Here is a 72,089-nt window from a genome sequence, read left to right on the forward strand (position 1 = left end):
CTTTCAATTTTATTTAATACAGATTACTTCTATAGGAAAATGTTTACCTCATCAAAGATCAAAACTGGCAATTGACAAACCAAAAGTAATATCTAGAGCCATGTTGCTCCAAATTTTAAATAAGCAGATTGAAGAATGCAAATAAAATAGTATAAAATAAACAAAAGGAAGAATGAGTAAAATATACGAACAAGTGCAAAAGATAAAAAACCAACAGTTCATAAGGGAGCACGTACGAAAGGACACGTATGATTGTCGTTTTTGTGAGCTGTAGGTTATGAAAATGGCAGAGGATTCATATGAAGACGCCATTGCAGGACTGAAAAAGCTTTGATGTATAGAAACTGTATCATATGTGTATATAATATGTAACCCTGCTGTATATGTATAGAAAATATATCATATGTATAGAATCTGTATCATGTGTATATAATATGTATCCATGTTGTATATGTATATAAAATGGATCATATGTATATAAACTGTATCATTCTTGTATAGAAAGTGTATATATAATTCCAATATGTGTATATAAACTGTATCATTCTTGTATAGAAAGTGTATATATAATTTCAACATGTGTATATAAATTGTATCAGTCTTGTATAGAAAGTATATCATACGTATAAAAAATGTATTATAGAAACCGTATCATTGTGGTATATAATATGTATCACTATTGTATATGTTAAAAATAAATATCATATCATTATTGTATAATATATGTATAATAAATGTATAATCAACGTATAATTTATGTATAATAAATGTATGATTAATTCCAGCATATGTATATAAACTGTATAATTCTTGTATATAAAGTGTATATATAATTCCACCATATGTATATATGTTGTAGTAGCCCTTTAGTGGCGACGTTTTTGTGGCAACTTAGTCGCCACAAAAAGTCTCATTTTTTTTAAGCGCCTGGGCTGTTGGGCCGGCCAGCCTTGGCATTATTTTGGGCCGACCGGACACCTAGTGGGATTAAGCCCAAACAGTGGTTAAATGTGGGATTAGTTTGGCTGAGTGGAAAGATAATGTCCTTTCCCCAATAATCTAACTCACATCGGGCCTCGTGCCTAAGTGATTGAAATAGTTGCACGGTTTGTCCTTTCAAATGGACTACTCTTTGGTTTTTATCCATCACACCCGAACTTATGCTTAGCGGACATAAGTTCTTTAAGGGCCCAGGCATAACTTACGTAATATTATGCTATGAAAATATAAACTTATGTCCTGAAAAAAAATTGTTTGTCTTTAGGGACAAAAATTAAAGACCAGCACAAAATAGGAACAAAAGTGCAAACGACCCTAGGGTGATTCGGCCAATAATGGGCCAAAAGTATTAAGTGGTGAAGTAGATGGGAGTTTTTGAGTAATACAAACAACTTTTGTTTTTTACTAATTTGTGAGCATCAGAAACAATTAGTAAATTATAAGTTGTTGTACAATATTTTGGGGGCATTAGCATGGCTTAGAGAAATTACCTATGCCACTTGTCATGGGTAGAGGCCTTTTCTAGGCTTATAAATCGGTAATTATAACCCCATTATTTTAAGGGGAACTTTCATAAATACAAGATATATAAGAGTTAATTATATAATCTACAATTAATTTAGATATTACAAATTGTGTAACTTAAAGCTAAAAACAAGGAGATTATTGCTATAAATAAAAATCTAAAAATAATGAGATTCCCTATATTAGTGATAACATAATTAAATGCATATAAAAACACAATAAATGCTTACCTAAAAAAGCTCCAGCACAATCTACTAGCAAGCTAATTTTGAATTTTAACCAAAAAAAGATAAAAATAAAGCTAATTCATGAACAAGTATATTATTGTAGTATCTGTTATTATTGTATCCATCTATCGTATATAGTTAATATATATGTTATTATAGAGTACAATTGGTTGGCACGCAGAGTAATATATTCATATATTAGGTATATAATATATATATACTTAGATATACTATGATATCCACTGATATTTTGTTATCATATTTTCAATTAAATTTGCCAATTTGAATATGCCATATACTTTTTAGGTATATTTTCATGTACTTTTGTTATACAATATACCATAAATTTCGTGTAGTTTTCTTAATATTAATATTAATATATTCAAATAATTTCTTTTAGTCACAAACAATAATTGCATTAGTCATCAAGTGAAAATAAAAAAGAAGAATAAAGAGGAAGAAAACAAAGAAAAAAAACTTTTTAAAATGGTAGATGGAATATGGAAAATTACATTATCTCTCATGCCTTTTTTTTTTTTTGGGGGGGGGGGGGGGGGGGGATGGGGGGATGATTTTGAAAGAAGGAGAAAGTAAAAAGTAGATGTGCATTAATGGTAGTAACTCCTAAAATTAAGTATTATTGATATATTAGGAATGTAAGAAATTGTATTTTTGTAATTAAGAAGTTCAAATTTTGAATAAGTTGTATTTATGTAATTTTTTAAAAGTAGTTTTAATATTTTTAATTACCATTTGAAAAAGTTGTATTTGTGTGACTTTCCCTTATTTTAAATCATAATAATCACTAAATCTTTCTTCTACATCCCACTTCCATTCAATTTTCTTTGTACTCGGTCATTTATTGAAAAAAAAAAAAAACCTTCCTAATTGCTTTCTATTATTTCCTGTTCAAATTTACTAGTTTTTTTTAATTATTATTATTATTATTTAATTTTGTTGTTCCTGCTTTCTCTAGTAAGATGTACGCTTATTTATTCAAAAAAAAATGCTGAAATAGTTTTTTCCGGATAATTTCTAGCACGACTCAAGTCAATTCATATATCTACTCATAAATAACATTATATGGTATTTTACTTTCCCGATATTATTCCAACATATAAATTTTTAATTATAAAACTAAACGACTAACAAATATTGTTGCCTAAAATAAATGCACTAACAATATGATTAAAACTTTAATTTCCACTAATTGATATCGCAAATATAAATCTTTTTCTTATTATCTATATATTCTTCTACAAAAAGTAACAAGCCGAGCCTGAATGAAATCTCTAACTAGTTATCAATCAATTGCAGTTGCTCAACAACAAACAAGGACAAGGACAATTCAACTAATTAAGACTTGAACAATTGTTCAGAAAAATTGTGAATCGACTTCAAAGACGATTATATAGAAAAATATCTGTACTAATCAACATTTTTAAAGATTTTGAGTAAAATAAAATATTGTACAATGATTAGACAAAAAAGAAGTTAACTTACTTGAGTACTTTGGTAACCTTGTAACAAACTATCCAACTAATTTTGACAACATGAATGGGATGGATAACGATTTTCCTAATTATAGTATTCATTATCTAAGGGACAAGTAACTTTGGCCCATGCCATATTTCTTAATAAACATAGTAATTATGTGGTTGAATGAACATGTAACATTACACCAATAAGGGCAACCTGGTTGCAGATAGTGGTTGGCTCAGTTAAGTATGGAAATTTCGGACAATTATAACTTCGAATAAGGAATTTTGTAGTTCTTTTTTTTATGAAAAGAATTAGAATTTGAACAAGAACACTATAAGCTTCTAAAGATAGTTCAAAAAAATTAAAATTTTGATAGCTAAATAAACTGCTGTTGTAGAGCGAGGATAATCAATAAATTGAAAGGAAAAAAAAAAGTGTGTGTCATTTTACGTGGAAAGTTAGAGATCACTTTTTAAAAAAAATAAAAAATTAAGCCTCCATGTAGTGGACTGGGTTTGGCAAGACCCCTATCACTCTATTAATTTCCAAAAACAACGTGTATAAAAGAAAGGGGGTAGACATTATATTGTGCCTAACTTCTTCATCCTAGTTGAGGAATGAACTATAGCTCATTTCTGTAAAATTGAACATTCAAGACTAACAAACCTATTCAATATAGATCATAACAGATTAATCTAAGTGTACGTATGTTAAAAAGAAATAAGGAGGACTCTCCTTTACAATACGTATCTTTAAAATTATCAAAAGCATTCTTTAGCCTGATCCTAAATACAGGAAATTAGAATTTGAACAAGAACACTATAACTTTGAACATTTTGCTTCTAAAGATAATTCAAAAAAATTAAAATTTTGATAGCTAAATAAACTGCTGTTGTAGAGCGAGGATAATCAATAAATTGGAAGGAAAAAAAAAATAATGTGTCATTTTACATGGAAAGTTAGAGATCACTTTTTAAAAAAAAAAATAAAAAATTAAGCCTCCATGTAGTGGACTGGGTTTGGCAAGAACCCCTATCACTCTATTAATTTCCCAAAAAAACGTGTATAAAAGAAAGGGGGTAGACATTATATTGTGCCTAACTTCTTCATCCTAGTTGAGGAATAAACTATAGCTCATTTCTGTAAAATTGAACATTCAAGACTAACAAACCTATTCAATATGCATTAGATCATAACAGACTAATCTAAATGTACGTATGTTAAAAAGAAATAAGGAGGACTCTCCTTTACAATACGTATCTCTAAAATTATCAAAACCATTCTTTAGCCTGATCCTAAATACAGGAAATTAAGTTCACTTGATTCATTTGGATTGTGGTTCTAACTTGACTAGGAAAAGTTATTGCCACATTAACGACAACTCTGCATTTATTAAGTACTCAGAGATTAGCCAAGGTGCGTGTTACTTAATAATTCATGTAAGTGACTTCACAAATTATTCACCCAAAATAGGGTATGGTTTTTGTTTTGCGATATGAAATTTGCAAATAAACAAAAGAGATCGAGTGAAAGGAGATAGACAAATAGAGTATAAGAATGGTTGAACAAACGAAGATAGAACTAATTATAATGATATTCGGAAAAATTAGATTGATACACAGAAGATTATAATATAAATGACATATGCGCCTGAATGACAAAAATCGAGAGATGATCCATTTTTTAAAGAACGCAGGATAACATTATATAACTTTGTGATGTCAATGATTTGGTTAACGGAAAGTTACTTAGGCGACCTATTTCCTAATTCATAAATTATGTGCCTGAATATTAAAGTCAACCATGCTACGCAGCCTGAGAACTCGATTCGATGCGCTGAATTCAGACTTAGATACTTACGTATAGACATCTCTATTTTTTGAAAATTTTGGTTAGAATCACATGAACGGTGCTAAATATTGACAAATGACAAAGTATTAGGGAAAAAAGAAAGTATGATGCAATAATTAAAGTGGTTAATATAAAACTAAATCATCAGCGTTGAGGGGAGACAAGCTTAAATAAATGTAAGGGCGTACGATTGTACGAGCATGCAAAGACGTTAACGTCATAGGCTAAAATGAAAGGGAGATTATTCCTAAACGTTAGCGTTAAATACATTTATACACTCGATCAATGATCCCTCAATATATATAGTACTCCTAGTCATATGAAATTTGACTTAATGCATATATAAAGCACTATATTCAACATATTCAAAAAATCCAACCATTTATAAGGTATTGACAATGAATATATTGATTAATTTTATTTTTCCTCTAAGAAAAGATACCCAAGGGAGGAATTAAAAGGTTTTAGACCATGCATTGGCATTAAGGGTGTCAAGTGGGTCGGGCCAGCCCGAACCCGGCCCACCACCGACCCGGCCCAGACCCACTAAGAAGTGTAAGGGGCTGGGCTAGGTGGGTTTTATTAGGGGGCTAGGCCGGACAAGGTTGAAAGCCCACCAGCCCGGCCCACCAGTAGCCCGGATGATGGCCCACCGGGGCACCGGCTCACTTCAATTTTTTTTTTTTAAAAAAAACAAGATAAGTACTACATTTATTACTAATAAGTATTTTAAAAACATTGTATCCCAATAAATTAGGAGTCTCTTTTTACGGAGCACTTTAGTTTTCTTTAAAATTGTATTTTAAAGCTAGACAATCTTGTTTTCTCAACAAATATACCTTTGATACATTTTCAGTATATAGTATATATTAGATTGTGATAGTACTTATCTCAACAAATATACCTTTGATAAATCATTCAATTCAATTTCATGCCTTTTCACATGTGTTTACTCAACATACCGGTACCCCCTTCCACCCCACCCCCCTAATAGGCTAATACCCCGACACTCCGGACTTGTGGAGATATATGTCACCACAATGTTGACATTTAACATGTTCCTCATTTACTCGCTCACAATGCATCCACACCGCACTTTAAGTTGATCTTCGAACTCGAGGAGAAGGTGGAGCTGAAGTAATGTACACTAGTTGAATAACAAATTTAGATAAAGAGAGAGTTGTGGAAGAATTGTGTGAAAATGAAGAAGAATGGAGGGGTATTTATAGTTTGAAAATATGACCAAAGTGAAGTTATTCATAAATTTAGGAGTTCAAATAAAATTAGCAACGACTAGTTTTTTAAATTTACAACGGCTAGCTTTTTGAATTTGACAACGACTAAACTTTTTTTTAATTTAGCAATTTTATCATTAGATGTAAATGTTAATTTTATTGTTATTAGTAAATGTAATTGTCTATTTGTGTATTAGAACTTAAAAAAAAAAAAAAAAAAAAAAACCCCGGCCCCGTCCCGATTAGCCCGAGGGCTGGGCTGGACACCCTTTTCCCTCCAAACCCGGCCCCCAGCCCGGCCCGACCCACTTGACACCCTTAATTGGCATTGATTGAAATAAAGAGAAGAAGGAAAATTTCCTTATAAAATATTAGTACTCTAAAATTAGATATTTAGAAGTATTATTTTGATAATTGGAATGATATTGATTACATGGAACACCAATTATTCTATAGAGTTATTGATTACATGGAATACCAATTATTCTATAGAGTTGAATATGAGTGCTTCCAAAAATGAAAACTTTCCACCAAAGTGTTTATTATTTACTGTTAATGCTGCTTATAAAAAAGGGAAAAACAATCAAAAAGAGATACGTGTTCAGTGGGGATCATGTTCAAATGAAAATTTCGTCCTTATAAATGAGCATGATACGGTTTATTCGTGAAGCTGTGTTGAAAAGATCAAACAATGACAAATAAATCAAAAATTTACCTACTGTATCTATTACTTTAGATCAAGTCAAAAATATCAAACAAATTAGGAGTACTTACTATACCTAAGATTAATCTCCACCATATTGATGAAAACAAAGAAGCTAGACTAGTAAAAAGAAAATTAAGACTCTAGTTTCGTCCTATTTTCGTACTTCCTAATTATTTATACGTAGTTCCTCGCATTTTTCTTTTTACGAACGGCAGTCCCTCATTTATTATTAATTCATTATTATCATAATTAATAGCCGATGTGAAGGGAGAAATAATATTTTTGATCCTTCAGTTATATGGTAATTGTTTGGTCGTTATGATATATAACCCAACACGTTTAACTTTCAATTAATTAAAATGTGACTTTTATTCACTTTACGTAAAAAAATATATTATATATAGATCACTAGTTTTAGAAGTATATTACCCTCAAATATGTAGTAACGACACAAGTTTAACAAGCACAACAGTAATTAAATGGTGGAGCGATTAATAATTTTTGAACTTTGTGAATATATATATTCATAAGCAAAGGGATCAAAAGTGCATATTTCAAGTAGTTGGAGATTAAATGTTCTTAATTAGTCAGATATCACAAAGACTAAAGTTAGAATTTATCAATAACTGAGAGACCAAAAGTGCTATTAACTCTATTATCAAATGAAATCTATTTTTGAAGTGCAGAAATATATATTTAAGAAAATAGGGTAAAAAATATCCTTAAACTATTAGAAACAGAAAAACTTTGTCATTCGATTTGTTTTTGAAAATGAAAAGCCCTTGTCGTTAGTTAAGTATATAGCTCAACTTATCCTTCCCATTGGTTAAATAGCTCAAAAATATCTTCTCCACAAACGGTGAAAAAGAAATCAAAGGTTTAATCTTGTGAATCATCATAATATGCAAGCCGTTAACGTTGCTTTAAATAAATAAGAAGTTAGAAAAGTAGTCTGAAAGCAACCAAACGCAGTGGACCACATCAAAAAACTTCAACAAGAAGTTATTCTTGGTAAATAAGTAATACTTCCCTCCGTTTCATTTAATGTTATATAACCATGTTTGATTAAATACCAAAAAAAAAAAAAAATTATAAGAGATAAGGCTCAAAAACGCACCCTAACTATCACTTTTTTTTTTAGTTTTATATCTAGACTATCATAAGGTTGAAAAAACTACTTAAACTATCACTATCTAATTTGCAAAACACACCTGAACTAAATGTGTGAACTCACTCTCCAAAAGGCAAGTGAAGCTGAAATTTTCTCAAAAAAATTGTCCACATGGCATAAGTAATGCTATGGTGGCACCTACATGGAAATTAAAAAATAATATTTGTTTTATAAAAACAAAACAGTATATATTTTTTTTAAAAAACTGCATTATTTTTTTTAAATCTGGATTTAAAAAAAATTGTAAAAAAATATCAAAGAATTTAGAAAATCAAAAGAAAAAAAATGATTTAAAAAATGGAAAAGTTGATTTTAAATAATTAGTTTTTTTTTTTAAATAACTTTTCCACTTTTTTAAACTATTTTTTTTAATTATTTTCTATAATTTTTGATATTTTTTTACAAAAATTATTTTTCAGTTTTTTTTTAAAACAAATAGTTTTTTTTTAATTTCCATGTAGGTGCCATTGTGACATTATTTATCCACGTGGACAACACTTGGCAACATTTCTATATAAAATGGAGAGTGTAGATCACATGCCATTCAAGAATAATTTGAGGTGTGCTTTGCAAACTAGGTAGTGATAGTTTAACTAATTTTCTCAATCTTCTGATAGTTTAGGTATGAAACCAAAAAAAATATAGTTGGGGTGTGTTTTTGACCCTTAACTCAAATTATAATCATAATATTTGTTTGACTATAAAACTTGTCACGTAAAGTACATTAAATTTTAAGTTCAATTATTTTAAAATTTATAAAATTATTATTTTTTTCGAAACCAGACTAAATGTGAAATAAGATCACATAATTCGCAAACGAGGGAGTAATAATTGGTCTTGCGATTCAAGATTTCAACACCTTGAATAAACAACTAAACAATTATATCCCGAAAGAAGATTTACTTCAATAAGTAGTTGTCGTGCTTATTAAAAGTAATTAGTTCAAAATACTTGTTATTTTAGAAAATTAAGATGTAATTAGTTACTCCCTCCATTTTAATTTGTTTGTCTTGTTTTGACTTGACACGGAATTTAAGAAAGTAAAGAAGAATTTTGAATCTTATGGCCTTAAACTAAATATACGTAGAATGTACCAAAATGATCTTTAATCTTGTGGTTTAAACATATCATGTGGAAAGTTGAAATTAAAGAGTTGTAAATAAAGAGACATTCTTTTTAAAATGGACTAAAAAGGAAAGTAGGACAAACAAATTGAAACTGATGGAGTATTAGTTTTCACCTTTGCCTTTACTTAGTAAATGTGGAGCTTGGAGATTAATATGATGAAAAAGAGAGTAATATTATATTGAGATAAAATATGTAATTAGTTGTCATGCTACTAAAAATAACTAATTTAAAATAGTTGTCATTTTAGAAATCAAGATATAATTAATTATTAGCTTTCACATTTGTCTTTATTCAATAAATTAAATGTGGAGAGAGATTAATTAATGTGTGGAAAAAGAGAATAACTATTAGAGTATATAATTGAGATAAAAACAATAAGGATAATTTAATCAAATTACTTTTTAGTTAATGTTTGCCTAATTGGCATGCAAAAGGAAAACATGACAAGTATAATGGATCGGAGGGAGTATGTGTCAAAAAATGAAAACCAAAAAGAGTTTTGCTTATTTATTATTTGCTTAAGATACAATCTTTCTTTGCCCCCTAAGTAAGCTCCAAATTCCTTTATCTTTTCACCTAATTGACAGACTTTGTAAGGATGCTTAAAGTGAGGAGTTGGTCACTGCTTACTTTTTTTTTCTCCCATGCCAATACAAGAAGAGATACTATTCAACAAGGCAATCCATTTACCTTACAAACGTATTTAAGTAAGCATACATCTTCAACAAATAGAAGAATAGTCCCATCAAAAGAGAGCCTTTTCTTGTCTATTCTCACACTCTTTGTCTGTTTCAATTTCATGTTTCCAACTCTAGCCATTTTCTTGATTTTATTTGCTCAACCTTTCTCTTTCCATTGCCTAGCTAGAGCTATCTTCTCTAACCCAAATTTAAAAATAAATAAAAAAATCTTTTTTCTTCTCTCCCTATCTAGTATATAAATGGGAAGCTAGAATGTGTTTTCTTGGATTCATTCACATACGAGGTACACTTTCAAGGAAACACAAAATTTAAACATGGGAGAAAGAACATGGGCTTCCTCCCTTTTGTCCTTGATTATGGTTTTTTCTTGTCTATCCCATGTTCTTGGAGAGAAATCTTTAGCAGATGTTCATTCACATGATCATCAAATTAGAAAAATCCAAGCTTTTAAAGCTTCACTTGTTCGTCGTGATTCGATTTCTAATTCTCCTTCTGCTTCTCCTTCTCCTAGTAGCTTTTCTCCATCACCAACACCATCAACAGTGACCGTAAGTCCTTTTTTTGTGTTTGAACTTTTTTTTCTTGGTTTATCAGTCCAACGTTGATGATGATGAAGAGCAAATTAAATATATTTATGTATTATTAGGTTACACCAAGTCCAAGAGTATATCATGTAACATCATATGGTGCAGACCCAACTGGGAAACTAGATAGTACACAAGCAATTCTACAAGCAATTTCTGATGCACTTGAAGGACCAAGTGATGGATTCTTGATGAAAGGTATTTCAAATCTTGGTGGTGCTCAAATCAATCTTGAAGGTGGGAATTACTTGATCAGCCAGCCATTGCAATTCCCCATTGCCGGCCGTGGCAATCTCATGGTAGGCTTTTACATCTACTATAACAAATTAAATAATATTGATAGTATAATTTTTTTTAATTATATCCAGGCAAATTTGGTTACTTTTTCGTTCTGTTTTAATTTTGTGACCCGTGATATGGGAAAAAGTAGTAGTAGTGCGGGTGCGTATTTGTCAAAACGCGCCAGGTGGCATATTATTGTTCAGAGATCATATGACATGAAATTGACTTATGTACCTATTTGTGATTCACCAGTGAAGTTGGTAGATTGATAATTACTTGGGAAAATGAGTGATATCAGTCTTCCTTCTAAAGTCTAGACTAAGCTGATTATGTGTGTTACATGTTTGTTGAACACTTTGTGTTACATGTCTGCCGAATGTTTTGATTTTTTTTTTCTAGCTCTGGACTTGACCGTTTTGAAGGCTTAAGCTCAATTTTCAACCCATATTGGCAATTTTTTGGCAAGTTTTAAATGCCATTACTTTGTGGGCGTTCCTCCATTCATATATTAATAGCTGATAATTTATGGTAAATATTTTACTTGTATCGGATGTTTACATCAAATTACGTTAACTAATTTTAGTTAGGTAAATTAATGAAATGAGAATGCATATTAATTAGTCATGTTAAGTCTTAGAAGTGTATGTGCAAGTAGATAGCGCTTAGGATTTTTTAAAGTGTTTATTTTTATTTTTAGACTTTGATAAACGAAACACTAATTTCCATCGTACCAGAAAATTTAGCATATGATAAATCAGTGAAAGTCTCCTATATCATAGATGTGAGTTTGAATTTCATTTTTCTTTTTCTTTGAATTTCATTTTTCTTTTTCTCTTCTTTTTCCCAATCTTCCTTTGCGATGGAAATTTCAAAAAATAAAATTAATTCGGCAGTCGTCATTTTGCAGCACTGAATATCATACTCTATATTCTCTTTACATTGTTTTAGCTGCACTAGATCTCATACTAAAGTTTTCCACAATATCTAATCCCAACTTTCACGAACCTTCCGAGCTGTCTCTTTAAGACTTTAACTTGACATTTTTTATATTTCTTATTTGGCCCTAGCTAGTAATTTTAGTATCACAACATCTAGCCGTAAATTTGTTAAAATTGATGTTTTTAGCTCTATTTAATTAAACTTTAAATTTTACATATTTCGACAACTAAACTTGTTTTTTTTAATGAAACAGATTCATGGAGGAACACTAAAAGCTTCTGATGATTTCCCAACAGATGGATATCTACTCGATTTATCGACATCTTCAAGCAATGCTCCCGAATACTTGTTTGAATTCATAACCTTAAGAGACATATTACTGGATTCTAACTTTAGAGGAGGAGGAATCCAAGTGATAAATTCACTAAGAACAAGCATTGACAATTGCTACATTACTCATTTCACCACAAATGGTATTTTAGCCAAAGGTGGCCATGAAACTTATATTAGAAATTCATTCCTTGGACAACATATCACTGCTGGTGGTGATAAAGCAGAGAGAAGTTTCTCCGGGACCGCGATTAATTTAATGGGCAATGACAATTCAGTTGTAGATGTGGTGATTTTTTCAGCTGAAATTGGTATAATTGTATCAGGCCAAGCAAATTTGTTATCAGGTGTACATTGTTACAACAAGGCCACTGGATTTGGTGGCACGGGGATTTACTTAAAATTGCCAGGTTTAACACAAACAAGAATTGTGGACTCCTATATGGATTATACTGGAATTGTGGCAGAGGACCCTGTTCAACTCCAAATTTCAAACAGTTTTTTTCTTGGAGATGCATTTGTTAAATTGAAGTCTATAAATGGTGTTGTGAATGGAGTTAACATTGTGGACAACATGTTTTCTGGATCAAATAAAGGGATTGATATTGTTCAATTGGATCAATCTAATGGACCTTTCAAGACAATTGATCAAGTTGTGGTGGATAGAAATAATGTCAGGGGGATGAATCTTAAGGCTACTACTGGAAGTGGGGTTGTTCAAGGGAATGGTACTTCATGGACTTTGGATCTTAATCCAATTCTTATATTTCCTAACCTTATTAAAAATGTTCAATACACATTTTTCCCTAGTGGGGACTCTTTTGTTAATCATGCTCTGAGAAATGTATCGAATAATCGGGTTCTGATCGAATCGGACGTGCAAGTTCCAGCAAGTGTTTTCGTGATGGCGGACCAAGGGAAATGACCATATTCAAGCTAACATGTATAGGATCAAGTCATCAAGAAAATAATAAGCTAGGGATGTTATATTATTAGTTTGATCTGGTCATGGATCAAAGATGATTAGATCTCTTGAATCATTCTTTTTCAAGAAATGTTTATGTTAATTACTCGAGCTTTGTTAATTTCCAGCCAAGGAAAATCCGAAAGTATAATCCAAATATGTTTTCTTATAGCATTTTTTTCTTTCTTTCCGACAATCCTAAAGTTCAATACATGGAAAGAATGCTTTTTGGTATCTTTTTTATTTAAAGAATATTGTGCGTCTAGCTCTAGAAACTAGGTTTCAGAAAGGATAGATTTTTCATTTAAATTTCCAAATTAAGTTTATATGCCTAACTTTTAGAATTTGATGCATAGTAAGGAATAAGGATTATTCTATTTGTTGACATCCGTACTAGATTTTGACAGTAAGGACTCAGGATTAGTCCATTTCTTGAGATGCGTACTGAAGGGTCACATCCCATTAGTAATTTTGGTGGACTTTAAATGGAGGAATTTGACTTGTGATTTTTTCGTAGTTTTAAAGCAATACGTGAACTTACTCTTCCAAACGGTCAATAGGACATTCAGTCTGAAGGTGGGAAGGGGAAAATTATTTTTCATAATCTTTCTTTTTTATTTTTATGTCGTAGACGGGAAAAAAACAAAATACTAAAAATATGTTTTTTCTAAATGTTAAGGGAACAATGTCATTTTTACAATCTATACAAAGCGAATTTCTTCCAAAAGATATCAGCCAACTATTAGATGAATGAAAAGAGGTCTTTATTGACATTAGAATAACTTTTTAAATTATTGTTGATAATATGATACCATCCCGTCTCAATATTTGTATGATCTGGCTATTTCCCTAGGTCATCAGTTTCATTTATTTTAGCTATAATCAAAATCTAGGCTTCTACTTAATCATATATGTGACAATCCGTTTCAAACTAACTAGACATAAAAAATTATCTTTATTTAACTAAATAACATTGACATGCCATTGCCGGTTTTACATGATATAATTTTGAATGTGGCTTCAATTTTACCCAATCAATGCCAACAGCTTTGAAATGAGGCGTATTTAGCCACTACAGCTAGTTTTAGGTGAATGTAGTTGGCCATGAAGTCATCATTTATCCATGTTGTTGTTGTAGTTGGTGAGGGTAACCAAATTTGAACAAATGGAAGAAATTAATTAAAGTGCGATTGAGCTTTCAAAAGAAAGAAAAAAGATCAAAAGTTCTACATAACTTTTATTTGTTTTTTAAGTTACATGGGTTTTAATTTCCTGTCCTATAAATTTATTGGAATCATGGATGTGTTTCTTATTAACTTTGTTCGTGGTTCAACTAATTATAAGACAAAGAAAGTTAAAGTAGGCTGCTTCGACAAGGGGGAAAGAACAACCTTGCTAACACCCCTTTTCCTCATATTTCTATTCACCCAAAGGGACTATATTTCTTAAAAACTGTGGAAATTGATAGTGCAAATATGATACATAGACATTGAAAGAAAAAATAAAACTCAAAATTTAAAGGTACTTTTAATAACTAGAAGATAATTCATATATAAACTAACTATTACATACTTGAGGGATTGTCCTATTGAACTTTATCTCTTTTTGATCACTTACTACATAATGCTTAAGACAAAAGATGGCAGATAGTCAAAAAGTTGTAGATTCCATTCATGTGATCTTGGGGGCTTCTTTTCGCAAGAATATGTTAAGATTGTATACGTGTGCGTATACTGTATATATCTCACAGAAATATGATTATATAGATGAAGAAAACTATAGATACTGAAGTAGGAAGCTATATTTCTTGTGAACCCTTCATAAAGTTATTTGTGTACTGTAATTGAAATTTTCAATTAACTCTTCTATCATCTCTTTGTATTTGCCAAAAGATTTTGGTGTGCTAATGTAGGATTCTTATCGCGAATTATTTAATCGGCCCTAATACAAGCATCGGGGAAACCAAAAACAAAAAAAAGGTTTAGGTGTGAGCTTATGAAGGATTGAGTCGGGGAATCTTAGTAGCTCAGTTGATGAGGGTTCGATTCTATACCTTGTAATCCCTTCACCCACTTCTCCTTGCCCCTAATCCCAATTTTGAAGAAAAAATATAAGGGAAAAACACATAATTAGACAATACTATAATAATATTTACATAATGTTAGCAGGTAAATGCTATTAAACATTACATGGCAAGTTAAGTATTTTATAGTAAATCAAATTGCTATGTTTAAGGAAACTTAGACGTGAATAACACCAGTCCCTATTTTTTGGTTCACAGTATAACTATTTTTTTTACGGATTCTTACTTCACTTCCTCCATATTCTGAAATATTTTTTCCCATCGTGTTTTTCCTAACCTTTTTTACTTCCTCCATATTTTCATCTTATTTCATTGCTCCATGTAAAATAAAATCACAGTTTTCATTTAACACGGTGGGGAATAAGTGTACAATAGTTTTAGTGTTAATTCTATTATATGTAGTATAATAAAAATGTTATACTGGAATAATATTCGTATAATTTATTACACCTTTTATAATAAATTAGATATAACTCATTTAAATTGATTATACACTATATAAAATTTTATAACCACGTATAATATTAATTATACGTTGTATAACAAATTATATTCTATATATTGAAGGTATTATTTTATCATGTATATGTGGATGATCACTGTGGTTGAATTCTAAAGTCATCAAGCCTTGATACATTAAATATATTTAGTCTAGCGTAAATCCTCTATAACATGAAGCAATTAAGAAAGAAAAATGGAAATGAATGGAGAGATGTGTTGCTCCTAAACGCACACGCAAGTATACACGGTCTTATAAGAATATAGGATTTAAAGTCCAGATATCGTACCGACAGGGACTTATGATTAACTATTTACTAAATTAAACTAATGTTAATTATCTAAACAAGAAATAAAATCCAAATTTATATTTATAAACTAACTAAAAATAAAAGAAAGCAAATAATGAACTTCAACCAAGAAAGAGCAATTTTTATCGGAGAAGAGATAGATCTAGGACTATGATCACTAATAATCCAGTTGAGTCTTCAAATCGTTCTACCTATGGGTTACTAGTTGACGGGTTAATTGTAACTTTATAATATTCTCTCGAGCTACTCACAAGCCTGTAGATGCTACTCTAACGCCTATATTTTTATGGTCGCCAGAGGTAACAAGAACGCATTTATTTCTCCGTAACCAACTAAGTAGGGCTAAAGGGTATATCTCTATCCTCAGTAGCGAAACGATTAGATCGAACAAACTGTATCTATTCTTATTATGTACGTGAATCCCTCTCTCAAGTCCAATTTACGCACCACATATAGTGTTCAATTATTGATCAAGTAATTAAACAATTAAGCACAAGAATAAATAAGCAATCCAAAAATATGGAAATTTAATAGCTAGAAACGATAATCAAACGTCAACTTTCATGCTTGTGTCAAGCCCTAGAACTAAAGAGTTTAGCTCCACATAGACATGGACGAAAAATAGTAAATCATCCGAATAAAAATGTCAAATTAAGTATTACAAAGAAGAGAAGATAAAACTCTGTTAGTACGGCCTCCACGGCAGTTCCAAGCTCTTTCTAGGTCCAAAATTCTGAACAAAGGGTTTCAAGTTATTCAAAGTTATGTAAAAATCCTGTAAAATATGTATTTATAAAATACTAAAAGGTCTGAACTTTTAAAAATCAATTCAACTCGGACCGGGAAAACTTGGGGGCTGCACCACCTGCGCACGCGCACGGCCAGTATATATTCAGAGAGCCTCTTTGCTTGCAGCACAGCCGCGACGCGTGTTGATCGCCTGCTTGATTGCACACCGAAGCTCCAGGTACGTTTTCTTTCATTCTGCTTCTCCAACTTAAATTTCAATTGTACACTTTCCTTGTGTCTTCAAATGGGGTAATCATTACATCATAAGTTCATAACTCAGCATCGTACGGTAATCATTATGTCTCTTTCGTCATCTCCCCTCTTTTTTTCTTTTCTTTCCTTCTTCCGCATTTTCTTCAATTTTGCTCCAAATTTCTTTATTTTTGCAACACATTATCTCTACATAGTAAAATATAATATTAAACACAAATCATTATAATTAATACTCAAAGGACGATTAAAAGTACTAGAATGTGATGCAACAATGATTAAATATATGCATTTTTAGCCGAACATCAAAATGATCAATCTCAGATGGAGAATGTATAGGTAAGAAGAGATAGAAGTGACAAAAATATAGATGGTGAGTTAAAGAAGAGAGACAATAATAATAAAAAGGATTTATCGGTTAAAGAAGAGGGATAAGTGATACTCCCTGATTTAGGGGGATTTGTTTTCCTTATAATATTTATTCAACTTGTATAAATTTAGTAAATAATGTTCTTTTTGATGAATTTGAAAAGTTATGCTATTTACGTGCATAATTCTAATACAAGTGACTTATAGTGTAATTTTCTCAAAATATAATGAGAGATTGATGCTTAGGCTGAAGATTGGTCCGATTCACCAGCCCAAGACATTTATGAGGGATTGGGCCGAATATCAGCTTAGGCGACTGGCCCAAAAACCACAAAATTCCGTTGCCGGGACTTGAACCCAGGTCTCTTGGGTGAGAGCTGAGTATCCTAACCAACTAGACTACAACGGAATGTTGTTTTTATGATAGCAGAGATACAATATTGTTAAGTATCAATAAATTTATGTATCTCTTCTTCCACCTTTCATGTCCAGAACTTGAACAGTTGGAGCGGAGATATCATAATGTGAAAGTCCAAGTTTTTGCTGAATGTACCCTAGAAAATGTAGCTACTAAGTGTTGTAAAATATTATCCGAGAACACATAAATACATGAAGAAAAACACAAAGATGCACGTTTGACAATATGAACAATGAACACAGGATTGAAGCTTGAAACACGTGCGAATCACTTTTCTAAAAAAACGTTATTTGCTCCCTCTACTCTGCGAGATTGCTATGGAGTTGTATGCAAATATTCGTAGTGGTTATGACAAGCCTTTGAATATTTGCACTAAGCAAATAGTGAAGAAGTTCTATTAAAAAGCAAGAGCTTAAAACTTGATCTTTTGAAATTGGAGAAGAAAGAGTAATTTTCAAACAAGAAAATTGTGCTGGATTAAAAAGTTATACTGGAATGCTAAGAAGTTGACTTTAAATAGAAGTAGTAGCAAAAGTAATACTACATGACCATGAAGTCATCATTTATCCATGTTATTGTTGTAGTTGATGAGGGTAACCAAATTTGAACAAATGGAAGAAATTAATTAAAGTGCGATTGAGCTTTCAAGAGAAAGAAAAAAGATCAAAAGTTCTATATAACTTTTATTTGTTTTTTAAGTTACATGGGTTTTAATTTCCTGTCCTATAAATTTATTGGAATCATGGATGTGTTTCTTATTAACTTTGTTTGTGGTTCAACTAATTATAAGACAAAGAAAGTTAAAGTAGGTTGCTTCGACAAGGGGGAAAGAACAACCTTGCTAACACCCCTTTTCCTCATATTTCTATTCACCTAAAGGGACTATTTTTCTTAAAAACTGTGGAAATTGATAGTGCAAATATGATACGTAGACGTTGAAAGAAAAAATAAAACTCAAAATTTAAAGGTACTTTTAATAACTAGAAGATAATTCATATATAAGCTAACTATTATATACTTGAGGGATTGTCCTATTGAACTTTATCTCTTTTTGATCACTTATTACATAATGCTTAAGACAAAAGATGGCAGATAGTCAAAAAGGAGTAGATTCCACTCATGTGATCTTGTGGGCTTCTTTTTGCAAGAATATGTTAAGATTGTATACGTGTGCGTATACTGTATATATCTCAAAGAAATATGATTATATAGATGAAGAAAACTATAGATGCGGAAGTAGGAAGCTGTATTTCTAGTGAACCCTTCATAAAGTTATTTGTGTACTGTAATTGAACTATTCAATTAACTCTTCTACTATCTCTTTGCATTTGCCAAAAGATTTCGGTGTGCTAATGCAGGACTACTATCTCTTTGCATTTGCCAAAAGATTTCGGTGTGCTAATGCAGGATTTCTTATCGCAAATTCAAATTTAATCGGCCTTAATAGAGGCATCGGAGAAACCAAACAAAAAAAAAAAGGTGTAAGTGTGAGTTCATGATGGATTGAATCGGGAAATCTTAGTAGCTCAGTTGATTGGCTATAACGTTCGACTTGTTTGATGGGGGTTCAATTCCATACCTTGTAATCCCTTCACCCCTTCCCCTTCCCCCTAAACCCCAATTTTGAAGGGGAAAAAAAGGGAAAAGGACATATATGGCCGGTCGGGTGAAACTAATTCCACCCGGTGGCCAAAGTCCTTCTAAACGCAAATTATACCCACTAAACTAATCCCATCCATTAGCCAAAACTTAAATAAGACAATTTTCAAATAAAAACCCAAATACAAAAATGTTTGACGCGATTTTTATATATAATATGTGTCATTTGTGTATAAAATATGTATCAGTACCTATCTGTAATGTATAGAAACTGTATAAAATATGAATCACTAAGGTATGTATCATTTTTGTATATAATATGTATCATTTGTGTATCAGCACAGTGCAACTACCCTATATAGAATAGAAAATTGTATCATTTTTGTATATAATATGTATCATTTTTGTATAGAAAGTGTATATATAATTTCAGCATGTGTATATGAACTGTATCAGTCTTGTATAGAAAGTGTACCATACGTACAAAAAATGTATTATAGAAACCGTATCATTGTGGTATATAATATGTATCACTATTGTATATGTAAAAAAAAAAATCATATCATTATTGCATAATATGTGTATAATAAATGTATAATTAACGTATAATTTATGTAAATTAAATGTAAGATTAATTCCAGCATATGTATATAAACTGTATAATTCTTGTATATAAAGTGTATATATAATTCCAACATATGTATACATGCTGTAGCAGCCCTTTAGTGGCGATTTAGTCGCCACAAAAAGTCTTTTTTTTTAAGCGCCTCGGCTGTTGGGTCGGCCAGCCTTGACATTATTTTGGGCCGACCGGCCATTTTTTGACATTAGTTTGGGCCGACCGGACACCTAGTGAAATTAAGCTCAAACAGTGATTAAATGTGAAATTAGTTTGGCTGAGTGGACACACAGTGTCCTTTTCCCCAAAAAAAAATAATGAAAGATTGATGCTTAGGCTGAAGACTGGCCCGATTCACCAGCCCAAGCCATTTATGAGGGATTGGGCCGAATATCAGCTTAGGCGACTGGCCCAAAAACCAAAATTCCGTTGCCGGGACTTGAACCCGGGTCTCTCGGGTGAGAGCCGAGTATCCTAACCAACTAGACTACAACGGATTGTCGGCACTACTCTGGCAGAGATGTAGTATTATAGAGTATCAATAAATTTATGTATCTCTTCTTCGACCTTTCATGTCCAGAACTTAACAGTTGGGGCGAGATATCATAATGTGGAAGTCCAACGTTGAGTAATTCAACATGAATATTGATGTTGGAACTAATATTATGTTAGAGACATTCACAAGTTTATTCAAAGCAAAAACATAACAATAAAGAAATTGGCGAGACAACTGCATCGACTTCATTCACCTACTCAAAAAAGAAATTGTGGCTGGAAAAGTTTCTGTTGAATGTACGTTAGAAAATGTAGCTACTAAGTACACGTGTGCCTCTAATTAACTAAACGATAGCTAAATTAATGAGCTAGGTTAGTACAAATCAGAAAACGTTTGCTACAAGACTGAATAAGAACATGTAAAACTACTACTACAAAGTACAAACAGCTTGGTACATCCGTTACAAGACTATCTGTACAACCAATACATATGCGTAAATGCAACTGTCAACGAAATAAAAGAGGAGTAAAACATTCTTTTATATACCAGAACAAAGAGATCTAACAATTAGATGAAAACCGCAATAGTTACAATCCAATTTATTCTTATTATAAAGCTAGATGTTCAACAAATCTTGTTAGCTTTATTTGACAATTGAAAAGCAAAAGTTGGTAGTTGGTACCATGCATATACTACAGTACTAGACTGATATCTCACTTTCGAAATGCCCCATTGTTGTACCACAGGAGTAAGTAATTAATTATATGAAGCTGTCAAAAACTACCCCATTTAATAACATTGTAATTGATTGCCTTAATTACTTTGTTCCTTTTTATTTGTTCACCATACATTTTGTATTCTTCTTTAAAACATATTAATGGAGTAATTACATATTTATTTTAGTAAATTATCTTACTAATGGTAATTTATACTTTGAAATTTTAAATTTGACTATTAGTACACAGTAAGTTTGGAAGAAATGACTATTTAATACTCTGTCCGTTTCCTTTTATTAGTCCTGTATTGACTTTGCACTCTTTTAAAAAATAATTTATTGAGTGTTTGTTTGATGTCCATATTAACTATGCTTTAAAATCTAAATTTGAGTACTAGTATTTTAATAATTACTACTCCCTCAGTTTACTTTTACTTGTTCATTATTTAAAAAATAAATTTTCACTTTTACTTGTCCAGTTTCGCATATCAAGTGAAAAATAATTTTTTCCCTATTTTACCCTTAGCATTATTTTTTTTTTTCTGTTTTGTCCTTAGCATTAATTACTCATTCTAAATTATTTTTCAAATCCAATACAATTATACACCAGTTAATATGAATAACATGGTCAAATATGCACTTCTTTTATTACTTCTTAAGAGTTGTGCTGGACAAATAAAAGTGAACGGAGAAGTACTTTTTTTTTTACGCCTCCCCAAGAGCTTCCCTTTTTTTTGGCTTCCTTATTGATTCTAACCACAAACTTAGTATTAGAGGTTGATAATGCTTACAACTTAACCCCTCTTGTCCTTCTAATAATTACTTAATAATAGGGAAAATTAAAAAGAAAAAATATGCCTCTTAATTTTCTAAAATAGATAAGTGGAAAGAAACTTTTTTTCATGTACATGGACGAATAAAAGAAAAATGAAGAGACCTAGTAATAAGGATAAAATTTTAAAAAAAAATACTGTATTAATTATGTTTAAATTTTAAAATGAGTAAATTCTTTCATCCCAGAGACAAGAAGTTAAAGCATATATAAATGCTGCATCTAACCCAACCAACGACCATCCCAACAGTGTCTTCTCTTTCCAATGCTAATAAATGCCACAAAAATTCAAAGTTACATATACATTCTTTACAGTATAATTTTTTTCTGCACAAGTTATTTATCATTTATTAATAAATTCCTACCAACAAATGCTTTTATGTATAATACAATTTAAATCCTCTGATCATATAGATATTTCCTCCGCTCTGTTTTACAAGTTATATATATTTAAAATATATTAATTAAAAATAAATTTATTTATTTTTTATTTTAGTTTGATACTACTCTGGACCCTACTTTTTTATTCACCATATTAATATTTTATTTATTTATTAGAGTAAATGTAAAAGCAAAAAAAAAAAAAAAAAAAAGCAAAATAGATCTTTTTATTTTAATTACTTTTTATAATCATGATAATTAATCCCTCCATTCACTTTTACTTGTCCACTATTGACTTTACACGTTCTTAAGAATTAGAAGCATATATTTTATTGTGATGTAATACTCATATCAATTAGTTTATAGTCTCAATAGGATTGAGAGATCTGAAAATGAGTAATTAATTAAGGGTAAAACAAGAAAAAAAATATTACTCCCGCTGTTCTAATTTATGTGGCACTTTTTGTTTTTCGAGATTCAAATTGCATGAACTTTGACTGACATTTTAAGATGTATTTTTTCTCCAAATTGATATGAGAATAGTAACAACTTATAACACTTCTCATGTGGTTTTCAAATAGTATATAAATTTTAATGTTAAAATATTGAGTTAATCTTATTCAATTTAGCTTTAAAGTTTAGTTAAATTAACTCTCGAAAAATGAAAAATGCCACATAACTTAGAACGAAAGGAGTATATTTTTCTTGATACGATAAAGTGAACAAGTAAAAGCTATGGAAGGGAATAAAATGAAACGGAGGGAATACTCTTACTGCTCGTTTGGTATGAGGGATAAGGATAAATAATCTCGGAATTATATTTGAGATGATTTTATTCCATGTTTGGTTGGGATGTCGCGGTATAACTAAGCCTGAAATTAATTATCCCGGGATTGTAATTTTATTTTATCTCTATGAGAGGGTGGAATAACTAATCTCCTGATAAGTTATCTTGGAAACCAAACGACCCCTTACAATGTCCATAAATAGTAGTTAGAGCCCGTTTGGATTGGCTTATAAGTTGCCTATAAGCTGTTTTCAGTTTTTTTGAGTGTTTGACTGGCCAGCTTAAAGTCATTTTGTGCATAAAATAAGCCTAAAAAAATAATTGACCCCTTTTGGCTTAGCTTATCTAAAGGAGCTCATAAGCTGAAAACAGCTTATAAGCCAAAAAAAATAAGTTAACCTACCCCAACTTATAGCCTGTTTGGCCAAGCTTATTTCCCCCCCCCCCCCCCCCCCCAAAAGTACTTATTTTAAAAAAAGTGAAGTGTTTGGCCAAACTTTTGAGAGAAAATAAGTGTTTTTGAGGAGTAGCAGAAACAGTTTTTCAGAAGCTAAAAAAAAATAGCTTTTGCCTAAAAGCACTTTTTTGAAAAGTACTTTTGAGAAAAATACACATAGAAGCACTTTTTAAAAGCTTGACCAAACACTAATTGCTGCTCAAAAGTACTTTTTAAATTTATTGGCCAAACACAAACTGCTTTTGGCCAAATATACTTTTTTGAAAAGTACTTTTGAAAAAATTACTTTTTAAAATAAGCCGTTTTTAGAAACTTGGCCAAACAGATTATTATTCTTTTTTGGCTTATAAGCTATTCCGCTTATTTTAAGCCCATCCAAACAGGCTCTTAAAGTCCAACTTACGAATATCGAGACACTTGCGAAATCCCACAAATCGTTCTTCTTCTTCTTCTTCTTCTTCTAAATTCCCCTTCCATTAGCAACAACTCCCAACTCCCAAAGCCTCTAAGCTGAGATCATCTTTTACATGGAACTTTGAATTTCTGCAATACATTGTTTTGAAGAAATGATGCAGCCATTTTCTTGTTTAGCATTCTTATTTTTTCTACTTAGTTATTTTGTAGTAAAAGAGACAAATGGATCTCTTAGACAATTGAAGCTTTATGAATTTCAAAAAGGACTTGAAGAAAAACATCTCCATTCTTCCTCTTTCATCTATTCATCATCACCTCCACCATCTCCAGAACCTTCTGTTCCCACTTCCAATGCCAAAAAGGTACTGATATTAATATCATCTTACACTATCTTTAAGTTTCTTCTTTTTATTACTTCCCCTACCGTTTTGTTTTAACATAAAATTTAAATTAGTATACCAAATTTCACCCTGTTTCTTTAACAATAAAGTTGTAATGATTTTTTTCTTAAATTTGTTTGCTCAATAAAGTTGTAATGTATTTTTCCTTGTCTTTTGTTTAATTTTTACCAAATATAAATTCTGCCTCTGCACCTTCTAAACTTGACACGTTTTATTCCGTGTAATTTTTTAGTTCTCTTCCCTCGACATTTTTTATTTTTGGGTTGCAGAGTGAAGGAAGGGTTATTTATCCAATAGGGTACGGTGCAGATCCAACAGGGACAAGTGATAGCAGTGAAGCCATAAAGGAGGCTCTTGATGATGCCTTGAAATTGCAAAATGGACTTGCATTGCTACCTGGTATTAGTGATCTTGGTGGTGTCAGTATTGATTTCCAAGGTGGAAATTACAGAATCAACAGCCCTATTGTATTTCCTCCTGGCATTGGCAATATTGTGGTATGTCATACTTCCCTCTCATTTCCTTCAAACAACTTTTAAAAGGTGCATTTGATTGCGTGTTCAACTTATCTACACTGATAGTGTAAGCAAACTCTATCAACATTAATTATGTCACCTTAAAGGTAATTTCCTAGGATGGAGTACGATTCCCTGTTAATCAATCATAAAGAATAGAAGAAAATGAAAAGAAAAAAAGAAATCTTCATTCGAAGAGTCAAATGTGAATGATTCTTTTGACGTAATTGTGGCCCAGGAAAATGACTCCAATTTAGGGTTGTTCTACTATTCTCCTTCAGTAATTGGTATTCGTGGCACCAGTATATAACGTATGCTTTACGAAGGGACAAACAATACATTATTTGAGCAATCACACATGATAGGTACTTCGTAAAGACGGGTCGCTTCTCATGTGATGGCTATCCATTTAAGGAATGAGAAGCTAAATTTTTAGTTGTTAGATTGAATATTTTAATGGTAACACTAGTGGTAGCAATTACAGATTTGATTTGATTTGATTGGGCATTGTTCAATCTGGAAAGTAGGAGTAGTAGTAATTATTAGCTTTGCTCGTGGGCTTGTTGTCGGTGAACATTGCAAATTAAGTTGTCGATAGACATGTGTCCTACTTTATTGGAAAATGCATCTAATGTCCAACTTTTTCTTCCGCTTTTATCTAACGATACGCCAAGTGGCCTAGCTAGTGGCATAGGGAGTTACAAAAACGAAAGAATATGATTTGTTGTAGTACTAAATAAAAAACAATTACTCTCTGTTTCAATTTATATAATTTTTTTTAATCTATATCAAAATGAATAATTTTTTTCTTATTTAAAAATAAATTCACTTTATGAAATAATTTAGAGTTAAAATGTGTACATATTAACAACGATATTTTATAGGCTTAATACCTAGATGGATCCTTAAACTTGACATGTTTTGTAAGATAGGCATATAAACTTATAAGGTGACCAGATAGACACTTAAACTTACTCAAAGTGTATTTTTCAAGTTTTTCAGTTGTTTTGAAAACAAAAACTATATTTTTCAAACACTCACAATTTTCATGGCCAAACAAGCCCTAAATATATCACAAAATATTTTTTTTTTAAAATGCAAAAATAAGGCAAACGCATATACATGAGACTATAAATGTGCACTTAAACCAATAAATACTCGCTAATCGCAATTTTGCAGCTTTCAATTAACTCGGTTTTTTTTTACACTTGAATAATTAAAAAACAATAACTTTAACCAATAAAAATCCTTAAAAAAAAGAAATTTCAAATTAAGAAATTTCTAAGTTCAGTATTTCAAGTGTAAAAGAAATTTCAAATTAAGAAAACGGTAAAGCCGAGAAGAAAATCCTTAAAAAAAAGAAATTTCTTAATTTGAAATTTCTTTTTTTAAGGATTTTTATTGGTTAAAGTTATTGTTTTTTAATTATTCAAGTGTAAAAAAAAAAACCGAGTTAATTGAAAGCTGCAAAATTGCGATTAGCGAGTATTTATTGGTTTAAGTGCACATTTATAGTCTCATGTATATGCATTTGCCTTATTTTTGTATTTTAAAAAAAAAAATTTGTGATATATTTAGGCCTTGTTTGGCCATGAAAATTGTGAGTGTTTGAAAAATATAGTTTTTGTTTTCAAAACAACTGAAAAACTTGAAAAATACACTTTGAGTAAGTTTAAGTGTCTATTTGGCCACCTTATAAGTTTATATGCCTATCTTACAAAACATGCCAAGTTTAAGGGTTCATCTAGGTATTAAGCCTATTTTATAAGTAATAAAAACCACACTGACCCTATATTTGTTGTTTTATAATGTAAAAATACCGGAAGTCATTCGTTTGATATATATGCTTGATACACGAAAGGCAGATTTGTGAGTCGAAAGAACAAGATGTCGAAATATTACTAGGGTTATTCCATTAATTCAACTACTCCGTTTTGGCTTTTTCCCTTTACTACTTTTGATCCTTTAAGTGAATATATGCCTTATTAAAGAAAAAGTTCCAGTCGAATATTTTTCAGATAAACCGATCCGTATTTGGTTTTAATAAAATATATGCTAAAAAGAGAAACAAAAAGACATTCGTGTCAAAGGAACTTTTGATTTCTAAGGTAAAGAATAATTATCAAAGAAAGATGCTATGAAATTAAATTAGGATCCTTTTGTGTCTACTAGCTAAATGCTCCAAAGTTTTGAGAAGTATCATATAAAGATAATCTTTTCTTAAAAGAGGCAAAGTGAGAAAGAATAAAGGAAGTTTTTCCTCTTTGTTAGACCAACGAGTCTTTTTCTACTACTTTTTTTCTCCCTTTGATCCGTTTCTTTTCTTTTTTTTTTCCCTGTCTAATTTAGGATCCATTGATTTTTTTTTTTTTTGCGCGGAACGTCCCTCAAATGGACTGGTCTTTAATTTTTGGCCCTCAAATTGTTGGTCCTTAATTTTTGGCCTTCATTAAAAGCCCCTTGGTTCCGGTTTAGAACCCCCCACTCAGTCAAAAAAAAATAAATCGGAAGGCATAAGTTGGGATTCGCAAGGCATAATTGAGTTTCAATCTCTGCCTTAAGGCAAGAAAAAAAAATCACTTTGCTGGAATTTAAGGCAGAGGTTAGTAGAGGTTTGCCATAAGGCCTAATTTTGGGTAAAAGTTTATCTTAAGACAACTTATGCCTTGCGAATCTCAACTTCTGCCTTGCGACTTTTTTTAATTATTTTTTTTACTGAGCCTGGGTTCTACCCCAGGACCTCAGGATATTAAGCGCAGGGCAAAAATTAAAGACCACCAATTCGAGGGACAAAACCTAAAGACCATCCCCAGCGAACGCCATTCCAGCAAATTGCCCATTGAATTTTTGCAATAAGCTGAAAACCATATGACATTCGCACTTATGTCTCTATTTTGTGTTGGTCTTTAATTTTGGCCCCTCATTACAAATAATTTTTTTGCGGTGCATAAGTTTATACTTTCGTATCATAATATCCCATAAGTTATGTCTTGCATCCTTAAAGAATTTATCTCCCACTAGGCATAAGTTCGACTGCTAAAGGCCGAAAATTAAAGACCATCACATTTGAAGAGAAAATCATGCAATTTTACCCCTTTCTTCGCCCATATATCTCATGGTTGTGCTTCTTAATATACTAAAAAAAAATAAAAAAATCACATGATGATTGGTGAATTGCCTTAATATTTCAGGTAAAAGGCGGAACACTAAGAGCATCCGCCACATTTCCAGGGGATAGGCATCTAATTGAACTATCGTCACAAGATTCTCCCAAGCTTGATAAAAACTACACTTCCCACCATAGTGACATTTTTGATCGACGTGACCAAAACATCGCGATTCGCTACGAGGGCATTACGTTCCGTGACATCCTCTTCGACTCGGGCTATCGAGGAGGAGGCCTGTATGTTGTTGACTCAGCTAGAATTCGCATAACGAGTTGCTTTTTCATTCACTTTAGTACGGAAGGAGTACTCGTGCAGAGGGGGCACGAGACTTTTATATCGAACACTTTTATGGGCCAACATCCGACTGTTGGCGGTGATAGCGGTGAGAAGGATTTTTCAGGCGTAGCCATTAATCTTGCTAGCAATGACAATGCCATTACTGATGTTACTATTTTCTCATCAGCAATTGGGATTGTACTTAGGGGTGAGGCTAATATTGTCACAGGGGTGCATTGTTACAACAAGGCAACATATTTTGGTGGGGTTGGGATTTTAGTTAAAGCATCCCAAAATAGGATAGATAATTGTTACCTTGACTATAACTCTATAGTCATTGAGGACCCTTTTTTAGTTCACATCTCAAATGGGTATTTTCTTGGAGAGGGTAACATTGTTTTGAAAGCGATTAATGGCCGAATTTTTGGACTAAATGTCATTAACAACATGTTTAATGGGAACCCGTCAAAAATGACTCCAATTTTGAATTTGGATGGAGAGTTTACTGATATTGATCAAGTTCTTATTGATCAAAATAATGTGAATGGCATGAGCTTGAAGTCAACTGCTGGAAAATTGACTGTTGCTGGAAATGGGACAAGGTGGGTGGCTGATTTTTCATCACTTCTTGTGTTTCCTAATCAGATAAATCATGTACAATACTCCTTTTTTCTTAGAGGAGGGGTTGTTGGATTTCCCGCACATGCTGTAACAAATGTATCAAGTAATGTTGTGGTTATTGAGAGCGACAAACAAGTTGATGGAGTGGTGTCTGTTATTGTCGACCAACATAATATTGTGGGTGAAAAGAATTTTCTCATGTGAAAAACAAGCAATCGGAAATATTGTTTATTGTTGTTATTTAAATATTTGCTATCTTTTTTTTTTCCCTCTCTCTCCCGCTGTGCGATATCATATTGAGGCCCAACGGAAAGTTCCATGCTGAGGAATAAAACGCTTTATAACAGACTCTATATCTAGGGCCCGAACCTCAGACATTTTTATTAAGGATGAAAACACTTGTTATCTCTTATGCTTTGTTTACTTAGTGTTGAATGTATTTTAATAGAAAATTTTATTATTTATTGTATTTTTTACTAACTACTATAATTAAGTTCTGTCATGTATTACATAAATTAAGCTAAAGTGCAATTATGTTCATAATGTTTTGGAACTAATTTTAAAACATCCAAAACACTAGTGGATATAATGGGAATTGCTCCTTTTCCTTTTGTTAAAAGCAAAAGGAGTGATCACACATCTTTTTCCACTCCTCATCTTCCTCTTTTCTTTCTTTTTTCCTCTTAAGGCAAAGAAAACTCATTTAGACTCCAAAAGAGGAAGAAAAAAGTGTTGGATAGGGCATTAATTAATTAATTATTGTCAAACAAACTTGCAATTAGTAATTGCAACTCCATTTTAATGCACTACTTATATATAACGTTACAATTCCGCCAAAGGCACTCCCTTGTTCTTTCCTTCCTTTTTTTTTCCACCCAATATTGGGTATTTATTTTGGAGCCCCCTTAATCCAGATTCGTGTTGTGAAGGAAACGTCTCTTATTAAAAATTTTTTCATTCCAAGGGCTCGAACTCAAGATTGTTAAAGATGGGGATCTTTTCGTCCCACAACAATCTATGGTGGTTCCCTTGTTCCACTCTCACCCAAAATCTTTTAAACGAAAAATAATTGATTAAAAAATCAAGTTAGTCTTCTTCCAATTAAGTGTTTAAGTCTTTGTGTGGCCGTGGGCCTTTTACCTCCAGCTCCAAGCGACACTTGCTCTGTCCCACTTCATTTTTTTGCACGGATTGCCCTTCTTTTGGGGTGGTCTTTAAATTTTACCCCTCATATTTGTGTTCCGTAAGTTTTACCCTTCGCTTGGATACCTGCGGTTCTGGGTTCAAACCCCCGCTCAGGCATAAAATAAAAAAATAATTTCGCAAGGCAGGGCTGGGGGGAGTGTATGCCGGATCCGGCATACAATCCTTAAGGAAAAACTAAAGTTATGCCGGAGGGGGCAGACTTTGCCTTGAGACATATATATATATATATATATTTTTTTTTTTTTTTTACTTTTCAAGACAAACTTTTAATTATGCCATAAGGAAAAGTTCCGCCTTATGGGGCATACTTTTAGTTATGCCTTAACTAAAAGTGTGTCCCATAAAATATAACTAAAAGTATGCTCCATAAGGCGAAACTTTTCTTTAAGGCATAACTAAAAGTTTTTAGTTATGCCTTAAGGAAAAAGTTCTGCCTTATGAGACATACTTTTGGTTATGCCTTAATTAAAAATCTGCCCCATAAGGCATAGTTCCTTAAGGAAAAGTTTTGCCCCATAAGGCATAATTAAACTATGTCTTGAGGAAAAGTTATGCCCCCTCCGGCATAATTTTAGTTTTTCCTTAAGGACTTTATTCCGGATCCGGCATACAATCCTTAAGGAAAAACTAAAGTTATGCCGGAGGGGGCAGACTTTGCCTTGAGACATATATATATATATATATATATATATATATATATATATATATATATATACACTTTTCAAGGCAAATTTTTAATTATGCCTTAAGAAAAAGTTTCGCTTTATGGGGCATATTTTTAGTTATGCCTTAACTAAAAATGTGCCCCATAAAATATAACTAAAAATATGCCCCATAAGGCGGAACTTTTCCTTAAGGCATAACTAAAAGTTTGTCTTAAGGAAAAGTTCTGCCTTATGAGGCATACTTTTGGTTATGCCTTAATTAAAAGTCTACCCCATAAGGTATAGTTCCTTAAGAAAAAGTTTTGCCCCATAAGGCATAACTAAACTACGCCTTGAGGAAAAGTTATGTCTCTCCGGCATAACTTTAATTTTTTCTTAAGGACTTTATGCCGGATCCGGCATACACTCCAGCCCTGTCTTACGAAATTATTTTTTATTTTATGCCTGAGTGGGTATTCGAACCCAAAACCTCAGATATTCAAGCTAAGAATAAAACTTAAAGACCATAAATATGAGGGGCAAAATTTAAAGATCACCCCAAAAAGGGCCATTCGCCCTTCTGCGAATTGCCCGTCCGACTTTCACCCATTATTTAGTACGAATCCGATTTGACTGCCTTATCTTTTCTCAAATTTTGCCAGATAAAATGTTTAGGAATAATTAGAATATTCTTAAGAATATTTAAAAGCTAAGCCACATAATGTGGTTTGAGCTTAATATGATCCCACATTCCAAAAGTGTCATAAAGCATTTCATAATTTTGACCCTTCAGGTTTCCTAAAGTCATAAATTATAATATGTCAACAATATGGTTAGTGATATCGTTGTGAATATTGTCATTGCCGTTACTTGATGATTATTTTTATTTTAAAGAAAAAAAATCCTTAATATGCTTTGACCATTGTTGTTTTCTAGCGTATTTTTTTTTTGTTTGGCTTTATTCTTTTTTTTTTTACCGATTGCTATGACCAATCATCATCACATTGATTACTTGCACCAATGAAATTTGTACCACTAAAGCATACTGTTTTCATCATTAAACCAAGAAAATATAGTACTACACCTTTAATTAGATATCTCGCGGGACATCAAAGGAATATACTTCCCAAATTTTAGTATTTTATATTGTAGATATAGTCCGGAGCCTAAAGGCACAAAATGTTCAAATTAAATCAAATGAGGTGCTCCTTTCCTCAATATACCAAAAGGGGTATAACGTGGAGGGGCTAACGTTATACCCCAAAAGTTTTTTCAATTGTCAGACCAAAAAAAAAAAATTACAATGGTACAAAAATCAATTCTTGTAAAACGTTGACTGGCCAACGTCTTACAAAAACTGATTTTTGCAAAACGTTGGCTAGCCAACGTCTTACAAGAATTCATTTTTGTTTGACATTGGCCAACCAATGTTATACAATTTACATGAAATTTAAGTTTGGCTGGCTGTTTTTTTATAAACAATCATACTTGTTTGGCTGGTTGTTTTTTTTTTTTTATATAAAAAACAATTTACGTGATTTTTTATTTTTTAACTCAAACATACACCACAAGTTATATAATAATTAACTCAAACAAATATTTTAACTCATACAATAATTACAAATGTGTGATATATGTGAATACTAAAATATAAGTTAAATTAACGTCACACATTATATGTCTAGTAAATGTTAAATTAAATACGTTATTAAACGACACAAGACATATTATATATTGTTGGAAGATTACATAAGAAAACAATGATCGTACAACTTAGGAAAAAACATAAAAACCAACAAGTAACAACAATTACTGATTTCTGTCGGGGCAGCGATTCTTGTTATGACCTGTTTGCTTGCACGTACTACACTTCCTAGCCATGCGAGCAGGAACTATATCCATTTCATTCCTCCTTCTAGTTGTACTCCGCGCTCCTGAAGTTCGCTCGTATTCAGTGTTTGTAATATGAGCGAACTTCAGGAGCGCGGAGTACAACTAGAAGGAGGAATGAAATGGATATAGCTCCTGCTCGCATGGCTAGGAAGTGTAGTACGTGCAAGCAAACAGGTCATAACAAGAATCGCTGCACCGACAGAAATCAGTAATTGTTGTTGCTTGTTGGTTTTTATGTTTTTTCCTAAGTTGTACGATCGTTGTTTTCTTATGTAATCTTCCAAGAATATATAATATGTCTTGTGCCGTTTAATAACGTATTTAATTTAACATTTACTATACAGATAATGTGTGACGTTTATTTAACTTATATTTTAGTATTCACATATATCACACATTTTTAATTATTGTATGAGTTAAAATATTTGTTTGAGTTAATTATTATATGACTTGTGGTGTATGTTTGAGTTAAAAAATAAAAAATCACGTAAATTGTTTGTTATAAAAAAAACAGCCAGCCAAACAAGTATGATTGTTTATAAAAAAACAGCCGGCCAAACTTAAATTTCATGTAAATTGTATAATGTTGGTTGGCCAATGTCAAACAAAAACGAATTCTTGTAAGACGTTGGCCAGCCAACGTTTTGCAAAAATCAGTTTTTGTAAGACGTTGGCCAGCTAACGTTTTGCAAAAATCAGTTTTTGTAAGACGTTGGCCAGCCAACGTTTTACAAGAATTGATTTTTGTAAAACGTTGGCTAGCCAACGTTTTACCATTGTAATTTTTTTTTTTTGGTCTGACAATTGAAAAAACTTTTGGGGTATAACGTTGGCCCCTCCACGTTATACCCCTTTTGATATATTGTGGAAAGGAGCACTCCATTTAATTTAATTTGAACATTTTTGTGCCCTTTAGGCTCCGGACTCATCTTGGATGAGACAAATGATGTTCATAATTCTTTTCTTATACCTTCTTTGTGGGAAAGTGGAAGAGAGGGCGTTTGAAACATTCTTTTTCTTTCCTTTTGATAGCATAAACTAAAAAGGCTAGACAATGGATAATCAACTAGCCACATCCTAATATCCTATGCACCACTTTTTTTTCCATCTCTTTAATACCATTGAATTAAGTCTCATTTTTCACTCCACCATATATATCTTCTTCATGCATGTCTCCCAAGTGACAACAGCGGTTGAAGCTCTACCCTCGACCGAATTAAAGGTCATTACAAAGGAGAGGTTGTTCTAATTCCAGAATAACACAATCGATATTTTCTTTAATTACATCTTGATGGCTAAACCCCTCCCTCCAACACAAAGCCCAACAAATATTGATCCCAAAACCCCTTTTCTTGATCAACCTCAAAACAATGGAAGTACACTAAGCTTCAACATGGTAGTGATAATTGCAGCTCTAATATGTGCTTTGCTTTGTGCTCTTGGCCTAAACACCATGTTACAATGTGTGTTTCAATGCACTCATAGGACTATCTCCGAGCCAGTTGAATGGGTAGCTTCAAAGAGAGTGAACACTGGGCTTAAGAAGAAAGATATGGTTGCTTTGCCAACATCTACTTATAACGCAAATTCTTCTTCATCATCAATTTCAAGCACATCATCATCATCATCATGTGCTATTTGCTTATTGGATTTCATGGATGGAGAGAGAATTAGGATTCTTCCTCAATGTAACCATTCTTTCCATGTTGCTTGTATTGATAAATGGCTACTCTCACGTTCTTCTTGCCCTACTTGTAGGCTTCATCTCAAGTCTAGTAATTGTTTGCCATCTTTAGACATTTTCACAGCTCTTTAAAACATGTCTTATGATGGCTATGAGAGTTGGGTTTTTTTCTTTTTTTAGAAGTTTTCTATCACTTTCGTCTAAGAGATGGAGTGTTGATGTTTGATTTTACTTTTATGATTGTGTGCTAGACACTTCGTCCTTATAACAAAAAGTTGTCACTAGTAAACTCTACCATAGTAGCACTTCAAACGTGTTCATGCTATGTGGATGAGGCAGGACGGAGTTGAAGATGTTGATTTCCGATTTAACTGTCATCTCCAGATTTGGGCTGTATTTGATTAAGTTTGAATAAAAGCAAGGGTCAATTGAGGATCGAACTTTACACTTTCAGCATACAAGATATAATCTACCATAATTCTTGAATCAAAAGTTTAGACTTCTTCGAACTATTGCTTATAAATTTTATTAAATTTGAAGCAAATTTAGCAATGAAATGTATGTTGCACAGACATACTAGAAACATTGTAACTTTAGTTACAATAAATTAAGAGTCATTATAGATGAAACAAGAAGTAACAAAAGTACCCCTAATATATATTGAAAGAAAGACTACCACATGATTAACTTTTTTTTTTTATCACAGTGCCTTCTCTGTTGCAACCAATCTCCAATTAAAGTATGTCAAATAATTAAACTTTGAAGTATTATTTGTTCCTTTATTAGATTAATTATCTTATGTGTCTATTTCATTAATATAATTAATCCAAAGAATCCAAGATGTACCAAGAAAATAAAAAAATATTAAAACGACGTCTTTCCACCATCAATTTAGCTTTTGGAAGTTTAGTTGCATTTTAGTCAAGCAACCTCATAAATACAAGTAGAAGTAACAATCACAATTACAGGTACTGTTTATTGGGATTATCCTCCCAGATAAGAAAAACTTTACTATGTGTGAAGTATGCCATGTCATACTTGTGTGAGGGTCTCAATTGATTGACAAGTGTACAATATGGGTCCCACATTCTCCATTTTCAATTCTCTTTTTCTGTTCACCTACGGGGCTACCACCGCTTCTTCCATTCAACAAACCCCTCCCACTCCCCCCCCCCCGCCCCCCCCCCCCTTTTCTAAAACGCAAATAACTTACACTACCATCCGGAAGCTTGACAACTGCGTACTATTTTTCCAAGTTTGTTTACAGCCATCTGATTGCACAAGTTAATAACACAAGAAGGCAAGATGAAAGAATAAGTAATGTTCATGATTAGAATTTCTGGAATATAGCTGAAGTCATTTAAAATGGAGAAGGCTAATGATAAGAATAAAATATAATGTTAAATTTAATCTGTTAAGTATAAATTGTATCCGAGAACCCCATTAAAGTAACCTCCCTGACACGGAAGTACCACTTGTACCAATTATGAGAGGTGAATTTAGGATTTAAATTTTATAAATTTAATTTAAAATTATTAACATTGAACACATTGTATTTTTAAATAAATTCATATATACGATTTATTAAATTTAATAATTTCTTACACATAAATTTTATTGCGCGTATAAAATTATGCGTTCAATTGTATCAAATGTAGAAGATAAATTAATATATGCATGAAATAAATAAATAAATAAATAAGCCGAAAAAAGAACCACGAACAAAGGCAGAAAAGTGAGAAAATCATGGTTGGAGTCTAATATATAGTGCCTCCAACGGTAGAGAAAAAAGAAAAAGATTAAAGTGGAGGGGGAGGAGAGTCCGGAACCAAAATGACCCAATAAAAATTCAAGTGAACAAAAATATCCCCAAAAATATTTTTGGTACAAAAGTACTTTTAGCGCAGTAAAATACTGAGCCTGCTCCATTGTCACATAGAAAAGATAAAATATTGGGCCTGCTCGATAGTAGATACTCGCTAAAGATACTTTTGTACCAAATTTATTTTTTTTGGAATATTTTTGTGGGAATATTTTTGTTCACTCGAATTTTTATTGAGTCAATTAAATTCCAGACTCGCGGTGAGGACGGGGTTACGTCTGATGGGTGGAAAAGGACGGTAGAGTTTTACTGTGGTTGGAAAAAGAAACAATACTAAGGATAAAGCATGGAGTAGGTAAGAGAGGTGGGACCCACGCACTATTTTTTTATGAAAAAGTCACCCTTACATGTCATGTCATATTTGTGCCTCACCCAGCATAAAACTTTTCCCCAGATAATCTTCTTATAGTATCGCAACAAACATTTGGGAACTGATATTCCAATCAGTTCTGGCTTGTACGTACGGAACCACCTTAATTTTCAATGCAATAATAATATATTCTTCTTTCCAACAAATAAAAAGCTCTTATCAAAAGGGTAAGGATATCTACAAAACCTAATATTTGACAAAACTAGCAACTGAACTTTGGCTTGGATATTTTTTCTTTTCTCACAAAGTGAAGCCTACTCTTAGTGTATTCCCACTTTGATTTGTTTTTTTTTTTTCTTAATTTCACATAAAGTGGTTAAATTGCCTTTTCGTATGTCGTTTTCATCCCCATTCATCCTTCCCCTATTTGTCGTCTCTATTTGTTTATGTTGTCAACTCACATACAGATTGTCTAGTTAAAGGAGAGAATAGAAGTTCATAGAGTAATATGGATGACATGATGACCATATAATGCAATTGACACCCAATGGAAACTATTTCTTCCCTTTAATTAATTATTTTTAGGGAAAACTTATTTTCACTCTCTCTGTCTCTCTAGCTGACGGTGGCCATCAGCGGTGATTGATAATGTCCTTCGGCGGTTAGGATGGGGCGGGGACGAGCGAAAAAACCTGCTCTCACGACGGATCTCGCACTACTCGAAGCACTCAAAACCCAAGGAACAACGAAGTCGCCTATTGGACAAGGAAGTGCAGGACAATTCACACCAAATCGTGTCATAATAACACGAGAACCGACTGAAATGAATCAAGGACAGAAAAATCGAAGGGATGTGGGCAAACAGAAAGTCGGTGAGGCACGAGCAAACACAAACCCTAACACAGCAAAAGGGCAAACCCCAGTGAAAGAAGTGGAAAACACTACCACTGCAGTTGCAACCCCGATTAATAACCTAACCCCCCCTTAATCAGATGAGCAGGTCAAGCATTCAACGGAAACCACGATGGGAATAGCAGAGGAAGCACAACGGCCGTCAGTAGCTGCACAAAACGCTCAGTCCTGGGCAAATATCGTAGCAGGAAACAAATTTACAACAAAGGGTATGAGTTTGAACTAATATGCGCCTGTCTATAAGGAAGGAAAGTGTGTGGTTGTGCTTGAGTAAGAGGATATTGAGGAGGAGTGCGAAAAATGGCAGAAATCCCTTATTATGTATGTGATTGGCGATTCACCGACAATTGGGGCAGTTGAACGATTTCTCCAAAGTCTGGGAGAATGCAAGGAAAAGCCAAATATGTACTACCACAACGACAACTACTTCATCATATGTTTCCAAACTACGGAGGAAAGAGATCAGGTACTATTATCTAGACCAAGCACTATTAATAACAAACCAGTTATCATGAAACCATGGACTTCATCATTCAGCTTTAAAGAAGAGGTGCTAAAAACTGTACCAATATGGGTTAAGTTTCCGAATCTACCTGTTGAATGTTAGGGGATGAAGGCTTTGGGGAAGATCGGTAGTGGTCTAGGTACACCTATCTATGCAGATGACTGTACCACCAATATCACTAGGATCTCGTTTGCAAGAGTTTTTATTGAAATGGATATTACGAAGCCTATACCTAAAAGCATGCCAGTACTAACCCCTAAGGGTGAAGTGATTGAACAGGAGATTGCATACGATTGGGAACCTCAATACTGTGAGAAATGTCTAAAAATTGGTCACAACTGCCTTGACAAACCTATGCCAACACCACAAGGCCCACCCCAACCTCAACCAAATCCACCACCTAAACCAAACCCCAAAACTCATCAAAGACAGTACCAGAGGGGTCAAAAGCAGTATCAACAATGGAGAAATAAGGGGAATGAACAACAAATGGTGAGAAAGACTGTCCCCTAAAGGCAGACTGCAATTCAGGATGGCTGGATAGAGGTGAATACTAAGGCAGCTGCTAAGTCACCAACACCAGGGATAGGAGATGAAAGAAGAGTTTCCACCGGGAATGGTTTCAACATATTACAGCAGAAGGAAAACCAGCCAGAGATGGGTCAAAGTAGCAAAGAAGTAGGTTACTATGGTGCTGACTCCCCCCCCCCCCCCCCCTCCATCAGTGAAGATAATTACTTGGAATGTAAGGGGAATGAATAAAGTTTATAAGCAGAAGGAGGTGAAGGAATTTATAAGAATGAATAAAATTAATATGCTTGCGATAATAGAACACAAGACACATGACACTAGGGCTGGTACTACTATAAATAAAATTGCACCAGGATGGGACTGGATCACAAATACTACTACCGCATATAGGAGCAGAATCTGGTTGATATGGGACCCGAGATCAGTGGTAGTACTGAAGTTACTAGAAATCCACAAGCAATAATGGTGGATGTTAGGTGCCTAAAAACAGGTATACAATTCTTATTTAGTGCAATATGTGGACTGCACACCACACATGATAGAGTAGCATTGTGGGATCATCTAAGAGACCAAGACAGTAGAACAACTAGCCCATAGCTTCTAATGGGTGATTATAATGCTATTTTGGAGGTAGATGATAGAGTGTTGGGATCAGTTGTTCAAGATAGTGAAATAAGGGATTTTAGGGAGTTCCTAGAGGATACAGGGGTCACTGAGCTGCAGACTTTGGGAAGAGAATACACATGGACAAACAACCATGTTTACAGTAGAATAGATAGAGCTCTAGTGAATTCTCATTGGATGCTAACAATGGCTCCTACACCAGTTCACATCCTTGACCCAGTTTTTTCAGATTATTCACCTTTGTGTGTAGAGGTGGGCAGTGAAGGGCAACAATATGCGAAGCCATTCAGATTTTTCAACTGTTTAGCAGATCATCCTAAGTTTGGAGAGTTGGTAGAGGAGGCCTAGATCAATGGAAGAACTGATAGAAGTCCCACCCAGCTACAATATATCTGGAACAAACTGAAACATGTAAAAACAGGTCTAAAGAAACTAAACAAGGCTGAATTCATAGGAGTGACAGATAAAATCACCCATTCAAGAGAACAACAGCAATAACTACAGGAACAAATGAGGGACTATCACCATTCCCATGATCTGTTTGCAGAAGAAAAAACCATCAAACAACAACTAGAGAAATGACACTTGATAGAGGAAAGCATACATAGGCAGAAATCCAGAGTGCAGTGGATGAAGGTAAGGGATGCAAACACAACCTATTTTTTTGCCAACATGAAAAGTAGAAGAGCACAAAATCAAATTAGGTCGCTGATTGATAATGATGGAAACTTGCTACAACATGAAAAGGAGATAGAAAAGGAGATTATGGATTTCTATAAACATTTGCTTAGCACAACCAGTGATAACTGTCATACCTCGACAAGGAGTATGACGGGCTCCGCCCCGTAGGCCAGAGACTACCTGACCTAACAGCTACTTTAAACATCATATACCGTAATTCAAGGAACACCTGCACGCAGAAAAGGCCCAACATGAAAATATCCAATAATCCAACATTTCTATACATATGCGAACCGGCAAGGTCGCTACGACATCACGAGTATCATAAAGCCAGCAAGGCTTACAGGAAAGTATCACAAATCAAAACAAGGCTAACGCGACCAAACACAATTTATACATCCCCCACTATGTCTATGAGCCTCTAAGAGTGTACATGTGAACATATATTACACTAGCAGAAAAGTACCAAAAGATAGCAAGTCCGGAGTAGTGGTACTTGCTGACACCATTGAGCTAGAAAATCCCACTGCGGTCGCTCCTCAATAACCCTATCAGAGCCTGCAGCACGAAATGTAGCGTCCCGTGCAATGGAACGTCAGTAAGGATAAAAGTACTGAGTATGTAAGGCTGAAATCAATAACATAAGTAAGATGGAGATATAAAGAGAATAGAAGTAACCTGTCATCTGAGAGCGTACAATATGCAATCCATGAGCCTAAAATCATATGTAAGTATGTACATATATAAATATAATCATCATCATAACGTACCCGGCCTTTTCAGGACTCAGTGTATAACGTACCCGGCCCTTTCGGGACTCGGTGTGTAAGTACCCGGCCCCTTCGGGACTCAGTGTGTAATACCAACTGATCAGTGGTTGCACAATAGGTGTCGTACCCGGCCGACTATAGCGCGACTTGGTGTAGTAAAATAGTATGTACATATATATATATACAATGCATAATAAGCCCATGAAGTAACAACAGCCTTTCGGAGTGACATAAGTTCGTAACCTCCAAATGAATTATAGAGTTCGTATCGAATCCAAGAAAATAGCTTAATGATGATAAACATGATAATATGGTAAGAATCGATCAAATAATTAAGGCATTAAGATTTGAAATACATAGCATAGGAATGAAGTGAATTTGTTATGGAACGCTCATGTTCATGTTCCAGTTGGATTCGTGCCAAAGAAAGAGAGAAACGAACACCTTACATACCTTATCCGTCAAGCCACCACTTAAAGAATCCCTTACTCCGATGCTTGCCCTTCACGCGAACCTATACATTGAGAAATACATCTTTAATCATACTTCCTTCATATTTCCATCAACTTATAAGCGCTACTTATTGAAGACTAATTTGGGTTACGAAAATTTGGGCAGCATCTCCCCCATATTATCCACTTTCTCTACATACCAAAAAAACTCCCAAACAATACAAACAACATCAACAACAACACCATCAAGATTCTACAAGACAAATATGTATATTTTCATCCAAAACTCTCTTCAAACTTCAATCCATAAGCCAACAACATCAACACAATAATTATAACTCCTATTCTCATAAATATTCCTAAATCAACCTTAATAAAAAGAAATTCACATCTTACCTTCACTAGAATAGGAATATCTTCAATATCTACTTGAATCCGGGCCAACGCCAATGCAAAACAAAACTATAATCACAACTACACGCTGTCCGGACCTCGATTAATACTCTGTTACTCAAAATTACTCAAAATCCTCACTTTAATGGTATATATATATGCCCTTATATACTTGCTGAATTTTCTGGAATATTTGGCAAGTTTTTATGAAGAAAAAATGGGGTTTTGCCCCTTATATAGTGGGTTAGAGTCGGTTGGCACTGTAGCATTGTAGCAGCGCTCCTTGCTCTGCCCGCCTAACTTGTAACGTCCCTAATTCTATACTCCGACGTCGTATTGATGATCAGTTTATTGCGTTGGAAACTAGACTTCATGAACTTCAATTTAGGCTTTTGCTTTGCTTCAAAACTCCTCATATACTAAAAGATATTCTTTCTCAAAGTTGGACCAAAATTTCCCCTCATATTTTCCATAAAATCCAACAAACTTAATTTCCTTGATCCACTTGCCCTCCAATCCTTCCATAGCTTATTATATGAACTTAAACCCTCGTAACCATGAAATAGGTGCATACAATCTCACATATCCTAGGAAGTCCTCCAGGTCTACACTCAAAACAACTAATGCCTAATAGATTTCTCGTACAAAACTACGAGGTGTAACAATAACTTACCTGCTATACAACCTAACTTCATGAACAGAGGTCCTGTCCTATCCAGAACTCAGCAGATGCATCTTATCAGTCCTTTCAATGAGGAGGATGTGTACCAAGCACTGCAAGGCATTGATGATTCAAAGGCACCGGGAGTAGATGGATTCAATTCAGTATTTTTTAAAAAATCATGGCACATTGTAGGCAAGAAGGTAACACAAGTTGCTTTACAATTTTTCCAGTCAAATATAATGTGTAAAGCTATCAACTGTACTTCTGTGACTTTGATCCCAAAAGTTAAGAACCCCACCTCCATTCGACAATATAGACCAATATCCTATTGTACTATCATCTACAAACTGATTTCTAAAATGCTCACTACTAGAATGCAAGGTGTGATGGACAGTATTATTGACAATGGACAAGCTGCATTTGTCCCAGGCAGAATAATCCAAGACAATATCATTCTATGCCATGAATTAGTAAAGCGGTATGGGAGGAAGGAAGTGTCACTTAGGTGTATGCTCAAAATTGACATGCAAAAAGCCTACGACTATGTGGAGTGGGTATTTATTAAGCAAGTACTTAGTGGTCTTAATTTTCCAACTGTCTTTATTAGGTGGATAATGCAATGTGTAACCAATGTATCCTATTCCATCCTTCTAAATGGCCAACCTACCACTCTTTTTCCTGCCAAGAGAGGGTAAGACAAGGGGATCCCCTATCCCCTTTCTTATTTGTGACTGCTATGGAGTATCTTAGCAGGATTTTAAAGACCTTGAAGGACAACCCCAATTTTAACTTTCATCCAAGGTGTGAAAAATGGAGCTCATACAGTTGAGCTTTGTTGATGATTTACTGCTATTCTGTAGAGGAGAATTGCATTCTGCAAAGATGTTGTTCGACTGCGCGCTTTCAATTATTCTCATCTGCTTTTGGTCTTATAGCAAATCAAGGCAAGAGCAGTGTGTATTTTGGTGGCATTCCAGAGAAAAAGCAGCAGGTTATTCAACAGGAACTGGGCTTCAATATAGGGACACTTCCATTTAGATACCTTGGAGTCCCTCTAAGCTCGAAAAGATTATCCATTGGGCAGTGTCAACCTCTGATTGAGAAGATGGTAGGGAGGATCACTACTTGGATTGCTAAGGTCCTATCATATGCAGGTCGGCTTCAACCGGTCAAAAGTGTGCTCATTGCTATACAAAATTTTTGGTCTCAAATTTTTGCTCTACCTAAGAAGATCGTCATCACAATTGACACTATCTGCAGAAAGTTTTTGTGGACAGGGAGAAATGAACCGTCAAATAAGGCTCTAATGGCATGGGATACCTTATGTTTGCCAAAAACTGCAGGTGACCTGAATATCACTGATCTGGTTTTATGGAACAAAGCTTCCCTCATGAAACACTTCTGGAAACTGAGCATGAAGAAGGATTCTTTGTGGATTAAATGGGTCCATCAATACTATCTAAAGGGAAGACACATATGGACTACTCTGGTCCCACAAACCTTATGGATCATAAGGAAGATATTGAAGGCAAGTCAGCACCTTCAGGAAACTATGATAACAAGAGAGGAATTTCTAAACCAAGAAGTATACTCTATCAGACAAACATACAATAGCATGAGGGGTGCTTACCCAAAAGTGAGGTAGAAGAAGCTAGTTTGTAATAACCAGGGCAATCCTAAATGGGTATTCATCTTATACTTGGCACTACAAAGGAAACTCTACACAAAAGATAGATCGACAAAGTGAGGGCTGAATTATAGGCCAAACTGCCCACTATGTGAAGCAACAGATGAAAGCATAAAACACCTGTTCTTTATATGCCCAACCTTAGCATGTGTATGGAAGAGTATACTGCGTTGGCAAGGTATGTCAAGGCCTGCCAAGGGTGGATGGAGGAGCAAGAATGGGCCCAGCAGCATGCAGTAGGTAACAACACTAGAGCAGAGATATATAGAATGGCACTCGCTGGCCGCATCTCATACTTATGGCAGGAAAGGAATCAGAGGCTATTTCAAAGCAAGAAGAGAACAGAGGAAACTATAGTAAGGCAGATAATACAAGATATACATTGTAGAGGAGCAACAAGACCACGACTAGTTTAACAGTTAGCTATACTTAATTTCTATCCATAGGTAGTATATGTAATAGTAGAGGTATATGTACTGATGATTGAAGTGCCAGAACTGGGGCTCTATGTCCAGTTTCTAGGGGTCCTGTGATGAACTCTGTATCTATTTCCCTGGTAAATGCAATATTTCAGTTACCAAAAAAAAAATTATTTTTAGGAATTGGGAATGACCCCTAAAAGTTCAACATGCACATATTATAAGAGATAGTAAGTCACCCAACTATCAGTAATGATCTTTCAAAGCCATGTTTTTTTTTTTTTGTAACAACAAGGTCACCCAATTTTCCCTTTATCACTTCAAGTCACCGAATTAATAGTTGACCAACAAAATATGACATGTCATTTAATTTCGTCCACATGAACTTTTTCTTTTCTCTCTCAGTCCACATGGCAATAAGACCCGACCCGACTCAAACCCATAACCCAAATTAACCCTTAATAACCTTATTCTCTCTTAACTAAAATAGAGTTTCACTCTCTTTGAAAATAATTAACTCATCGTTTTATTAAAATCGTGCCGTCTTCTTTAAATATTTCGATTGACATAAATTTTTAGTTTTATTAATTTTAGTTAAGTAATAATAAAGGTGACATACAACCCAAGAAAAGAGCTTGGGGGACAAATGTATTATATTAGTAACGAATAGTTTGACAAATTTATTTTTTTGGTAAATATGTCTTTTCAAAGAAAAGTTTTTCCTATTCCTGCTCCTGTTTTCAAAAAGTTATAAACTTCTTGTTGTTCTTAAGACTTTGCCTTAGAGAAGAAAAAAAGGAAATGACGCGATTTTAATAAAATGATGGGTCAATCTTTTTTAGAGTGTGAAACTCTATTTAAATTAAGAAAGTATAGAGTTAATAAGGGTAATTTGGGTTATGAGTTTGAGTGGGGTCGGGTCTTATTGCCATGTGGAATGAGAGGTAAAATAATAATTCATGTGGACTAAATTAAATGTCATGTCATATTTTGTTAGCCAAATATTAATTTGGTGACTTTTAAAGTGATAAAGGGAAAGTTGGGTAACCTTGTTGTTACAAAAAAAAAAAAAATGACTTTGAGAGATCATTACCCATAGTTTGGTGACTTTCTGTGTTACTACCTCCATAATATAATGCAGACTCTCACCAATAAGGATTTCAATTAAGAGAATTTAAAATATAAAAAAATAAATGTACGAAGAAGTTCAATATTTATTATATGTATTAAAAAAATTAGTCTTGTATATATAACTCCACAAATTTTCGTCAAAGGAGGTTCGGATGAACCATCACTTAGCTCCGCCCTGACGCTGACTGGTATCATTAAATGGAAATAATACGAAAACACTAGTTTTTCTTGCTTCCTAACTTTATCTTTTTTTCTTCTTTTGGGAATACATGAAGACAACTTAAGGAAAAACAAAATTACATGCAATAATTTAATTCAATTCTAGCCGTTAATTTACCATAAGGGGTTTGTTGTCCAATTCAAAAGATGATGAGGTATTGTTTCTCAAACCCAAAAAGGTAAGGGGGTTAAGTAGACTCTAGAATTTATATATATATATATATATATATATATATATATATATATATATATATATATATACGTTTTAAATTGTAAACCTTGTCTTTGTTATTGGATCATACTATTGCCAAACCAATCATGAATACCAGGGGAAAAAATAGACCCAGATTGTCACTATCAAGAAAACGTTTACGGATAAATCTCCTTGAAGTTTGAGTCTAATCTCCGAAAGTTTTAGTGGGAATTTTCAATCTTCAATCATCACATGTGAAATTTTTTGTCCAATTTATAGTCGACATTGGGGAAGATAACAATACTAAGTTAACGTGGATCAAAAATTAAAACTTTTTGAGTTATGTTTTCTAAATTCTAGGACGACGTCAAATACTAATAATTGTGTTCTGAACATGATTTTTATACATATATAATAAAAAATTATATAAAGATTTAATATGCATCAAAATATTGGGTTCTACTGAACTCGTATACTCAAACCTACATCCGCCCCTGGTATTAGGTCTCTGTCTCAATGTTTAAAAACTATGCAAGTTGGCAAAGATAAAACGTACGGGCCAATCTGAAGACTCTTAAATTTCTTCTAATTGGCCATTATGAAAGTTTCCACCATGTGTCTGCCTTCAAAGATGGGATGTCATAAATAGAATGCTTGTAAACAAGTTCACACCCTATAAAAACCCTACAATTAGAAATTAAGGGTGGCAGTTGATATAGTGGATTCCAAATGGACCAAAACTAATTGTTGGGCGTAACTATTTGTCTCACTTATAGGTGGATTGTTAATGAGATACCAGTATAGATAAGAATGATTGTTCAGCTAGTCTACTAGCTAAACATGATAAATGAATCTGCTGTGTCTGTTATATTGCTTGAAAGATCTATCAAATCATAGTAACCAAACGAAACTAGTTCTAAGGAAAATAATCTTTTAAAATTCAAATAGGAACTTTTCGGCCAATTTTGGTAAAAATAACTTTTTATGAAAATTAGCGAAGCGTTCATGATTTTACAGTTAGAAGGCCGAAATCCTATCACTAACGGAATCATTATTTTGCGCGGATTGTCCTTCTTTTAGGGTGGTTTTTAAATTTTGTCCCTTATATTTGTGGTCTTTAAATTTTGCCCCTCATAATTGTGATCTTTAAGTTTTGCCCTTCGCTTGGAAAAGTGGGCGAATACATGAGATTCTGGGTTCGAACCCCCGCTTAAGCATAAAATAAAAAAATAATTTCGCAAGGCAGGGCTGATCCGGCATACATGCCTTAAGGAAAAATTAAAGTTATGCCGGATCCAGCATAATTAAAAGTTTGCTCCATAAGACAGAACTTTTCCTTTAAGGCATAGTTTAGTTATGCCATATGGGACAGACTTTTAGTTAACGCATAACCAAGAGTATGCCCCATAACGCATAGACTTTGCCTTGTAAGACAAACTTTTAATTATGTCTTAAGGAAAAGTTCCGCCTTATGAGGCATAGTTTTAGTTATGTCTTATGGGGTACACTTTTAGTTAAGGCATAATTAAAAATATTTCCCATAAGGAGAAACTTTTCCTTAAGGCATAACTAAAAATTTGCCTAGAAAAGTAAAAAAAATAAAAATATATGCCTTAAGGAAAAGTCTGCCGGAGGGGGCAGAGCAAAATTCAAACTCTGCCTTGTAAATTTTTTTAAAATTTTTGACTGAGCGGGGATTCGAACTCGAAACCCATGAGTTTTAGGCGAAGGCTAAAAATTAAAGACCACCAATTTGAGGGCCAAAAGTTAAAGACCAAAAGAAGGGCAATTGGCCTAGTGAATTTAGCTTCAAAATAAAATTAGCTTGAAGACTTTCTTGTAATAATATTATAAGTTCAATGACCTCATGTGAAATTAACCCATTTTTTATGCTAACAAACACCCCCCCCCCCCCCCCCCCCCCCCGGCCTTTTTTTATCATTGTTTCCACAACAATATGTATCAAAACCAATCAGCTTGAAAAGAAGAGAATAAGGAAAAACCTAGATGCATTATGCTTGAATTGTTCAAGTCTTATCCACTCCAATACAACCAAAGTTAACCACGAGCAGTTCAGATACAAATGACATCCAAGACTAAATTTTTGACAGGCATTGACAATTTAGAGGTGCTGAATGCTTAATCTCAATCCTTGATCATGCAACTTCCTGATACAAAGAGCTTCGAGTCATTTTGCCAGAAGATATTTGATCCCCATCAATAAAAAATGAAGTGCGTCGCGATTCACTAATACATGTACTCCCCATAAACACACTTAAAATTGTTCTGCTAGAACCGTACAATTCATAGACTCAGTGGTCCTAACTATGCAATTACCAAAAGGAGAAAATAAAATCGCATTTTCAAGAACATATGATTATTCATCTCATATTAATCAAATCACTCTGCTTGACAGCGTTATGGTACAAGACTATGATTGATTAAGGTTTACAACACAGCTAATTGCCACTACATCCTACCCAAAAGAAAACACGCATATCGCACGCGCATCCAACCGTTAGACATAATACATCTTCATCCAACTTGATCCATAAACTACATTTTACATGGTGAAACTCACCACATAACATAAGAAAGTGAAGAACCCTAGTCTTCATCTTCACCATCATAGTATTCTTCATCATCATCACTGCTGCCAAAATAGTAGTCATATTCATCGTCATCCTCTTCTTTGTCATATAGAAGCCCTTTTATACTCTTGGTCCTCATCTGTTCTTGAATTCGGTCTCTTATGACAGTCCCCTGTTGAAATCCAAATACATATGATCAAAAGTGCAAATTTAATTAAAACACTCACACAGGAACATTCAGCACAGAGGATTGCCTGTGTGGAAGCATTTGTGCGTGAGATGTGCTAACTGTAGGGGATTGAACACGAGATCGAGACAACAGGAGAAGAGCAGGGAGGGAGGGAGGGGAAAAGCGGCAAAGAGATCTAACCATTTTGTGGCAACCCTCTTCGAACATCTCAAGGAAACCAGCAACCATTCTATCAGCATTTTCCACCCAAATATTTCGATGCTTTGCTACTGTTTGTATCTGCAACAAGTAGTCTTTTTAACATGTTTGTTCCAGAAGGCTAGAAATAGCTCAAGACTGAAAGAGTGATGGTTCTCAATGATCACAATCAACCAGTCTTATGTTCATTTCATTAACACACTGAAAGCTATTGGAACTGCTACATATTGCTCCATTTTGGTAACACTGTTACAAAGATCTAGTTAAAAAAATCACAGAGAAGAAAACTTTTTACGTTTTCCACAAAAAATTGAGAGAATTTTCTTTATTCAGAAGGCTAGCATATCAAATGAAAAGTAGCATCTTCTATCATAGTTTATTCAGAAAATTAGTACTTCCATCATCTCCACCACCCAAATTCTACGAGGTGATAAACTATTATGCATAAAAAACTAATACTCCCTTGGTCCCAATTTATATGAAGGTATTTGACCGGACACGAGTTTAAGAGAAAAGGAAAGACTTTTGAAACTTGTGGTCTAAAATAAGTCATAGAAATTTTTGCGGCTATAAATCATTTCATTAAGGGTACACCGGGACGTTTGAAGTTAACTTATTACTAACTATGGAAAGATGTCTCTTTTCGGGACTGACTAAAACGGAAAGAGTGTCACAAAAATTGGGATGGATAGTACACATTGCAATACAACATTAACCATAATCGGATGCAAGCTTAATCATATATATATATATATATATCAACCAAGCCGCATCATAATGGGGAAGCAAACCGCAAAAAACATAAAGGATTTGGGGTTCAGGAACTAGTTCAGGAATCAGTTTATGTTTTTGGGGTTCCTGTAACTATCTTTCTCTTAGCCCAGTCTGTGTGCCGAGGAAACACTTTTGATATTATAAAATATGTTACCTTCTTCAAAAAAAAACAACTGCCATTTGAAGAAACAATAGAGTACAGGGATCTTAATATACTTTCCCCTGCCTTTTTCCAGAAAATTGCCAAACTATATTGACAAACGACATATACCATAAAGATTGGAGACTATTCTGACAAGCTTGTATTCGAAATAAAGAAATGGCATGCATCATCAGAGTTTGTAAGTCAAATAAGGTAAGGGTATACCTTCTCTTCCACTTTCTCTTGTTGTTTCTTTACTCTCTCATGCAACTTTTTCAAACCCCTGTTCACTCTCAACCTTTTTTCCTAAAAGAGGAAATAATGAAGTTAATACCTGGCAAAGTAAATAATGAAACGAAATGTAAAGCTAATGCTAGCAGAAAGTCTACATCATCCAATTAACACACTCTATTTCTTTCATTACATTTTCAAAAAGGGAACACTTTCTTTCCCCGAGAAAGGTAAGGTATTATTACATCACCCAATTGAAACACTAAAAAGTATACCTTCACGAAGCTCAGACCAAGATCCGTTCTTGAATAACCTCGGTCCAAATTGCGCATCACATATTCATTGTAATCTTTTACAATCCTCATTATCAAATCTGAAGTAGATATTCCATCCGTCCTCTTGGTCTCCAAAAACTTGCCAATGGACTTAACCTAATAACACAGGTTTTCACAATATTTCACATTACATAAGGCTTCAGCATGCAAAAAGAGTGCATATCAAACTAGATTTCTTATACTGATTAATAAAGGATCAACAATGAGCAAATAAAGAATGAATTTCATACAGCATGTTAAAGAAGATGAACAAGCTGGAAACCACCCTGGTATATATATGCACACAAAAACATTGTACAGACACAAACTAAATTGTTTAAAAGAAACATGAAAAGAATAAGGTAGGAAGTCTTGTATGACAAAACTGAAGTTCATTTTGGACTTACATACTCGTAAACATCACGTCCAGCTCCAGTTGCATCTGCATAACTGATGTGTAGAGACACGAAGATGAAAAGTTAAAAGAAAAATATCTATGAACCAAAATAAAACACAAAACAAGCAAATAAAACAATGCAAATTATCAAACGGGAAGGGGGGGTGGACCTTAAATTATTTATGTAAAGCCAATCCATAAAAGTAAAATAATGGATAAAATGAATAAGTCATATAAGGAATATCAAAAGCCTGTCTAAATATAGCTCCAAGTAAATAAGGACCTCATGCAAATCAACAGAAGTAAAAATTTTATGGACCATTTAGCCTTACGGAAGAGCGTCATGTGCCACATAGTCAATCCGATGTTTCTCAATGAACTCCGGGGTAACAACCCAAGGCGCATCTGGAATAACTTCGTCAACCCATCTGCATCAATGCATACACAATTAACCTAATTGAAAATGGGGATAATATAGCACCACAAAAAAATTGAAGATAAAGTGTGACATTAACCATTAGAAGCTACAGTATTAGATCCATCATAAGCTACGTTGTTTTTTTTCAAAAAAAGGTAACAGGCTTGTACTGATAATAAAATCAACACCTGGTTACTGGTTAGTGCTGATAACTGTATGTACAGCTCAAAAAGAGCAAAAGAAGAGAAACCTGATGTAACGGTTACTTGCAAGCTACCTATTAAATCTATCAGGTCGCATACATCATCCAAAATTCCTGTTTACACCAAAATACAACAAAGAAAGACAATTCATCTTGATCTTCTGAATGGAACTGCTATTGTTTTCTAATAATTTGAGTGCGTTTCTGTTTTTCTCACCATTTCTTCTACCAATTCATTTCCCTTTGATCATAAGCTCCAGTGTAGTTCTAGGCATAACCCAATTAACCCCCACCATACCCAAAAAAAAAAACGTGTGCCACAAATTTGTAGTTATTTTGCAATGTAAGAACAAGAGAGCGTTATTCTCTACTTCCTGTCCACAAAGAAACCACCTTGAGGAAACCTAGAAACCTCTTCTTTGTAAGTTCTCACGTATTAAGATGGCCTTTTCACCACTAACCAAACAAAGTAGGATACTTTGAGAGGGATTTTGACCATCCAAATGTGCTTCCAAGGTCACACAATAGTCATTAGCTAAAGAAGTAGCATCCGTGATCTGTCCTTTATGAATGCCACTGCCATCTGATGATCATCAACTAGCCTCCAATAACATTTTCAATCTCTCTGTGATAAACCTGGATACGATCCTGTAACACCCCCTACCCCACCCCCCCCCCCCCCCCCCAAAAAAAAAAAAAATTAGATATCACCTATATGAATGTTTTTCTTCCATTGTGTCCCATCTTTAGCTGAGTCTGCAGTGATTTCAAGTAATTGTATGTCTTTCAACACAGCTTCCTTCCATGTGATTTTTTGTTTTACCACCTTTTTAACACCTTCACTCGACATAGTTTCATACCTACAGCTTGATGCAAGACATGGCCAAACCATCTCAAGCGATATTCTCTCATTGCGCTCATCTTATGGATATGTTGGACTTAAGCGGTCAAACATGTCAAACATTCACTACAATATAACAATGCCGATCTTATAATTGTTCTGTAGAGCTTACTATTTAATTACCAAATAGAACATTTTTTCTTTATTATGGATGTATCTAACATATCAAACCAAAAAAGTTTCTTTTTTAGATACTATGATAAATTTTCTTGTTGGTTGATTTTGACTTAGTGTCAAAATTAGCTCAACTTTTAGATGAGTTGACTTGGATTGAGCCAAATTGACCCGACATGAGAATATGCCCAACCCAAACTTGGGTGGGTCATATTTTCATGTGGTAATTTTGTCGCCCATATTAGTGATAATCACAATGTATATGATATATCATATTGCATAGCATCTAGAATTCATGACAGGGCCAAGCACATCAAAATTATTGCTATTTTGTCACTGAAAAGATACTCTCAAGAAACATTATCAAAAAGTTTATGAAGTCAAATGATCAACTTGCAACATTCAGGAATTACACGTTGATCCTCAAACTTGGTACATATAACTTGTATGCACCAACTTGAAGAGGATAATTAAGTTTAAAATGCCATGTCCAGTGCAATGTAATGGTAGTCTCCCACATGGGTGAAATATGCCTATGTTATAAATTGTATCTACAGAAAAGGTCCAGCATAAAATTGGTCTTCACATATGCTATATTACTATCATCCTTGTCTCTTATTTCTCACAAAAACAAGTAAACAGACAAAAAATTTATACAAAACATCTAGAAGTGACCTCAACCATTCATCTTATTGGCTATCGAAAGGAAAATGAACGGAACAAGAGAGAAAAGTAAACAAAAGAACGAACTTCAAAAATAAACTACAGACAACAATCATTTTAAAAATCAAAGTTACCCTCAATATACACGATATAAGAAACATCCACTATATAAGTTCATATATTTGTGAACGTATTCTGCAAACATCAGACAACTGAATGAATCTCATCCCAGCAATTAGAGATACTTGATCATATCAGTATTACCAAAGAAAAAAGATCATTTCATTAAGATCTGACTGAAAAAATGTTAAAACTTCAAGCAGAATTGACAACTCCATCGCACGAACCTGCAGTGGCGCAGAGATTCATAGCGCTCCTTTTCATTCATAACAGTTTTTCCCTTGAATTTGTGGGTGGTTTCATCATTGGAACATCCAACAAGAAGATGAGTGTTGGGCAATCTACATTTTAGGCAATAAATAATTCAGTCTTAAGTAAAACGTATGTTAAATTTCACAAATTAATCATGGCTCTACAATCATACAACTAATAATATTCCAAGGAAAAAATAAAAAGCAAAAAAATGCATGTATGAATTAACGGTCAAAATTAAAAGGTTTGACTCTCGAAATTCGAGTTGTGCCACATAAATTGGGACAGATGGAGTATTTCTTTTTCTTCTTTTCCGGTCTAACTAGTGCACACCTTGATTACACCTTATATTCCCACCGACAGATGAGAAGAAATCAACCAGCCTTATTTTTCCCCCCTCTAATGGGATCCGTATCACAACTGAACAAAATAAACCATTCTCTTTCCAGGCCTCTCAGAAATCCAGCATCCCATTTGAGAATACAATAAAACAGGACCATTACTCCCTCCGTCCCAATTTACATGGCACCTTTTGTATTTCGAGATTCAAACAGAGCTTTTTTTTTTTCATAACTATATTAAATTGTCAATCATTGTGACTTACAGTACTTTTCACGTTCACCAACAACAAGTCTAGCGTGATCCCACTCTGGGGAGTAATAATTCTAAAATCAAAGCAAATAAGTTGAGGGGGTGAATTAAGGGCATACAGTTTTTTAGCTTGTTCAAGGGCACGAGCATGACCGAAGTGGAAGAGATCGTAGATGCCATCTGCATATACACGTGCGGGTCGATCTGTTGGCGGTGGATTTGGTGGGATCGCTTTCAACCTTCGCTGTGGCTGTGGTGGTGGTGGTGCTTCTACTATCTCTAATTGTGGATCTTCCCCACCATTCTCCATTCTCTCTCTCTCTCTGTTGTGCTTCCCAAAATGCAAATTGTAACGTCTAAATTGGAAAATACCCTCTTCTTCTTATTTATATTTGAGATCTCTTCTTATTTGTATACCTTTTTGGGTTCCCTTCACCCCCACCCCCACCCCCACCCCCACGCCCACGCTACCAATCTGCACCACACGCTCTATACAGGGTACCCTGCCGACTGCTATATTATTATAAGGATTTATAATCATCTCCGTATCAAAATAAGTGTCATCTTAAAAAAAAAAAAAGTGTTATCTTAGGAATTTAAAATTTTAATTATGTCCTTAGCATTAAAGGATTAGTCTTCTTTAATATTCTTCACTTCTCAAAAAAACATCTAATAAATATGAGTAGTTTAGTAAACTCCGCATTGTATTTATTAATTTATTAATGAGCATGATTTTTGCTAAGGTAAAACTTATTTTGGGACGAGGGAGTATATCCTAATTTTAACTATTTTATATTATTCAAATTTTATATTCCTTGTGTGAATTTGAATTAGTTAAGGAATTTGACGGATAAATAAGTCAAAAAAATAATTGTAGAAAAAATTATACAACAAACTATATTTTGTGGTTAATGATTTGTGGGTACTAGTGTTTACCGCTAAATAATGATTTTAGGATTCTCGGTTGAATTTGTTGTTTAGTAGAATTAAAGACAAGTGAATCGTATCCGATCTCACATTCTTTCGAACGCAGTAGTTTGGTTCCAAACACTATAAATAATGAGCATGTAAGCTAACTGATCATGAAAGATGTAAGCCAAGATTGTGATTAAAGTTCAAGAACTAAATGGATGTTGTTTACAAGTTCCGCTTGAGAGAAAAAAATTGTTCGGATTACAAGTCTCAAAGATGAGATGATCTGGTTCCTTCCCTAGAAGGTATATTTAACAAGGCTAAAACCAGAATTTTCAACCCTAAAGTACAACTCATGTGACGTGCCCACAGTGCCAACGTTCCTTCATGTTGCGGGGCACATATGACGTTGGTCGGTGAAAATGGAAGCCAACTGTGACAAGCCCCGAACCCTTATGTTTTTGGTTAGGAGACCCTATCCTATACATTGATTCCTCCCTTTGCATCCAACTGGAACTCACGAGCTCGTATCTCCTATCTTCCACGTGGCGTCTTGCTCAGCTGCCACCTGTTCGACGTGATTTCCCCAATACAAATAGGTTGGTTGCTAAGAATTAACAAAATAATTAATAGCATAGAATAATTATAATATCGCTAGACTTCTTATATTAAACTCTTTTTACTGTTCAAAATCCACATTTGGCGCAAGTTACAATAGGGTATAAAAAAATTCAAATAAAATGGACATGCTTTCACAAATAAGAAAAAACACTCGGTTGAAGAATTTTCTTGAAGAAAAATTAGTTACTTCAAAGAAAGAAAAAAAAAACAAAGAATATGTTTTTGTCCCTATTAATAATTTGGGGGGTCGAGTGGGGACCTTAAATTTGTTCATTCGGTTCTTGTCTTCTTTTATTCTACATTGTATATTTATCCTGCTTTCCTATTTTTATTTTTATTTTTTTGACGTCATGATTCTAATTTTCTGACTTATATTTCGCTAACCTACAAAAAGAAATTAAAAGCAAATGGACAGATGAAGCGGGAATAATTGGTAAAAGCTCGGGGCCTGTGGGTCCTAAATATTACATTTTTTGGCATCTTGCTTTAAGCATTCCGTGTTCATAATTTAATTATAAAAGATTCGGTAAAGGTTTTATATAATCGCTTTTTTTTTTTATGTTTTATAAGGTTTGAAATTAAGATCTCTGATTAAGAATAAAAATATTTTTACCATTCCATTATACCTAAAGGATCTTTTGCTACGAGACTTATGTTTAATTTCCACGTAAAATTCAGTATTGTGAATATAGTAATTTATTGCAACTTTTCCCCTTAAGTAAACGAAGTTGAAGTTATGAAGAAATAAGCAGTTACAATCAGGAGATTTTACTTCAACACATTCCAATTCCAGGTTAAACAATTTCACTATTTCGTTTACTTGTGTGTTGATATTTGACACTAACATCCAATTAGCTTTTTAATAATTAAATCACTAGCATTCTACACGGAATCAAGATTATAAAAGACTAGGGAATTTATCCGCGCTTCGCGCCGTCGTAAAAAAAAAATCTAACATAAGAATGAATCTTTACTCTCTAATCAATAATATATTTTCTCTATTCTCCAACCGTAATATTATCAATTGTTCTAATTATAAAAGTTAATACTAACTGGTAAAAAAAAAATTAAATTCAACAAATTTAACATCCAATGAGAGATGGTACATTCTTAAACAATAAGCTAAAATATGTACTTCCTTATAACCAATTGTTTCTAAAACACTTGAAGAACCTAAATTTCCAATACAACATCTATTTTCATGGATACCAGTAAGTTGGAACCTTTAAACTACAATATATATTCCAGTGCATTGTTTTTCTTGTGAGACGAAAGAGATATGTTAAAATGATGGATGAAAATAAATTAATATGCACAGTCATTTTTTGTATGAATATTTGGTAAAACTCCTTTTTATATTTTGTTTTTCCATTATACTTGTTCATTTTTCAAATATTCATATCACATTTGTAAAATTGTTGCATACGTCACGTCTATTGGAACTTTAGGTTCTTCAGTTACATCTGTAACAAAAGATAAATGTTATATTAATTGTTCAAAATAACAAAGTAATAAAATTGTCAAATTTAGCATAAATAATTTACCTTGACAATTACTCAAAGAAATTTGATGTGCATGATCCATAATCTTTTTTATCCATAGTAGAAATATTATATGACAAATAAGTTGTATTCTAAAGGCATAAACATATGAAAAATTACATTATTCAGTTTAATTTTGAGCAGAGGCGGATCTATGTAGGACTGTGGGGGTGCCACGCGGAGGATAAATTGAGTTTGTGGTGCCAGTGGTTAAAAGCCATGTTTTCCTCTCCAAGGACGCAAGATCGATTCCCTGCTACCACAATTTTTAGAACATTTTTAGGTAAACAATATTGTTAGTGTCTGTATGGTACGTAACAAAGTCTACTAATCTTCTGTGGAGTTGGACCATTTTTCTTCCTTTTTATTTTAAGCATAAAAATTCAGTAAATAATTTTCTTCTTACAACAAACCCTTTCTCTTCTCCCAAATTCTCTCTCTCTTCTTCAAAATTTTAATAATCTTTCCCTGTTGTCCCGGCTTCTCTTCCGTTGTTGTTTCTTATATTTAATTTTACATGTTATTTTATTTTTATTTAAATGATTTAGTAAATACAAGAGAAAAGGGTATGTTTAGTCTTGGTTCACGCTAATTTAGAAAAGAAATCTTCTTTATGTTATAGGAGTAATAATTATACTCGTAAACTTGAGTTGTTCTATATAATACTTGGAATGATAGTTGGCTATGCAAATCGAAAAGATAAATAACTCAAACCGCAACTCACATTTGATCCAACTGATCAAATGTTTACTCTATTTGGACCATGTAAATTGCAATACGTCTACTTTACAGCAGAGTGGCACCCAGAACCTCTAAATCCTGGATCCACCTCTGATTTTGAGTTAAGCTCTATCAAAATGTATCACCTTAGCTCGGAGCGTCATGTTTCACGTAAATGTCAAACACCAAAAACATATAGTAACGTAGAGGGGATACAAAATTATTGTTCTCGAGTTCATTCGAACTCAATATTTTTGATGCAAATCATAAATTTATGTATAAAAATTCACTAAAATGCAACATGTGGTTGGGATTGAGTTATAGATGAATAAATAAAAAGAGGAACATAATATGAATTGATGTTTAAAAAAAAAAAAAAAAGGAACGGACGAACTAACCCCTTCACTAGTGAGCACAATATCCACCTTTAATCTTAAAACACTTGAATTTCTCGGTGGAAGAAGACGCAAATGTTCATACACTTGCTCCTTCTGTATTACTTTTACGTAAAAGAGAAATTTGAGAATTGGTAGCACAATTCTTCGGTAGAGGAAGAGAATACAATTCTATTAATTTTGTTCAGTAAGTGACTGGTTTTAGTTTATTGGGGTATTTATTAGTCTTTAATGGAGTAATCATAATAGAGTTAGTGACCGGAAAATATGTATTCACTGGATCATTACAATCCATATCTGTAACTGATGTGGGAAATTAAATGAATACGTTTGATCCATATGCATGGAGACGTTTGAAACTTTCATGGAAAACAAAAATAATATTTGTAAATGTGAGAGATTAGTTGATTTTATTAACTAACGAGATTATTATTAAAAATTATTTCATCATATAAAAAGTATACCGTTACAATTTTCTAAGAAGAAACCTAGAGGACTAAAGTCTTTAAAATGTCTCATCATTAATTAAATAATTATTTAGACAGTTTTATATTTTTAAGAATAAGTACTTGAACTGAATAATTAGGAGAAAAAAGCAAAAAAATCACAAAAAAGATAAATGCAATTCTAGGTTATAGAGAGGTGTCACATCAACTTGTCTATGTCAGTTTTATATTATATATAGATTCTTGGAGCGGTACCTAATAGGATGAAGTAGAAGGAATAGAACAATTTCATTATTTCGTTTACTTGTATGTTAGACATTTGACACTAACATCCAATTAGCTTTGTAATAATTAAATCACTAGCATTCTACAAGAAATCAAGATTAAAAAAGATTTTTTGGAGCGGTACCTAATAGGATGAAGTAGAAGGAATAAGAACAACATCGTTTGGTAGTTAGTTAAGAGTCAAAGTTATTCATATACTCTATTCGTTTATTTTTACTTGTTCAGTATTCTAAAAATAGATTTTTATTTTTAGTTATCATTTTTAGCATAACAAGAGAAGATAATTTTTTTTTCAATTTTACCCATAGTATTAATTACTCATTTCAAATCATTTTTTAAGTCTATTAAAACTATGCATCAATTAATATGAGCATCATAGTAAATTATGCACTTCATTTATTATTTCTTAAGAGGTGTACAAAGTCTATAGTGAACAAGTAAAAAATGAACAGAGGGAGTATTAAATTCTGCATACTTAATACGTAAGAGACAGAAACTTAGCCCATTGCAATAACTTCATTAAAATTGCATTGTATAGCTTTATGAGTTGGTAATTCCCATGTTAAGACCATGGTTGAGATTTTCGAAAAAGAGAGGGAAAAAATGAAGCTAACCCATGGATTAAATGAAAGAATTTAATGAGGAAATGCCATCGCTACAACATGCATTTGACATCTTGAGATAAGAGCCTTCTTGAACCATGAGAAGAGGATATCCAATTTGTAGGAAGATATTCTCTTGGGGAGGTCCAATTTAATATCCAATTAATTATACATATTAAATAAAAATAAAAATTAAGAACTTTGAATTGCACAGACTTCCATTTTCTACCTTTATGTAACCTCAAAACATTTAACTTTTTATCGTAGAAAAATGAATTGATTTACTTTCGATTTTACCGGCTTGGCTAAATAGATCATCCTCAACTAAATACAGTCAATTTAAGGTATGAGCACTTTCATTTCACTCTTAAATACAATATTGTTAACTGACTTTAGCCTTTTCCAAATAAAATTAATATTACTATTATTAAATTAGAGAGGTTATTCAATTATTCTAAAGATAAATATTTATTTGATAGCGATAGCAATCACTTTCTCTAATTTATTGGACATTGAAATGTGTACACATGGCAATAATAATTCATTAATATAACTACTCCTTCCTTCAATCTGACCAATGCAGGAATCAGATTTGATTCTAATAAGTTATAACATGTATATATTGGGTTGAACGACCCAAAGATACTCTTAACATGATGTGATATTGTGCGCTTTGGGCCAAGCCTGCACAGTTTTTTCCAAAAGGCCTCACATCATTAACAGTATCCAACTCCCTATAAGTAGCTCCTTTTTCTTTTCAGCTACCAATGTGGTATTTTGTTCGCACATCCAATAATCTCTCCCTCGAACTAAGTTTCATGTGACTCATTACCATTACTCATGAGTCAGAGATTCAACATGTATGTGTGTCACCCACATCGTCAGAGTATTTATTGTCACTGAAGCCCAAAGACTGTGTATGTGTCTTCAAAGCTACGGGTCAAGGTTGTAAATCGGCCCATAGACGGGCAAAGACACCAAGCCGGGCCCCACGCCACACTCCGCTATCTTCATACTTGTCCCTCCAAACCATTGGCTCTGATACCAGTTATTGGTTGAACGACCCAAAGATACTCTTAACATTATGTGATATTATCCGCTTTGGGACAAGCCCGCACAGTTTTCCCCAAAAGGTCTCACATCATTAAGAGTATCCAACTCCTTATAAGAAGCTCATTTTTCTTTTCAGCTACCGATGTAGCACTTTGTTCGCACACCCAACAGTATATAAAAAAATTCTCGAGATGTACCTTTTTTGCTTTCGATGAAAGATTACATTTAGAAAAGTCCTATTGTTGGAGAATCGAAGATGTAAAAATAACCTACAAATTGAAGTTTAAGAGTATCAAAAGCAAAAAAAAATTATGACCCTCATTTAGCAATTGTAATGAGTCAACCCATTGCATCCAACTGATGTAAGCAAAAAAACTATTAGTGTTTACACCAAATCAATAAATACATGACACTTATCTTCACTATTTTTATAGCTATATTAAAGTTAATTAATACGTATTATCACCTTATGACTAAATCATATTAAAAAGTATGTTTAATATAACTACTATAAAATTTTATCCTATTATAAATCCTGAGAATGTGCATGTGCAGGCTTGGTGGTAAAGAAACTAAAATACAATCAAGATCAAGAAAGAATACTTATTTTCTCGTCTTAAATATTAATCGATTTATTAAATTCAATTTATTCTAAAATATTTAAGCTTTAAAAAAAAAAAAACAAGTCATTTATATTCTCCCCCACCCCACTAAATATAGCCTTAAGGGTTGTACAACAACATTACTGTAATAGCCAAATATCCATTTTATTCCGGAAGGAAGTTATTTATTATATCGGGTACAGTGAAGGAATTAAATACCTTAAGGGCACACAGTGAATTATATGATCTCGTATATTTAAAGTTTTTGCATTTTTATTCTGTTTTTACAGTTTATTTCTGTTTACTGGTTCACTAATTTTTTAATACAGACATACGGACAAAAAGAAGAAGAAGCGTCTTAAGAATATTCTGGAGATATTCATGAAAAATACTCCAAAAGAGGATGGTCCAGGGTTCTTCAACTCTGTTGGGCTTTCACTTTGTAGCCTTATAGCCTAGTCATAACAGAGATGCTCACCTACTAATTGATTTCACACAAGCAAATTCCTTTAACTAATGAATCAGAACTTTCATTAGACATTCAGTTGATTAATTTATACTTGACCAACAATATTCTTTAATAATCCAACCAATTACAACTAAGTCAAACAGGAAAACAGCTTATTGTACCCCCATAAGGTCATAACCTTAGTTGCCGCAAGATTGAACTCCACTCTGAAGAAAACTTGACTCTATGAAGACTCTCCTTGGATAATATACTCAAGAAGTTGGTGGGAAGAGTTCATGCAAGGCACAATAGGAGCTAAGTAAATACTCTTACCGTTCATTTTTATTTGTCCAGTTTGGACTTTGCGCATCCCTTAAGAAATAATAATTAATATGAGTAGTTTACCACAACACCCATATTAATTGATGCTTAGTTTTAGGTCTTGAAAAATAATTTGAGGAACAGGTAATTAATGCTAAGGGTCTTGATATGCTAAAAGTGACAAGTAAAAATGAAAATGTATGTTTAATATAGTGAACAAGTAAAAGTAAACAGCGGAGAGTATTATCACCATTTGAAGCATGGAGTAAAATGCAACTAGCAAGTCCTTGTTACAAACTTGTGACTGACAAGTAACTTGTGAGTGTCAATAACTTACTTTATTTTATTTTAAACTAAATTCAACATATAGATATCTTGAAAGTATCTCTATCACCCTCTTTGTACATTTTATTTTACTTTAATTGTTCTTTCCTTCTTATTATGTTAATAAAACCAAAAAACAATCATATGTAGAAAATTTATTGAATTCATATAAAGTACAAAAAAGTACTTTTATTATTTTGTATAAAATATAGCAATAATTTTAATTATTATTTTATATTATATTGCAATAAACAACTAAGTTTTTCATCTCTTTATTTTTAATACTGAATTATGAATTTAAATTTTAATTATTAAACTATCTCATATGAAAAAAATTATGTTTTAAAAGTTTATTCAGTTGCTTGAAACTATTTCATTATTCGCTTTTTTTTTTTGTTTTTTTTTTACTCAATTTAGTATAAGATATTAATCATGTGGTATCCTCCGCAATACAACTCTTTCTCGTTTAATTAAAAAAAATTATGATCATAAATTCAAATGAGTGTTTTCATTCGATAACTTTTTCTCCTTTTATTCCTTGATTATTCTTATTGAGTTACAATTTTTCACACTGCGACATGGCTTTTTATTAGCTCGCAAAATTGACTTATGGATTGTTTGGCCAAGCTTTTGACTTTTTTTTTTATACTAAAATGTTTATGAAAATATTAATGTGTGGATGTCTATTACTTCTCTACATTTAACTCCCACTGCTTCATGTTCATAGCTCTTGTAGAAGTAAGCCCCATCACTTAATGGCCACTACTCCCACACTTTATTTCTATAACCCCAAATAGTTACTACCCATGTGTATGACACACCCTTTGGTGTTCTCAATGTATTTCTATATTTAGTTGGGTTGTATGTAATAGTTGAACACACTTGAAACACATTTGGATGAATAAGAAAGCTCTCCACTCGTCTCTCTGTGTCTATTGTTTTCATTCTTTAATATTGTTACTCTTTTAACTTAATTTTACAACACGTTACCAGCGCGAGTCTCTAACCAATAGAGATAGATGGCCTAATCTTTTTCCTAAAGGAGTTGATCTGATTTTCTATCAACCTCCAGGGAAACCAAAAGTTATATGATAATGGCTGGCTAATCTTAGTCCACGAATCCCATTTATGGGAAAGGTATGAAGTTTGTTTCTATAACTCTCAGTCATCTAATACGTTCCAAATGCTCCTTTATTGTTCACTGGATTTTGAGTGAAAGGTGCATATAAATTCGTATCATATTAGCAGAAAGATGGGCATGTGGCATTACTGTTATAACATGTTTACCTACTGGCTGTTAGAAAAAATATATTATTTTTCTTTAGTATCTCAAAATAATACCAACGGTAATTGACAATGTTTTATTAATATTTTATTAGTCTTAAATGGCATCATTCATTTGATAAATATGATTGTTGCCAAAAGGTCACATCATTTGATGATCACATCCTTTTTAGTCAAATGTATTTACTGCCAACGTATCTTGCAATTCAATTTGTTGCTTTATGGCTTTTACTTCATATTAAATATTTGGAACGTTGGCAGATGACAGAGACAATGAGAAATCATCTCTTTCTTGGAGTATATATATATGATCTTGTGTCACCATATATGGCAGAGAGAAAAAAAAGACAGAGAGAAAATAGTTCTTCTTATTATTATTTCTTTTGTTGGGTTATTACTTTGTGAAATCTTTGTTAGATTCTGACTCCTAGTTTTGTACTAGAAGAGCTTGTTGAATCCTGGGGGATACACCTATACCGGGTATTTTATCCTTAAGATTGTTGTAAATTGTTCTACAAAACACGGAAATAATAAGAAATTCTTGAAAGCTTGAGGCGTGTCCAAGGCACTGTCCTTAAGGATAATTCACCCGGTATAGGTGTATCCCCCAGGATTCAACAAGCTCTTCTAGTACAAAACTAGGAGCCAGAATCTAACAAAGATTTCACAAAGTAATAACCCAGCAAAAGAAATAATAATAAGAAGAACTATTTTCTCTTTGTCTTTTTTTCTCTCTGCCATATATGGTGACACAAGATCATATATATAACTCCAAGAAAGAGATGATTTCTCATTGTCTCTGTCATCTGCCAACGTTCCAAATATTTAATATGAAGTAAAAGCCATAAAGCAACAAATTGAATTGCAAGATACGTTGGCAGTAAATACATTTGACCAAAAAGGATGTGATCATCAAATGATGTGACCGTTTGACAACAATCATATTTATCAAATGAATGATGTCATTTAAGGCTAACAATGATGCCGTTTAAATGATTGATTCTTTTGATTTATGGCATGCTAGACTTGGACATGCTAGTTCATCTTATATTAAGAAAATGCATTCTGAAGGACTTATTTCGAATGTTAATTTTTCAAGTATTGATAAGCGTGAAATTTATGCTGAGGATAAACAATTTAAGAAATCGCATGCTTCTGTGTTTAGAGAATTTGATTTATTGGACTTAGTGCACACTGATTTGGGAGACTTGAAACAAACTATGACTAGGGGAGGTAAAAGATATTACGTCACATTTATAGATGTCTTTTCTAGATATACAAAGGTATATTTGTTGAAAAATAAAGATGAAGCTTTTGAAATGTTTTTGTTGTATAAATCTGAAGTTGAAAATCAATTGAATAAGAAGATCAAAAGAGTAAGATCTGATAGAAGTGGAGAATATATTTTGTTTAATGATTTTTGTGAAAAGGAAGGAATTATTCATGAAGTTACTCCTCCATATTCACCCGAATCGAATGGAGTAGCTGAACGAAAAAATAGGACTTTAAAAGAAATGATGAATTGTATGCTTGTTAGTTCATGTGCACCTGACAATCTTTGGGGTGAAGCTATTTTATCTGCTTGTCATTTACAAAATGGAATTCCTTACAAGAAATCCGGAAAAACTCCTTATGAATTGTGGAAAAGTTATTCTCCTAACTTGAAATATTTGAAAGTATGGGGATGTCTTGCCAAGGTTATGTTAGCAGACCCTAAGAAAAGAAAAATAGGGTCCAAGACTTCTGATTGTATGTTTGTTGGTTATGTTAACAATAGTGCTGCATATAGATTTCTTGTAATCAATAGTGATGTGATTGAACGCAACACCATAGTAGAAACAAAAAATGCTGAGTTTTTTGAGAATATTTTTCCTTTAAAGCGTGATAATATTTCTCATGTTCCTATTTTTCAAAAAGAAAGTACTTCTAGTATTCCTATTCTCCAAAACGATTTTGAAAGTGAGGATTTGAGGAGAAGTAAAAGGACAAGGATAGAAAAATCTTTTGGTAATGATTTCTTCACTTATATTGTTGATAATGATTCTTTAACTTTTTCTGAAGCAATTTCTTCTCCTCATGCATCTCATTGGAAAGAAGCCATCAAATATGAGATAAACTCCATTTTACAAAATAATACCTGGGAATTAGTTGATTTACCCCCGGGATCTAAACCCATTGGTTGTAAGTGGATTTTCAGAAGGAAATATAATCCTGATGGTTCTATTGATAAATATAAAGCTAGACTTGTTGCTAAAGGTTTTACTCAAAAACAAAATATTGATTATTTTGATACTTATGCTCCTGTGACTAGAATTTCCTCTATTCGTGTTTTATTTGCATTGGCATCTATTCACAAATTATTTATTCACCAAATGGATGTTAAAACTGCGTTTTTAAATGGTGATTTAGAGGAGAAAATTTATATGGAACAACCTGAAGGTTGTGTAGTGGCTGGTCAAGAAAATAAAGTTTGTAAATTAATAAAATCTTTATATGGTTTAAAACAAGCTCCAAAACAATGGCATGAAAAATTTGATCAAGTTTTGTTAAGTAATGATTTTACCTCTGTTGAAGTAGACAAATGTGTTTATACAAAACTTGTTGATAGTCATTGTGTTATTATATGTCTTTATGTGGATGACATGCTTATCTTTGGTTCTAATCTTGATATAGTAAATGAGACCAAAAAGTTTTTGTCTTCAAATTTTGACATGAAAGATATGGGAGAAGCAAGTGTTATTCTAGGCATGAAAATAATTAGAAACAATGATGGTTTGATTTTGACTCAAGGACATTATGTAGAAAAAATTCTTAAAAAGTTTGAAAATTTTGATGTGGTTCCTGTGAGCACTCCTTTTGATTCTAATAGTCAATTGAAAAAGAATTATGGAAAAGCAATTTCTCAAAATTATTATGCTCAAATTATTGGTAGTTTAATGCATTTGATGAATTTTACTAGACCCGATATAGCTTATGCAGTGTGTAGATTGAGTAGATATACTCATAATCCTAACAATGATCATTGGAATGCATTAAGAAGGCTCTTGAAATATTTGAGAGGTACTATGAACTACGGTATTAAATATAGTGGATTTCTCGCTGTAGTAGAAGGGTACAGTGATGCTAACTCGATCTCAGATTCAGATGAGACAAAATCTACTAGTGGCTATGTGTTTATCCTTGGTGGGGGTGCCATAACATGGAAATCAACCAAACAGACCATAATTGCTAGATCCACTATGGAATTTGAATTTGTTGCTTTGGAGTTGGCTGTTAATGAGGTTGAGTGGTTGAGAAACTTCTTAGCAAGTATTCCACTAGGAATAAAACCAACACCTTCTGTGTCTATGCATTGTGATTGTCAAGCAGCGATAGCTGTAGCGAAAAATAAATCTTTCAATGGGAAAAATAGACACATACGTTTGAGACATAATGTGATAAAGCATATGCTAAGAGATGGAATTATTTCCATAGATTATGTAAAGTCAGAAATGAATTTAGCAGATCCTCTGACTAAACCTTTGCAAAGGAAATTGATAACTGAAACATCGAGGGGAATGAGACTTACTATGTCAACTTGAGAAGATCAACAATGATGGTAACCCAACCTATGTGATTGGAGATCCCATGAATTAGGTTCATATGGGTAATAACAAGTCATTAGTTGATTGAAGGTGCACTATTAAATTATGTCCCTCCTATGATGTGTGAATATAGTGAAATTCTGCAAGGCAAAGTGAGGTTGAGTTAGACTCTTAATCCAATTCATATCCTTTATAGGTGGTGTATTGCTTTGCAGAATACACTTGATGATTGGAACTATATGAGTGTGGGGTGGTGCCGCTCCTATGAAATTGTGATAGATTTCTAGAGCACTCATGAATACCAGGACACGCGCACGACCTCTTAGCGCAAAACCGCGATAACGACAAAGATTGTGCGAGTATAATGTGATAGAATAAGACCATGGGCTTACAAAAGAATTCTTGGTTCATAGAAGTTCAAAACTTCACCAATTATTCTGTAAGCATATTCTTATTTTGTCTAGGTCTGGTTCATAGTTTACGCGACACCAGATTCGACGCATTATATTTATATGTGAAAACCCAGCAAAAGTTTTATTTTATTTCTTATTATTATTTTGATATATATGGGGGATTGTTAGAAAAAATATATTATTTTTCTTTAGTATCTCAAAATAATACCAACGGTAATTGACAAAGTTTTATTAGTATTTTATTAGCCTTAAATGGCATCATTCATTTGATAAATATGATTGTTGCCAAACGGTCACATCATTTGATGATCACATCCTTTTTGGTCAAATGTATTTACTGCCAACGTATCTTGCAATTCAATTTGTTGCTTTATGGCTTTTACTTCATATTAAATATTTGGAACGTTGGCAGATGACAGAGACAATTCAATTTGTTGCTTTATGGCTTTTACTTCATATTAAATATTTGGAACGTTGGCAGATGACAGAGACAATGAGAAATAATCTCTTTCTTGGAGTATATATATATGATCTTGTGTCACCATATATGGCAGAGAGAAAAAAAAGACAAAGAGAAAATAGTTCTTCTTATTATTATTTCTTTTGCTGGGTTATTACTTTGTGAAATCTTTGTTAGATTCTGGTTCCTAGTTTTGTACTAGAAGAGCTTGTTGAATCCTGGGGGATACACCTATACTGGGTGAATTATCCTTAAGACGTACATTGCCTTGGACCGCCTCAAGCTTTCAAGAATTTCTTATTATTTCCGTGTTTTGTAGAACAATTTACAACACTGGCTTCATTATGTCTCTGTTCAAATTTTGACATGGTAAATTTTTTAATTTATTTGCTTTTCGAATACATGATTATGGTATTAAGTCCAATTTGTCAATTTCAAGGCACAACCTATTCTAGTCTCCAACGTGGCGACATTAGTATAGAATTCCTATTAAATTTCTTACATCTATGAAATTAATTAGCATTGTATATTGGTTTTCTTTAAAAGATTAATCTTCTCAATTCGAAATATAAATGAAGAAAACAAGTTACAGACATATACTTATAGAATAGAAAAGGGTTTAGTAACGTGATAATGCTTGTATGTTATTTCCCTTATGAGATCATTATGTGTATTATCAGTATATGATTTAACTTATTCTTGTGCTTTCAACAATATTTTTAGTGCAGTTATAAGATTGTAACATTAATATAGTTAATTTTTCCTCTACTGTTATTGTGTTTGCTCAACATGCATTACTAAGTTTTCGCATTAAATTTGTCGGGAAAGTTTGAACCTTTGCTCTTCTCTTGTTTCTTTATCTATTACCCCTGTAATTGACTATATTGAGTATCTTGCGGCTAAAATAAGATTCTAACTCGAATTGAGTTTATAAAGAGATATATGAAAATTATGATTGGTAATACTTTAAAGGCTTGTGGTTGAGTCTTATTACACTTTGACATATTATGCCATTAATGAGGGTAAGACGACGGATTCAAGTCCTGTCGCACCAAGAGGGTAAGATGTTCTGTTCGAGTTCCATTGATTTATGGCCTAACATGCCTTTATATGAATAAGTGGTTGGGTTTGAGTCCCGATGCACTATATTAGTAATATAATGATGACTAAGGCAAAATAATATTCATTTGATGAAAAACTGTGAAGCTCGTCACACTAAATTTGCTATGTTCCCTGAAAGGAATGTTGCAGTAGTGTATATAAGTCTGAAAGAAGACAAATGGTTAAATGTTGGTATGGAGGGACAAAAGAATAATCGTCATCATTTTGGTAGTTATAAAAGGAAGAATATTATGAGTCCTTAAATTGGTCCTTCAAAAGGTGAAGCTAACTTTTGCCTCAATGTGGTATGAAAGGTTATTGGACACGAGGTTGTCGCGCGACCTAATTTGATAAAATTTTATAAATCCTCCATCAAAAGAAAGAAATACAATTTCAAAATGATGTTGAGGTGGGTCATACATATATGATAAATGTCAAGGCATGACAATGGGCTTTATTAGAAAAAATTATGAAGCACGAACAAATGGTTATAGTCAATTCCTTGATGAGAATGTGACTTGTAATAAGCATCATGAAAGTGATTTCGTCAAGATGCGATAAAAATTATGGATAAGAACATGCTCATGTATAGTTGAACAAATACCACAACTCACCTCTACGGAAGGTTTGAGAGAAATAAAAAGAAAATATTTTGGCATAAATGGTCATTTAATTTGGTCACGTACTTTTAGTACGTCACAAATATCGTGGTGTGTTTTATCATGAACTACCAAAGAGTAAAAGTAAGAAATAAATCTTGCTTATAAAGGTTTTGGCCATGACTATAATGACAATTACTCCCTAAAAGGAGATGTTCATCATATGGATGGTATTATGAAATATGTGTACATAATTAATTGGGAGCTTTGGAAAAGCTAATATGTTACTACCTGGAGGAATGAAATTTTCCATAATATTGGTGTTATAGTAAGTCTCAAAAAAAACTTTTTAAGTTTCAAAGGCATTGACTAGAAATAAATTATATTGAGACTATAAACTATGGGAAGGTTTAATATCTTCATATTACTACAACTATAGCGGGGAAACAAAATGTATGTGAAATGTTGCTCGTTTTTCCTCAGAATTTGTACCACATAAATATAAGCATGATGGAATCACATGCTATGGAGGTTGGCATGACCGGTTGACCATCCCGGTTCAATGTGATGCGAAAATAATTGAGAATTCATAAGGTTATATTTTGAAGAAATAAAGAGATTCTTCAAGAATTCTCTTGTGCTGCTTGTTCTCATGATGCCAAATTGATTAATTTACCAGCTAAGGTTGGGATTGTATCCCATGATTTTGGAACGTATAAAAGGTGATATGTATATATAGGCCCAGTCACCTGCCATGTGGACCGGTTTATTATTATATGGTTTTGATAGATGCATATATGATGGTCACATGTGCATTTGGTATCAACTTGCAATTGGTTTTTGCAAGGTTGTTTGCTCGAATTTTTAAATTAAGAGCACGATTCCAAATTATGAAATGATGTAATAATGCTGGTTTATATCCAAGTTGGTTTAGCTGAAATTGTATGCCTCCAATTATAGCTAAACAATTGGTTATGAGAACAAAACTCCTTTGGGATGAGATATGTTATTTAATATGTAGCAACACTTGTACGCATCAAGCCAACAAGTGATATTAAGTTCCCCTATTACAATTGATTCAGTGTCAGGAATCAAATAATTTCCATCTAGAAATTTGAATGTGCGGTATATGATTTAAGTGCTCCACCACAATGCATAAAGATGGGTCCCCAAATAATGTTGGGAGGTAAATGTTAAATTTCCTAACATTAGGGGGAGGGATGATATGCAGGTGGAAAATAAAGTATATGTAATGAATTATCACTGGTATGATCCTCGTTGAAAGGATAATTCAAGTTAACCGCCAGACGCATTTGCTGACCCAAAAGTGAATATTATATTCTAACCGCAAATGCTCCAATTAGAACTAAATTCCTTGAAGGACAAAGTCTATGGCGATAGACCGATCGGTTCCAAAGATAAAAACTCCTTAACGAAAGAGAGAAGCAAATGATCAAGATGGTCATACTAATGAGGCAAGTTTTAAAATAGCACCACAACATAATATGTCATACAACCTTTGGTTAGGTTCAGGTACCTGAAAATGATGAAAAATAAAGAGTTCTCGATAAGTTATGTCATATTGGAACAGATATCAAATGACCGTCGACGGTATGTTTGAAATAATGTAGCGCTCAACATTAGATGGTGATGAGGATCTTGAATTTAAATCTGTCAAAGAGTGGACAGATAAATGATTGGCCAAATGAATACGCAATTCAAGTATATTTTCTTTCACTTAAAAAAGTGATATTTTGGATCTATAGTCCAAAGACCTCAAGATATAATGTTAGTGGGGCACAAATAAATTATTGTACGAAAAGTAAAATGAAAAGTAAAGTCGTAAGATATAAAGTACGGCTTGTGCCTTGTGGTATAAAGATTTTTTGCGAATCCTGGCATTATTGTATGGAGATAAGTTCTCCCGTGGTGGATGCAATGAGGTTTCGTACCAGTCTGGCAATACATGAAAATTTGAATGCCTATAATGAATTGTTGTCATGTCTAGCTAGGCAATGAAGTTTATATGAAAATCCTTCAAGGATTTAAAAGGTTTTAAAGCGATTCCATTGAGTACCCCAATGGTCATGACATCGCTTAACATTAAGAAAGATCAATTTCGATCTCATGAAAATGGTCAGAAAGTACCATGTATTTGTGTAATTGGTGCACTTATATTTCTTACTCTTATAATTCATGAGATAATATTTTTATTAATGTGCTAGCAAGATATAATTTTACTTATACGTGGAGATACTTGAGTAAAATCAAATATTGGTATAGATTTATTTTTTATAACCATATTGTCAAGGATTTGTTGGTTATGCAAATGCAAGAAGATTATATACTTTATATAACATTCGGTGGCACGCAAGTTATTTATTTATATATTGGTGCT

At 33.1% G+C, this 72,089-nt stretch overlaps 4 protein-coding genes and 2 non-coding genes across 6 annotated transcripts; 3 read left to right on the forward strand and 3 right to left on the reverse strand.

Annotated features, from left to right (window-relative positions):
• Positions 1-9,935: 9,935 nt before the first annotated feature.
• Positions 9,936-13,293, forward strand: LOC132623492 (polygalacturonase QRT3). The gene is made up of 3 exons (XM_060338255.1): positions 9,936-10,573; positions 10,672-10,908; positions 12,084-13,293. Exons 1-3 carry the CDS (start codon positions 10,340-10,342, stop codon positions 13,083-13,085), a joined length of 1,473 nt encoding a protein of 490 aa, XP_060194238.1. The 5' UTR covers positions 9,936-10,339; the 3' UTR covers positions 13,086-13,293.
• Positions 13,294-17,720: 4,427 nt separating this feature from the next.
• On the reverse strand, positions 17,721-17,793 carry TRNAE-CUC (transfer RNA glutamic acid (anticodon CUC)). The gene has a single exon. It is a non-coding gene; the product is annotated as a tRNA-Glu (tRNA).
• A 2,651-nt stretch (positions 17,794-20,444) lies between these two features.
• Positions 20,445-20,517, reverse strand: TRNAE-CUC (transfer RNA glutamic acid (anticodon CUC)). The gene has a single exon. It is a non-coding gene; the product is annotated as a tRNA-Glu (tRNA).
• A 3,581-nt stretch (positions 20,518-24,098) lies between these two features.
• On the forward strand, positions 24,099-29,346 carry LOC132624832 (polygalacturonase QRT3). Its single transcript, XM_060339557.1, has 3 exons — positions 24,099-24,464; positions 24,773-25,000; positions 28,210-29,346. The coding sequence occupies exons 1-3, from the start codon at positions 24,255-24,257 to the stop codon at positions 29,284-29,286; spliced, it is 1,515 nt and encodes a 504-aa protein (XP_060195540.1). The 5' UTR covers positions 24,099-24,254; the 3' UTR covers positions 29,287-29,346.
• A 4,449-nt stretch (positions 29,347-33,795) lies between these two features.
• Positions 33,796-34,949, forward strand: LOC132622127 (RING-H2 finger protein ATL73-like). Its single transcript, XM_060336667.1, has one exon. The coding sequence runs from the start codon at positions 34,117-34,119 to the stop codon at positions 34,639-34,641; it is 525 nt and encodes a 174-aa protein (XP_060192650.1). The 5' UTR covers positions 33,796-34,116; the 3' UTR covers positions 34,642-34,949.
• Positions 34,950-48,242: 13,293 nt separating this feature from the next.
• On the reverse strand, positions 48,243-54,385 carry LOC132621233 (choline-phosphate cytidylyltransferase 1-like). Its single transcript, XM_060335417.1, has 8 exons — positions 54,100-54,385; positions 53,365-53,478; positions 51,052-51,147; positions 50,730-50,772; positions 50,284-50,439; positions 50,003-50,083; positions 48,844-48,942; positions 48,243-48,645 (listed from the first exon to the last, which is right to left on the reverse strand). Exons 1-8 carry the CDS (start codon positions 54,288-54,290, stop codon positions 48,490-48,492), a joined length of 936 nt encoding a protein of 311 aa, XP_060191400.1. The 5' UTR covers positions 54,291-54,385; the 3' UTR covers positions 48,243-48,489.
• Positions 54,386-72,089: the final 17,704 nt, after the last annotated feature.

The sequence above is a fragment of the Lycium barbarum genome, chromosome 12 (genome assembly GCF_019175385.1).
Source record: "Lycium barbarum isolate Lr01 chromosome 12, ASM1917538v2, whole genome shotgun sequence".
NCBI classification, from domain to species: Eukaryota; Viridiplantae; Streptophyta; class Magnoliopsida; order Solanales; family Solanaceae; genus Lycium; species Lycium barbarum.

Coding starts and splice junctions, on each gene's coding strand:
- LOC132623492 (XM_060338255.1), top strand. CDS start 10,340: ATGGGAGAAAGAACATGGGCTTCCTCCCTTTTGTCCTTGATTATGGTT. Junction 10,574..10,671: donor CAACACCATCAACAGTGACC/GTAAGTCCTTTT, acceptor ATGTATTATTAG/GTTACACCAAGTCCAAGAGT. Junction 10,909..12,083: donor CCGGCCGTGGCAATCTCATG/GTAGGCTTTTAC, acceptor TTAATGAAACAG/ATTCATGGAGGAACACTAAA.
- LOC132624832 (XM_060339557.1), top strand. CDS start 24,255: ATGATGCAGCCATTTTCTTGTTTAGCATTCTTATTTTTTCTACTTAGT. Junction 24,465..24,772: donor CCACTTCCAATGCCAAAAAG/GTACTGATATTA, acceptor TTTGGGTTGCAG/AGTGAAGGAAGGGTTATTTA. Junction 25,001..28,209: donor CTGGCATTGGCAATATTGTG/GTATGTCATACT, acceptor TTAATATTTCAG/GTAAAAGGCGGAACACTAAG.
- LOC132622127 (XM_060336667.1), top strand. CDS start 34,117: ATGGCTAAACCCCTCCCTCCAACACAAAGCCCAACAAATATTGATCCC.
- LOC132621233 (XM_060335417.1), bottom strand. CDS start 54,290: ATGGAGAATGGTGGGGAAGATCCACAATTAGAGATAGTAGAAGCACCA. Junction 50,773..51,051: donor GTGGCACATGACGCTCTTCC/GTAAGGCTAAAT, acceptor TCTACACATCAG/TTATGCAGATGCAACTGGAG. Junction 50,084..50,283: donor TTGGTCTGAGCTTCGTGAAG/GTATACTTTTTA, acceptor TTCCTCTTTTAG/GAAAAAAGGTTGAGAGTGAA.